The sequence below is a fragment of the Lactuca serriola genome, chromosome 9, assembly GCF_051521515.1.
Source record: "Lactuca serriola cultivar US96UC23 chromosome 9, Lser_US96UC23_V15, whole genome shotgun sequence".
Taxonomy (NCBI): Eukaryota; Viridiplantae; Streptophyta; class Magnoliopsida; order Asterales; family Asteraceae; genus Lactuca; species Lactuca serriola.
Window position 1 is genome coordinate 65,781,895 of NC_136416.1, and position 72,089 is coordinate 65,853,983.

The window sequence follows — 72,089 nt, forward strand, 5'->3', positions numbered from 1 at the left end:
TGGTTCTTTTAGTATTATTGTAATCCTACTTTCATATAAAATTACTTTTTTCGCATCAAACCAAACTCGATGTTTTTAAGCATTATCATCATCATATATTATACATTTTTGATAGTTTTTTAAAAGTTCGTTGCAATTTCTCATTTTTTTTGAAAGTTCGTTCTTATTTCTTGTTGCTTTTAGAAATAAGTTTTAGACTTTTTTTTATCAAACCAAATTTGAAGGTTATTTTTGCATTATTACCATCGTATATGTTACATTTCATTTTTATTATTTGAATATAGTTTTTGTAGTTCAAAACCGATACGAATATAAAAATAATGACTACATATTAACCGACTCTCTATAATGTATAATTAAAAATCAAGACTATAATCACAATTTATTGATGTTAGTTAATATGTAATTTATTTGGGGATGAGGTTAGTTTTTGGTTACTTATTTGGGAAGTATAATATGTATTCTGCATTCCAAGTGTTTATCTTTTAAATTTAGCATTGTTACTTTAAAATTTTATTTTGGCTTGAAATAACCATGATCATCTCATATTTAATATTTTTCTTTTCTTACACATTTACTTCCTACTGACTTGCATTCACTAAAACAAGATTTAACATTTTTTAAAAAAATAAATATGAACAATAAACTATTAAACTCAATGGATATAATAAAAGAGACTTGAGACTTGCCTTTTGTGAGATCAATAATACCAAATTGGACCACTTTCTGCAAAATAATTTAAGAACCGAAGAAAACCTGATTGCCCAAATATCTAATATCATTATTTAAGTCATAATCTGTTATATGCCGACAAAACTGAAAATTTCAGCCAAAACTCTGTTACATGCCATCAAAGTAGAAAAAAATCCTTTAAAGTTAAATGATGGTATTAATTTAAAAAATTATCTTTCCCTATTTGTTGGATGTATTTTTTTTATGACAAGAACAATTATCAGTCCAAACATAATCCGTAAAAACCATCATGGCCAAATCATAGATCGCTTCATCAACAAAATAAAATACCACGATAGTAGATGATAATCCAGTTAGAACATCTTTTTCTAAAAGATCAAGAAATGAATAATTTATTAAAATCTTATCACCCTAATAAAAGTCATAACTAAGTGACATAGATTGAATCGATAGTTTACAATAAATATAAAAAAATGAAGACCTATCAGAGATAGAAAAACCTGAGGATGAGACAAAAAACATGTAACACTACGAAGTAGTAAACATAAAAAACACATGATGCTAAAAATCTAGAAAAAAAAAACAAAATCTATACATGGTTGTGAGGTGAGCGTAGAGAACTTGTGTCAGATTTTTTGAGACATTTCGTCAAACACCTAAGATGTCTGTTCTAATAACCCATATTTGAATGTAATTAACATGACAAAAAAATCAAATGTTACAGGAAAGAATAGAAATGAACTAAATTAACATGTATTTAGATTATACAAATTATTTTGAACAATGTTCCTTTAAAAATATACTTATTGTTGTTTCATACCTAAATACAAAAGTTTAATAAAAACAATGTTAATTGTAATTATGCAATTTGATTCTACAATCAAATAAAAAATTTCTATAATACCGTAAATATGATATTCAAGGAAATAAGATCATTCCTAGCTATTGCAGTTTGTAGAGGTTGTTGAGTATCGAGTCCAAGTTAATAGGTTAAGAATTTAATATAAAAAATTATACATTTTTGTTTTGTTTGACTTAATCTAGACTGAATGATGTTAATCGATTTCATGTAAGTTGTGACAAAGAATATCAAAATATATATGAATACATATATTTGATACAGGAACAAAAAATAATCGAAAAAGGAACCACCTTATGGTGCTACATTCTGTTATGAACACGCAAAGCATCAATTGAAGCACAACCATTGACATAAGGAAGAAGATGATTAGGGAATTCTGGTTTAAGAGAAAAAAATAGAGGAGAAAGATGAGAGCGGTTATTCATGTTTTTGGCCTGATTTATGAAGAAACCGATGTCTCATATATAAATAGAATGATATGCTTTAATTGATAACATAATTGTTGATTTTAAAGATTCTATAATTAAATGTAATTATGCCCGAATTGTGAAATATATTTTCGAAAGTATGAATATATTCTATAATTAAATATGAATAGATTCTATTATTAAAGATTCTATAATTTAATGTAATTGTTTTTGAAATGTAATTGGTAAATTTAAAGATTCTATAATTAAACGTTTGAATTCTATTTTGAGAAGATGATGTCATCAATTCGATCTAATGGTGAAAATCATATGATTGAAATACAATCAAGGGCCTTGATTGCTTCATTGGTGAATTAAGGGTTTCTTTTAATAATATTTAGAGATTTATGGAGAAACCGATGTCTCATATATAAATAGAATGATATGCTTTAATTGATAATATAATTGTTGATTTTAAAAATTCTATAATTAAATGTAATTATGCCCGAATTGTGAAATATATTTTCGAATGTATAAATATATTCTATAATTAAATATGAATAGATTCTATAATTAAAGATTCTATAATTTAATGTAATTGTGTTTGAAATGTAATTGGTAAATTTAAAGATTCTATAATTAAGCATTTGAATTCTATTTTGAGAAGATGATGTCATCAATTCGACCTAATGGTGAAAATCATATAATTGAAATCCAATCAAGGGCCTTGATTGATTGCTTAATTGGTGAATTAAGGGTTCTCTTTTAATAATATTTAGAGATTAGAGATGATTCTACAATCAAATAAAAAAATTTCTATAATACTGTAAATATGATATTCAAGGAAATAAGATCATTCCTAGCTATTGCAGTTTGTAGAGGTTGTTGAGTATCGAGTCCAAGTTAATAGGTTAAGAATTTAATATAAAAAGTTATACATTTTTGTTTTGTTTGACTTAATCTAGACTGAATGATGTTAATCGATTTCATGTAAGCTGTGACAAAGAATATCAAAATATATATGAATACGTATATTTGATACGGGAACAAAAAATAATCGAAAAAAAATATAAAAAAGCGAAAGAAGGTACTGACCTTCTAGTGAACAACAATGAAAGTTTGAAGCAGATAATGATGATGGAAGTGATAAATAATAAGAATGATGTTGTAGGAGAAGGTTTGAAGAAAATCAACGATCGAAAATAAGTATGAGCCGCAAATTCAAGGAGGAATCGTATATGTATGTGATAATTTGAATATGATTTTTTGGTATTAAGGGTTTCCTAATAAAAATGGATTTTATATTAATGGTTTGCTAATATAAACGGATTTATATTAATGGTTGATATTTAATGTTTTAATTGAAATAGTTTTCAGTAATATGTTTTTAAAGTTGACTATTTTAAAACCTTCATAACCGGAAATTCAAGATTTAAAATAGGGGAAAATTTATTAAAATTAAATACATTCTATTTCAATGGATTTAAGTTAATTTTGTTTGACAATTGGAAAACTTTTATTAGAATTAAATACATTCCATTTGGGGAAGATGATGTCACCAATTTGATCTAAGGGTGGAAAACATAAAATTGAAATGCAATCAATGACCCAGATAGTTTCAGATGATATCGTAAGATTTCTGTTTTAATATATATTAAAGATAACATAATTATTTATATGCTTATATGAGTTTTTTTAAAAAGAAAAAACTAATCAGGTTTAAATTTTGAAGCCAAAAACTATAAATAATGGAATTAAATTATGAACAATATTAATTAGGGTTAATGATGACATAGATCGTCAAAAGATGTCTTGAAGGAGATGCTTGCTTCAGTTTGTAGAGATTTGTGTGAAGCCAAAACAGAGGTGTGATAATTGGAGATGCAAGGAAGAAACAATACGTAAATTCTAAGAATACACGAGAAAAAGGAACCACCTTATGGTGCTACATTCTGTTATGAACACGCAAAGCATCAATTGAAGCACAACCATTGACATAAGGAAGAAGAGGATTAGGGAATTCTGGTTTAAGAGAAAAAAATAGAGGAGAAAGATGAGAGCGGTTATTCATGTTTTTGGCCTGATTTATAGAGAAACCGATGTCTCATATATAAATAGAATGATATGCTTTAATTGATAACATAATTGCTGATTTTAAAGATTCTATAATTAAATGTAATTATGCCCGAATTGTGAAATATATTTTCGAATGTATGAATATATTCTATAATTAAAGATTCTATAATTTAATGTAATTTTGTTTGAAATGTAATTGGTAAATTTAAAAATTCTATAATTAAACGTTTGAATTCTATTTTGAGAAGATGATGTCATCAATTCGATCTAATGGTGAAAATCATATGATTGAAATACAATCAAGAGCCTTGATTGCTTCATTGGTGAATTAAGAGTTTTCTTTTAATAATATTTAGAGATATTAAAATAATCAAACGAACTTTAAATTTGTTAAAAATAAGAAATAATGACATTAACTTATAATAAGAAGTGGTTGACTTTTAGGGTTTGACCGAATGGAAATTTCGGGTTGTCACACAAATCGACTCAACTCGTCGAGTTCCTCTATGAACTCGCTGCCTTCTTCAGTCTGTTGGTTCATCTTAATGGATTAAGCCCCTAATCTTCAGATCTGAGCCTCATGCTTCACATACATACTGAAAATGTCCTTTTAAGGGTAAAGTTTCCAACTTTACCCATTAATACCCTTACTTAATTGGTTTAACTCAAACCCTAACTCTTTAGGACCTAGATCTTGGTCCACAAGCCATCAATACTCCAAGCAAAAGCATACAAACTGAGATCTGGACCCTAGACACCACATGAACACGCAAAGCTTCCACTTTTCTCTCCATGCATGGCCTTTTGGAGCTTAAAAGGCCAAAATGACATCCTATAGTTTTCATGGGGGTTCAATGGCCATATAGTTTGCACCTTTATGCCATGGAAGCCCTCCATGGTTCCAGATCTGATGATATACTCACTTGGGACATCCATTTCCCGAAGGACATGCTTCTTGGACCAAAAATCCCATAAAATGATAATAAGGTGATCTAAGAATTTACTAAGCAACTTTGAGACTTGCTTATCAGAAAATGATGATAATGAAATGGTGTCTTTGGATCTACTAGCTTCTTTTTGAATCAACAAGCTTCTCCTTCCTTCACAAGCTTCAAACACACAAGATTCACTCAAAAATATCTCACGAGCTCATACAAAGAATTAGGGTTTCGTGATTTAGGGTTTGGGACTTGGAGCATGGAAATGAGGCCAACATGTGGGGATTAAGATGCTTAAATAAGGTGCAAAACCCCGAAATTAGGGTTTCACCCCTACTAGCCTACTCGTTGAGTTGAGGGCTCTCAACTCGTCGAGTAGGTTACTTAAAACCCACGTCTCTTCTAATCTCTACTCAACGATTTTGGGGCTCCCAGCTCGTCGAGTTGCTTTACAAAAATGAATAAATTATAATTTAAATGCGTACCAGGAACCAGGCGTTACATTCTTAATGAGGTTGGTTTTTTAAAATGCTTTGTGCTTACCTCCATCACCTCCTTTTTGTATTTGAGAATGTAGTTACCGAAAGGGTTCGATCGGATTTTGTTTCAAGATTACAAGTAATAAAACAAAATTCCCATATATATATATATATATATATATATATATATATATATATATATATATATATATATATATATATATATATATATATATATATATATATATATATAACGTGAGTCATCTGCTTCCCAATAAAACACACATTTTATTTATATTATGATGATGGAGCATGAGTGGTTAATCGGCACGTCATTGCGAGAATATATGTTAAAATGACGATTCACTCGGGAAATTATTCTGGTGATGGAGCATGTGCGGTTAACTGCCATGTCAATGTGGGAATAATTTTATGTCTAGGGTCAAGCGGTTTTGCATGGTTGATTCACCATCTATTTAATGGTCCATGGTATCCCTATCATTAAATTTGAGATAAGCACAATCGAGATTAACATGCCAATGAATCTCAAATGATCTAGGAGTTTCAAAAGTTTGAAAATGGCAAGTTGCATTGCCTACCTAAATAACTTTGTTGTGTGTTTACAGATAAATTCAAGCTAACTAAAATCCTCTCATCTTGTAAATGACAAACGATAACAACAACAACAACAATCCTCCTCATCCTCCACCTCCTCTGCCTCCCTTAAACTCAAACTTATCTCTCATGTCAATCCTATCTAAGGAGAAACTCACAAGTCATAACTATTCGGATTGGATTTGCAATTTAAGGATTGCCTTATGGTACGAGGGAAAATAGTATGTCCTCGATGAGAATCTCCCGTATGTGGATGATGAGTCATTTGAAGAATATATAGCTGCTTATAAAAAAACATGATGATGAATATACAAAAGTTGCCTGCATAATGTTGGCGACCATGTCCTATGAGATGCAAAAGAGTTTCGAGAGTCTTGGAGCATTTGATATAAACGGGAAACTCAAGGAAATGTTCCAAGAGCAAGCTCGACAAGAAAGGATTGAGATCGTCAAATCCTTGATGTCTTGTAAGCATCAAGATGGGAATTTTATGTGTGTGCACGCTCAGAAGATGAAGTCGTACATTGATAGATTAGGGAACTTGGTTGTCGAATTTCCATAGGAGTTAGCCATTGACATGGTCTTGAACCTACTTTCTAGTTCATATTATCAGTTCATCATGAATTATAATACAAACAATCTCGACAAGATCCCTGTGGAGCTTCATGGCATGTTGAAAACAGTCAAAGCTATTTTGGTTAAAACCAAAAGCTTCAACCTTACTTCTCGTATCTTGGCCATTAGGCATGGTGCTTATATTAAGAGTAAAACCAATGTCAGAGCATCTAATCTAGGTCTTAAGATAAAGGCCGATTATGAGATAGTACCTAATATCGACCTAAAGGAGGTCATTTGCTTTTACTGCTAAGAGAAAGGTCACTAGAGATGTAGCTACCCAAAGTACCTAAAAGACATGAAGAAAAACATAGACAAGAGTATTGAAACTTCAAGTATTTTCATAATTGAACTCCACAATGTGTCAACATCTAATTATTAGGCTCTTGATATTGGATGTGGTACTCATACTTTCTCGAATTTGCAAGAACTAAAGGTAAGTCGAAAGTTGAAGTATGGGTAGCCGAAGTTAATCATGGGTAATAGAGGAACGACACATGTTACAAGGATTAGGACTTACAAGTTACAAGCTCATGTTAAATAATGGTGTTTCTTTAAGTTTATTAAATTGTTGCTAGTCGCCAAATATGACACAAAACATTATTTCATTTAACGCGTTGTACAAGGATGAATGTCGTTTTGATTTTTATAATGAAATTGGTAACATTTTAGTTTATAAAAATGGTTCTTTTATTTTCAAAGCTAGTCCTTGTAATAGTGTTTATGAGAGTGTTGTTTGTGTAGGAAGCATTAATAATCGAATGTTGAATGTTGGTTCTTCAAAATTTTTAGATAAATGATGGATGTGGCATTATTGTCATGGGCATATAAATAAGAAACGCATCACCAAGCTCTAAAAGGATGGGATCTTGGAATCATTTGAATTGGATTCAAATGATGTATGTGAGTCTTGCTTACTTGGAAAGATGACAAAAATACCTTTCGTAGGAAACTGTGAACGAAGGAACGATTTGTTAGATGTAATCCACACTGATGTATGTAGACCGTTCAAATCCACCACAAGGCATGGTAAACATTACTTTATGACTTTTACTGATGATTTTAGTAGATTTGGCTATATCTACTTAAAAAAGCATAAGTCAGAAACTTTTGAAGTGTTTAAGTAATTCCAAAAGGAAGTTGAAAACCAATTGGGCAAGAAGACCAAGATGCTCTGACCCAATAGGGGTGTAGAATACTTGAGTCTATTAGAATATTACTTGCCTTAGAAGCTTTCTATTAGAATATTACTTTCCATACCAACTTTCTAAGACTATGAAATATGGCAAATGGATTTGAAGACTGCTTTCCTTAATGGGAAATTGGCAGAGGATATCTACTTGGCACAACCCGAGGGATTCATTGATAAAAAATATCCCAATAGAATGTGTAAGATTGAGAGGTCTATTTATGGACTCAAACAAGCATCATGTAGTTAGAATCTTTGCTTTCAAGAAAAGGTTAAAGAGTTTGAATTTTCTAAAAGTTAGGGTGAGTCTTGCGTATATGTCAAAGCCAGTGGGAGTAATGTGGTCTTCCTAGTACTGTATGTTGATTACATACTCCTTATAGGAAAAACGATATTCCAACCTTGCAGATTGTCAAAACTTGGCTAGGGAAATGTTTTGCTATGAAGGACCTAGACGAAGTTGCTTATATATTGGGCATTAGGATCTGTATTGATAGATCTAAACCACTAATTGGACTAAGCCAACATTGATACTTAGATAAGGTTTTGAAAAGATTCAAAATGCAAGATTCTAAGAAAGGGTGTCTACCTATGCCACATGGCATAATATTGAGTAAGGATCAATATCCCAAAAGTAAAGAATTGGATTGAATTAGTTGAGTCTCATATGCTTCTGATATAGGACCGATCATGTATGATATGAAATATACTAGACCACATATCTCATATGCACTGAGCATGATGAGTCAATATTATTGAGCAATTTGTATTTTATGACATTACATATGATATTTTTTATGAATCATTTACAATTTGTATTCTAGTTGTGTATAAACATAATTTTAATATTATTATGGTCTAATCAAAAAATATAAATTTTATCCAAAATAAAATATTAAATATAAAATATTATATGTAGAGTAGTAAATGGTTCTAAATATGTAAACATGTCATATTCGCTCATTTTACATGTATAACCTAAGTTAAACACTTTTTAAAAATCACTTATTGACTTTGCAACCATAAAAACTAATTCAAACATTTAAAAAAAAAACTAATTTCCAATCCCGCCATAAGTCATAGTTGGCCAAAAGTACTTATCGAGTTAAATAAGCAATTCCAAACACTCTCTTAAATTACTAAATGATTTAAATCGCTATTTATACAAAACAATACGAAATAACTAATATCTTTTTGTAGTTAACTAAGAATAATCAATTGTAATTCTTCATATCATTATGTATAATATCTAATTATGGAAAAAATGCTAAATCAAAATTAGAAGAGTATTTGATTATAAACAGGAATGATAATAAATTAAGAGGATAGAATGATGAGAAACGTGGAAATGATATTTTATCAATAGGAAATGACAAATGGTTTTTTAGCAAGGGAAAGTGATTTATTAGGGTAGTTAAGTATCAAATATATATATATATATATATATATATATATATATATATATATATATATATATATATATATATATATATATATATATATATATATATATATAAACACCATTGAGGATTACTCTGTACAGAAAATATCAATGAACTAGAAGATTCATACAAAAAAATACCATTCAACTTCACATTTTGTTCTTATCTTACCTTGGTGGTAACTAATTATTTATTCTGGTTTAGGAGGTAAACATTACTTGATTTATTCCATTAATGTGTAGTAGCAAAAAAATTTGAAAGTTTCTTCTAAATATAATTGTTCACCACCTGTTACCTCCATCGATAAACCAATAAATTACGAATCCATAATCGTCGACTGCGTATGTGGGGGTTACGCCAACATGTTCACAATTACTCTCATAATCCTCTGGATTTTCTCTCTAACAATCCCATCATCTTCTTCTGATTAACCACCCCAACCTCTAACCGATGTCTGCATCATCGACACCGACATCGTCGACTCATCTGTCGCACACTTCCTTCATCAATACTCCTCAAGCGTATCCAAATATGCATGTCCGAGCATCATCCTATCTTACGGTCACCATCGTCAGAGATACATTCGAAGTCGGTGCTTCAATTCTTCACCCCTAAAAACTACCACACCTTGAACTTCACCCATATGTTGAATCTCAAAGTCAAGGTGCCTTCCAAACCTGAGACCTTCGTTGCAATCACCGTTCACCACCTGTTACCTCCACCGAACCAAGCCATCTCCACCGTTTCTGCCTTCACTATGAACCACACCACCACCAGATTTACCAATTTTTGTCACCCCTTCCTTGTTTTGTTTTACCGAGAACCACATTCGGGTGATACTTCTTTCTCGCTCGACATTTGGGACGGTTAAAAGTTCTTATTCAAAACTATTGATTCCAAACCTGAGACCTTCGCTACAATCGTCGTTTACCACCTGCTACCTCCATTAAACCAAGCCCATCTCTACCGTTTCCTCCTTCACTGTGAACCACACCACCACCGATTTAACATATTTCATCTCCACCTCCCCTGTTTTACCGAGAACCACAACCGAAGCCATAACTTTCGAAGCCACTAGCAGAACCAGAAACCACCACCCTTCTATCGCCGGAAACACTACCACCTCTTTGAGCTCATGACTAAGAAAAAGAAAAGAAGAAGATGAAGATAAGCAATTGTTGATTTTTTGGCTGCGAGGAATACACATCAAAGGAATAAATCAAGTTAGGCACATTATTCATATACGTACAACTTTGTTATGCACTTGAATATTTATTAAGAGAATCTTGACTAAGCAGACGCATTTCATGACTACATTTATATTTTCAATCAAATGATTTATCGTATCATGGATTCTAGACAAGTCTACAAACGAGTGGAATCACAAGTGCTATGATTTTTGAGTTTACTTAGCTTTAAGATCGAACTCATGGGATAATATACAACATCAATATGTACAATATTATGGTGATGTGTCTACAAAAGCAGCATGATATTGTACATATTGATGTTGTATCTTATCCCATGAGTTCGATCTTAAAGCTAAGTAAACTCAAAAATTACAGCACTTGTGAGTCCACTCGTTTGTAGACTTGTCTAGAATCCATGATACGATAAATCATTTGATTGCAAATGTAAATGTAGTCATGAAATGCGCCTACTTAGTCAAGATTCCCCTAATAAATATTCAAGTGCATTACAAAGTTGTACATGCATGAATAATGTCTTTTCGTAAGTTATGTTTTGAAGAGAAGCAAGAATGGATATCATAAAGTCATTAATATCAGTAGGAGATGATGTGAGATTTGTTGTAAATGAGTAAAGAGAAAATGAATCAGGAGGGTAACCAACTGTTGCGTTTGTTCTCATTTGGTCCCTTTCCTTTTTTTGTACTCAATATACCATCGAACTTGTTGTTTGTGTTCACCATAACCCTTTGACCGGCTATCACAGGTCAAAAGCCGGTCAAAAGGGCTATGGTAAACACTAACAACAAGTTCGATGGTATATTGAATAGAAAAAAAAAGGACCAAATGAGTACAAACGCAAAAGTTAGTTACCCTCAAGAATCATTTTCCTTTTATTTAATTCAAAATTAATGTTACAAGACATGACTAACACGAAAAGGTACTACAAAATGAAACTTGTAAACACTAATTTATTTTAGTTTATTTATTTATTTTCTTTTTGAACTCAGGACCATAGATGTTATAGTAAAAAGTAAAAACGCTACGCCGATTAGATCAGCACACGTGGGCGTTGAATTGTCCCCAAATAAATACGGGTTCCAGTAGAACACACCAAATCCAACAGAAGAAGCAGACGACTGTAACTTAGAGGAAAAGGAAGCGAACGTTAGAGATGAAGGGATCGACGGAGACGAAGTTCTTGCAGGAACTAGTGCTGTATGCCGCCAGCGCCGCCCTCAGTTGCCTGGTGCTGTTCGCCGGCCTCAAACACCTCGATCCTAATCGAGAATCTTCGAAGAAAGCCCTTGAACAGAAGAAAGAAATCTCCAAGCGCTTAGGTCGCCCCCTTATTCATACAAATCCCTACGAGGTATGTAATTGGTTTATACGCTTACAGTCGACTAATTCAATCTCTTTGAAGATTTTACACTTTCTGATTGACGATTTCAATCTACATAGAACTCAAACATAGTCGTCTGTTCGTAGTTTCTGAAAAATTGTTATTTTACTGGTTTCATGTTTTTAACAAGTGCCACTACGAATTAGGGTTAGGGATTAAATTGCTACAAAGCCCATCGCTATTTGACGATTGAAACTGTGCGCCCCTTTGAATTGCTGGAAGAAGTTAAGAAGTATATTAGGGTTTATGATAAAGTTGTTGCCTTGATGCTCTGCTAAAGTGCTAATACAAGCGATTGTTATAAGAGTCTTGCATAAAAGCACTGGTTAATCGCTTAAGATAGGGTTTCCTGAATTGTGGAACATTCTAGGCTTCTCCTTGCAAACAAACCATCAATCTTGCAAAAATGCAAAAGAAGCACCATGTGCCTCTAGTTTGTTGATCTTTCTGGATTTGTTTTTCTACCATTTGCTAAAAGTCATGGATGCCTGATAACCTTTTTTTTTATCATTGTTTGCTAATAACAGGATGTGATTGCATGCAACGTGATAAACCCTGATCACATTGGCGTTGAATTTGACTCCATTGGAGGGCTGGAAACCATCAAACAATCACTTTATGAATTGGTGATATTACCTCTACGTAGGCCTGAGCTTTTCTCCTATGGAAAGCTCCTCGGCCCTCAAAAAGGCGTTCTTTTATATGGCCCACCAGGTACAGGGAAAACCATGCTTGCAAAAGCTATTGCTAAAGAATCTGGTGCTGTTTTCATCAATGTCAGAATATCAGATCTCATGAGCAAATGGTTCGGAGATGCACAAAAACTCGGTTAGTATTTTGATGGTGTTTTTTTATTTTTCATTTTTTTAAATCTTCTGTATTAATCATTTTTTTCTTTGTTTACAGTTGCTGCAGTGTTTAGTTTGGCTTACAAACTCCAACCTGCTATAATATTTATCGATGAGGTGGATAGTTTTCTTGGTCAACGCCGGACTACAGACCATGAAGCATTGACCAACATGAAGACCGAGTTTATGGCTTTATGGGATGGTTTCACTACAGATCGTAAGTTTTCTTTTTCAAAACTCGGATATAGTAATTAAAAAGCCAATTTTAATATTATAAATGGTTTAATAATATTTAATTTATGTAGATAATGCTAGAGTGATGGTTCTTGCTGCAACAAACCGGCCTTCTGAGCTGGATGAAGCAATACTGAGACGACTTCCACAGGCATTTGAGATTGGGATACCTGATCGCAAAGAAAGGGCTCAGATATTGAAGGTGGTTTTGAAAGGTGAAAGAGTAGATGACCAAATTAACCTCGACTCCATAGCTGCATTGTGTGAAGGATACACCGGTTCAGATCTTCTTGAGCTCTGCAAACAAGCAGCCTATTTCCCCATAAGGGATCTTCTAGATGATGAGAAGAAAGGAATTAAAACAAATGTTAGTATCCTTTTCCTTTCCCTTTGTCTGAATACAACTACAAGTGTGTTTTGTTGATGTTGATTGTATTATAGGGGCCAAGGGCATTATCACAAGCGGATTTGGAGAAGGTGGTGCTTACAACAAAGAAGACGAGGGTTGCAGCAAGTGAGTATAGTGGTTTGAGCAGCTCACAATCAGAAGTGTGGTCAGTGCCAAGGGAAACGGATGATTATCAAGCTGCCATTAGTGAGCTTTCAAAGATTGTTGTGTCACAGATTATGAACATTAGAGCAGAAAACCAAGATCGTGATTGAAGATCAATTCATATTTAAGATTTCATCTCCCTCTCTCAATTTTGATTAGTCAGGATTATATGTCATATTATGGTATGATGTACAATATACTTATGCGAAAAGTTATCTTATTACCACATGCTTTTGATTTTTCTTTAGTTTGATTATGTAACTTTCAGTGCTAAGTTATTGTTTTTTCCTCAGTTTTTTAATAACAGAATCTGTGATGGGTTTGTTTATTTGACTTGATCCATGCATTGCATGCTTTCAACTTCAAGAATATGACAAATATTCACCAACTTTAATAACTCGGACTTAATTATTATTTTATATGATACTAAAAGTCAGCAAATAGATATTTATTTATATGAGGTTTTTACATTTTTAGTTTACATTAATATTATACAAAAAGTCAGCAAATTTTTTAAACATCGCTGATGTGGTGTTGATTATGATGGCATGTGCGGAATTAGAAAGATCTAGTGATTCATCATACAAATTCAAGAACACCAGGAGTAATAAATCTTTGTTAGCTCTTATTAGATCTAGAAAGATTATACAAATGGGTTTGTATATAATTTCTCTCTCTAGTCTAACACTCAAAAATGGACTCCCTTCATAATGGGAGTCACTCACTTCCTATTTATAAGAAAAGACTCAACTCATTTACACATACAAAGAGGAAAGCTTAAAACATTACATCCAAGCATGACTTTGCACCCTAACATTCTCCCCCTCAAAGTTAGGATTGGATGTCCGGCTTTAATCTCCAACGAGCTAGCGCGATCAAGACCAAACTCCCCCTCGAAGTAACACCGATCTTCAAATCCGCAAATGAATATTCGACAAACCCGAGAAGCTTCGAATACCCATCATTCTCCCCCTTTTTATAATAAAAAAAATGATTATAAAACCCACTAAGGATGAGAAGCGCCCGAGGAATAATCTTCACAATACTCCCCCTTGATGTGTACCAAAAATAAATCACCAAAAATCTTGCACGGAAAAAACAATCACGAAAAAGCCACAAAAATTTTCAATTTATGAAAATTTTTGACTTTTTGGGTGAAAGTTGCAAGATTTTTCAAAAATCGGGTAGAAATTGTCACTTTCTGAAACTTGCAGGGACCCGTTGCGCTCAAAACAGCCAAATATGCGAAACTCTAGCCCATTTGCGAAACCGGGCATAAAGCGTAAATTCACACAAACTGCAGGGACTGAACATGAAACTTCTTTCCATTTGTCAGAAAATTACCCCAATGTCAAAATTGGGTCAAATGTGTCAAACTTTTGAAACTTAAAGGACCAATTTCAAAACTTTTGTGTGTCTTCCCCAATTGATTTGTTCCAGTCAATGTCGATACTAGTTATAAACCTTCGAAACTTCAATCTCCAAAACTCAATTTTTTCTTTTTCAAACAACCAATCCAGTCGATTATTTGTGTTGGGCTTGATCTGAAAAAAATTAATTGGATCAAACAAAGGGGTTGAAACGGATTTGATCCAATGAGGCAAATCGATTTCAAATGAAAAACGTCAAAATACGAATCGAAATCATGGACGTTTTGGAATCCATTTGAGAATTTGAGATACCTTTTTGACGAATCGAGTTCCGTTTTCAACAAACGAATCAAATTTGGAAGATCTTGGTTCTTTTGTCGGAATGAGAAAATCTCCAAATCGAACATTGTACCACCCACCATGCGAGATGTACAACTCGTTCTTCGTGTTCTTCATCAAACCAAGAACATCTTCAAAAGAACCACCAACACATTTGGATTTTGACTTCAAATTCAATTCAACACTTGGAGATTGTTGCTTTGGAACCCAAATTTGCTTCACGGATTTTGGCTTCACAACATATGACGATTTTTGTGAGTAAACCCGCTTATTCTTCCGATTCATCTTCTTCTTCTTTTTCTTTCTCATCTTTTTGCATCTTGAAGACTTGACTTCATGAACAAACCCACTTTCAACAACATGAACATTTTGAGTTTGAATCAAATCTTTTGGAGTTTGATACTTGTGATTTTCTTGGATCACCGGCTTCCGATAAAGAATCATTCCTTCAAACGAATCACAAGAACACAAAATATCATCGGTTTGAACTCCAATTGAGCAAAAAACTTTTTCATCATGAGAATCAACTTGAACTCCTTTTTCTTGAACATCAAGAACATCACATTGAACTCCATTGTCAAGAACTTCAACAAACTTAAGAGCACGAAGATCATTTGGGTTTTCAATTAGAGAAATGTATTTCTTATTGAACGAATCTCTTTCTTCTCCTTCTTTTTGATTTCTACTACGAACTAATATGGACAAGGCAATTTTATTCAACCATGTAATCTTACAAATTGGTTGAAATACCAAGCTTCCATGATCATCCTTCAAACCTCCATAAGAAACCAAATTACCCCATGAAATCAATTTGCTTAACAACAACCCATAAAGTTGATCTTCATTGACTTTGTATTTCACATCTTTAACGATCACAATCCAAGAATCATATGGCAAACCCACCATGATCACAAAAACTTGAAGAATTCTAGAGAGAGAAAGTGATTTTGAATGGGTTTTCTAGAGAGATAAAGTGATACAAACAAGTATTCTAGAGAGAGAAAGTCGAATTATGGATCAAATCAAAGAAAAATTCGACTTCTAGAACACAAAAACACTCTCTAAACACGAAGATCAATGAACAATAAGAATCACCAAATCAAAATAGCCATCAAGGATCATTTCTTGATGAAAATCAAGAACACCCTCTCTGATACCAATTATAGTGGTGTTGATTATGATGACATGTGCGGAATTAGAAAGATCTAGTGATTCATCATACAAATTCAAGAACACCAGGAGTAATAAATCTTTCTAAGCTCTTATTAGATCTAGAAAGATTATACAAATGGGTTTGTATACAATTTCTATCTCTAGTCTAACACTCCAAAATGGACTCCCTTCATAATGGGAGTCACTCACTTCCTATTTATAGAAAAAGACTCAACCCATTTACACATACAAAGAGGAAAGCCTAAAACATTACATCCAAGCATGACTTTGCACCCTAACAATTGCAAATGCCCTCGTTAGATTTTGGTGATTCTCATACATTTGTAATTGTGAATCGGTAACAAAACCTTAAACCAAACATATCAAAACAGCATGTAAGGTCTAAATGGAAAACACTTTGTTTTGTACATCTTCATCTCTTAGATCTTATTTTTATTATTTGCTATTATTATTATTATTATTATTATTATTATTATTAAAATGTGAACATTCTCAAAATAAATAGGTAACCTCTTTTATGTAAGATCTATTGTAATCATTCTCACATAAATATCAAGAAAATTATTAATATAGTATCTATAAAAACTTGAAGCATTTATTCGATCATCAACGTAGTGACAAAACAAGTTTTTCAACGTTAGCCATCAGTTTGACCAACGACATACACATTTTACCCAAGTTGAAGTTTTGATATAATAAATCTATAATTTTTCCGTTTTGACTATAGAAAACACTGTTATTAAATCCATAATGCTATAATAGCCTCTTCATAATGGATCATATTTTTATTAGACAACTTTAGTATGACTAACTTTATTTACTTCACCAAAATAACTCTCCTTTCACTTGCTGCCTCAAGTGAGTTGAACCTTAAAGTTCTATTATGGTTATAGACCGACTAGCGAATCTAAATAGAAATGCGCATAGTTTCTTAATTAAGTGAAGTTGATAAAAACAAAAGGACAACAATACATGTAGTGAGTCAAGTCGAACTAGTAAAAACGGCCGGTTTGCAAAAAAACAAATTCAACCATACCGATCAAACGTCTTAAAATCATGACCCCTAAAGCCATATTTTTTTGCATGACTGCGTCTCTTTTCATTTTAAACAACCATCTTTGCAACAATCATTTCCTACAACCAACAACATGGGAGGAGTTGTGTTGGTTTTTAAGTTTCCATATAACCCTTTCACCATTCATTTTTATAACATCAAACAACTAAATCTCTTTCTCTTTATCTCCGATATGTTATATGTTTTGATAAACATTTCAAACACCCGTTTTGCATGTATGAGTTGATTATGGTTGGTTTGTCTAAGTTTTGATTTGGGATTTTTGATTGGGTCGCGGTGCGTGTCACGTCATTAAGTAGCGGTGCGGTGGTCACTCATCTCGTTTTATGGATATATCTTATAAGATATTCAGGTAAGTTTTCACGAACTCTCTAATTATATGGACTATGACATTAGGATGTTAGACCATGAAAATCCTCTTGAAGAAAATGATCGGGGATCGATCAACTAGAGAAAATCCTCTAGGGGGGGAATCTAGTTGAATAAGTAATTAGAATGATATGATGTTAGGATTATGTATCTTCTATCATGTTGCTTTGCTAACATTAGTGACCCAAAACTCCGTTCATAAGGAAGGCAGTGAGATTAGACGCCAATTGTATCCCTATGTTAAACATAATAAGATTGAGTTAATGTTTGTGATTGATATGATAACTTGGACAATTTGAGAAGTTGTCATTAACCTTAGGATTGATCATCCCAATTAAGTCATTACATAATAGGAATGAATAATAGACTGAGTCTAGGGGAGCTACCCTTGTTGTTAGATAACTTAAAATCATAGGATCAGTTACTTACTTACGATCCGATCTAATCAATTTAGGGATAAATGAATAACTTACCAATATCGTTGTAAGGAGATTAATTCCTTGAACTATGACGGATTGAATACAAATATGATTACCTTCAAATTATGTTATCTATACAGTTAGCCATGGTTGTTATTTGTTTTTTCACATGGTTGATAAGATTAGTTGCATGGTTGTTTGATTATTTATATGATTATACTAGTGCCACTATGTAATTCCCTTTTAATTTCTTTCTTTTAAGATTGATTAATAAGAAGATATGGATATGTTAGTACACTTTTGTTCCCCATATATTCGACACTCTTACTTACCTAAGTTATGTTGTCATTGACCAGGTCCACTGCCTGGTGTAGATAGTCAGTTTGGTTTGTTAGGAATTATAAATGTAAAAATAGATTTATATTTTCAAGTCTATATCTTTTATGTCATAAGTTTTTGGCGTCATTATCACATGGAATAGTTTTAAGTTATCTCAAGTTTATAGACTATCTTTTACACATCAATTTTTTGGCGCCGTCGTTGGGGAATAGATTTCAACTAATATTGTTGTATATAATTATCGATCAATTGATATTTTCTGAAAGGAAAATTATTTTTTTGGTTGATTTTTAAATTTTAATTTTCGTTGATGACGATTTCCCTTGTCGGAAAGGTATTTTGCTGTTGTGATGTGTAGGACTTCAACAAAACTAAATGCAAGGTTACAGCCGAAGGAATTTACTCAAAATTAGTACAAATTAACCTTGACTCCATAGCTTCATTGTGTGAAGGATACACTAGTTCAGATCTTCTAGAGCTCTACAAACAAGCAACTTATTTCCCCATAAGGGATGTTAGAAAATCGGGTATAGGTATATTTGGATCAGTGAGAGTTGTGAAACACTTTCATATTAAAACATTTCAAGGGTACACTCAAAATTTCTAATCGGATGAAACTCACTGGTTTTTTTAGAATGGAGAATGAAGATTATGTTATGAAATCTGTACCCAAAAATGAATTCGAAATTGGTCATATAACAAAAACTAACTTCCTATTTTAAAACCGTCATATGGTTGGTACAAGAAAACAACTTTCTATCAAAAAACTGTCATATTACCTGTCACAAACTAATATAAAATCGGATCTATAAATGGATCACAAAACCGACTGTATTTATAGAAAATACGGATTTCTGAAACCAGGTGTCTATAAATCGACCCCAGCTAGGGGATTTGCCCTTTGGACCCCGCCAACGGCTGCCGCCCCTCGGACCCCGCTCCCAGGGGCACTGCCCTTGGACCCCGTCAGGGGGTTCGCCCCTAAATAGCAGTATACTTTCAACAATGACAAAATCAAACAAATGTGCACTTCACACCATACTAATTTGTTAGATAATTGTCAAAGTGACATTGACCAACAAATTAACTCTATTACACTTTAATAATATTAGTGATATAAAATCACCGACAAGGGATTCTAGATGATGAGAATAAAGGCAAAAAAACAAATGTTCGTATTTGTTGAAAATGTGTGCATTTATTTTGGTACAATCTCATATTTATTTTAAAAAGAAATTGTAAAGGGTATATTATGTAAGTGTTGTGTTCTGGAAGGATGAAAGTTGTATGCAGGTTATAAAGTTAAAACACGCGGGTTGAATATGGGTCGGATATAGATCGGATTATATTTGTGGATACAATCCGAGATATAAATAGAGGAGTGAAGGTTCTGGAGGAAACACGCAGAAGTTGTTAGATCTAGATATTTTCTCTCAGTTTTCATCTCTCAAGAGTTCTTCGTTGATTAGTCTGATACGTATCTGGTTTGTTGTATTTTGAGTAAGAGAGAAGGTTGTGTAATCAGTCTGTTTTACTCTCATCTTTTGATCATTAGAAATAGTTTAGATTGAGTGAAAGTCTGAGAGTTTTTGTAGTGAGTTTTGAGTTGTAAGTATATTGAAAACCACCTGTTTCTTGATCTTAAAATGAAATGAGAAATGGTGATGTTGGGAAGTTTGTTTTGTGAGTTTTTTAACATGGTATCAGAGCATAAGGCTCGTCTTCGTTGATCCTGACGATCGCTTCTTGTTCTTGCTCGGTTTTTGTGTTTCTACTTGGGACGATCTGTGAAAGGTATACGTTCTTTTTTGTTTTTTGCGATTAAATAAGTTCAGTCTAGGGTTTTGTTTTATTTCCCTAAATCTAGAGTCTATTTGTTGAGATCTTGGTACTGCGAGTTGTTTGTTTAATCTTTCAGGGATACTGCGATTCGAGACCTGACTAAGCGTTCCTGTGAAGTTGACTAAAACTCTCCAACGTTGTCGATCAATCCCTATTAATCTGAAATAATCCTCTTGGGGTCAGATTTCATCACTGATAAACCCTTGTAGGAAACGGATTTAGGGAGTCGACGTTGTCCATCCTCTTTTTTGCCTAGTGCACTGTGAGGGTTTCTCGTTCCTTTCTCTCTATTTTCTAGCTGTAGATCTGGAATTCTTTGATGTTTTGAGTACATCGGTTATTTGTTCTTTGCTTCTCAAAGCTGATTTGCTTTTTTTTTCACACTGTGTTGATTGTCTTGGGCCCCGACATACTGTGGTGACCATCTGGACTTTAAGTCAACACTAGTGTTGTTTTTTTGTGATCTGGTTTGCTATTTGGTTTCTTGATTGTTACTTGTGATGGCTGGTGAAACTTCTGATGGGAGTGGTGTTCCTAAGGAAACTCCTGTAGATTTTGATGATCCTTTATATGTCCATCCTTCTGATAATAATGTAACGTCTATTATAACTGTTAAGCTGATTGGTAATGAGAATTATCGGTTGTGGCGTAGTGCTATGTCTAGAGGTCTTAAAGCTAGAAATAAATTGGGCTTTGTGGATGGTACTATTACTCTTGAAAGTACTGATAAATCTAAAGCCACTAAATGGGAACGTGTAAATGCTGTTGTCTGTAATTGGATTCTAGGGTCAATTTCTGAAACTATATATACTAGTCATGTGTATTCAGATAATGCTAAAGATATCTGGGATGAATTGTTTGAAACCTACAATAAATCTGATGGATCGGTAATCTTTAATATTCATCAGCAGATCAACACATTAAAGCAAAATGGTTCTTCTCTTTCTGACTATTTTAGTAAATTAGATTCTTTGTGGAAGGAGTTTGATGGGTTAACTAGTTTAACTGAATGTGTATGTGAGGCAGCTACAAAACTTAATGATCATTCAAAATTGATGAAATTAATGCAATTTCTTAGTGGACTTGATGATGTTTATAATCAAGTCAAGAGTCACATTCTTTTGATGGAACCTTTACCTAATGTTAAATCTGCCTTCTCTATTCTTTCTAGAGAAGAGTCTCTTCAAAAGAATGGGTCTCTTGGGTCTACTATTTCTTCAAAACCTCAAGTTTCTGTGTTTAATAGCAAAGTTAATGATTTTAAACGAGGACAAAATCAATTTAGGTTTAAGAACCAAGGATTACAATGCAAGCATTGTAATCTTAAAGGTCACACTATAGAAAGATGTTATAAACTGATTGGTTATCCAAAGGATTTCAAATTTAAAAATGAAAGTAATAATCAAAACAAGTCTGGTGTTGTCAACTCTTCTTCTGTTAGTGCTAATAATAGCAAGTCTGTTTCTTCTGAGTCTGGTCTTGGGAGTGATGCTCATTTTCTTACTAGTGAGCAATATTCTAAGTTTTTGCGTCTCATTAGTGAGAAACCTGCTTGTGGTGATGTGCCTGCTACTGCAAATATGGCAGGTATGTCTATGTCTATGTTTAAATGTTGTAATTCTTTTGCTAGTTCAAATGATTTTCAAAGCTGGATTGTTGATTCAGGAGCTAATCAACATATGATAGCTTCTGAGTCACAACTTAAAGATGCTATAGATGTGTCTAAACTGAATTTGTCTGTTAAACATCCTAATGGTTCTTCAGCTTCTATTAATAAAATAGGGAATCTTCAATTATCCTCACATCTTACCTTATTTGATGTCTTTGCTGTTCCTGATTTCAATGTTAATCTTTTATCTGTCCATAAACTTTGTAAAGACAGTGGCTGTGAGGTTGTTTTTTCTGAACATACTTGTAAAATCCAGGATTCACTATCAAAGAAGATGGTGGAGAATGGTAGAGAGTCTGGGGGATTATACTATCTTGATTGTGTTCCCTCAGGTATTTCAACAAATAGTGTGTCTAATTGTTATGTTTCTAAACTAACTTGGCATAGCAGACTTGGTCATCCAGCAGACCAAGCTTTAATATCTTTAAAGGGAATTTTAAAACTTGGAAATGAATCTCTTCCTCCTTGTGATGTTTGTCATAAGTCTAAACAAACTAGAGAACCTTTTTCACAAAGTCAACATACATCAACCAAGTTAGGTGAATTGGTTCACTTAGATGTCTGGGGTCCTTATAGGCTTGCTTCTGTTGAAGGGTTTAAGTATTTTTTGACTATTGTGGATGATTTTACTAGGGCCACTTGGGTATTTCTTTTAAAGTCTAAAATTGAGGTTTTTGATTGTTTTAAATCCTTTGTTAATATTCTTTTAAATCAATTTAATGTTAATGTTAAAATAGTACGTTCAGACAATGGTACTGAGTTTGTTAATAATCAAATGAAGTTCTTTTGTTTTGAAAAGGGCATGATTCATCAAACATCATGTGCTTATACTCCACAAAAAAATGGAGTTGTGGAGAGAAAGCATAGGCATATCCTTAATGTTGCTCGATCTCTTTTATTTCAATCAGGAGTTCCTGTCAAGTATTGGGGAGATGCTGTTTTGACTTCTGTTTTTTTAATAAATAGAATGCCTACTTCTGTTTTAAATGGTCAATCACCTTATGAGTTGGTTTTTCAGAGAACTCCTAATTTTGAATATTTAAGGGTTTTTGGTTGTTTATGTTTTGCTATTAAACCAAATGTTTCTGATAAATTGTCTGAACGTGCTGAAAAATGTATTCTTTTAGGTTATTGTTCTGATAAAAAGGCGTATAAACTCCTTAGTTTGGATACTAATTCTTCTTTTGTATCCAGGGATGTGAAGTTTTATGAGTCTGTTTTTCCATACAAGTTGAAATCAACTTCTGTTGATAAAGTTTCGAATATTTTTGGCCCTAGTGATCTCTTTTCCTGTGATGAATTTGATAATAATAAATATATAAATGATTATATTAATCTTGATGAGCTGAGAGTAGAGTCTCAGTTGGATGGTGCTGATGCAGCCATTGGTATGGATGATGTTGATTCTAGTAACTTTGTCAACCCTAGTGGCGAGGCAGTTGTGCCTCCTACTGATTCATCTGTTCCTTCTTCTTCAAGTGTATCTGAGGAAAGTAGTCAATCAGTCTTAATCCCTTCTTTGGATCAGTCTGTAGGTGTCTCTAGATCTAGGCGTGAGTCTCATATGCCTGTTAAGTTCTCTGATTATATTGTAGAAGGTAAGTATAAATATGGTGTTGAAAGAACTATTAACTATTCTTTTCTTGATTCTGAAACTAAGTGTTTTATTTCTAATCTTGATAAAACTGTTGAACCAAAAAGTTATAATGAAGCTTTTTCTGATCCTAATTGGATTAAAGCTATGAATGATGAAATGGAAGCACTTCATCGAAATAATACATGGGAAATAACTGATTTACCTAAAAATAGGAAACCAATTGGATGTAAATGGGTTTATAAGATTAAATACAAGTCAAATGGTGAAATAGATAGATATAAAGCACGTTTAGTTGCTAAAGGTTATAATCAAAGAGAGGGTATTGATTTTGAGGAGACTTTTTCTCCTGTTGCAAAAATTGTAACAGTTCGGATTGTTGTTTCTCTTTCTGTTCACTATTCTTGGCCTTTGTATCAGTTGGATATTAATAATGCCTTTTTATATGGAGATCTTACTGAAGATGTTTATATGTCACTTCCACCTGGTTATTACTCTAGTAATGATACTAGAGTATGTAAGCTTACTAAGTCTTTATATGGACTAAAGTAGGCTCCTAGGAAATGGAATGAAAAGCTTTGTGCATCATTGTTTATGTTTGGTTTTAAACAGAGTATAAGTGATTATTCGTTGTTTGTTAAGAAAATGGAAGGTTCAATAACTGTTTTGCTAGTATATGTTGATGATATTATTTTAACTGGAAATAGTGAAGTAGAATTAAAGAAGGTAAAGAATTTTATGAGTAGTCAGTTTTTAATTAAAGATCTTGGAACACTTAAATATTTTTTAGGAATTGAAGTAGTTAAATTTGATAGTGGTTTATGTTTAAGTCAAAGAAAATATTGTCTTGAGTTGTTGCATGAATATGGTATGCTTGGCTGTAAACCTGTGACTACACCTTTGGAAACAAATTTTGTTATAAATTCTGATAATCATGATGGGAAAAATGAATTGTTGGAAAATAAAACTGAATTTCAGAAACTAATAGGTAAACTTATCTATCTTACAGTTACTAGACCTGATATTTCTTATGCAGTCCAGGTCCTTAGTCAGTATATGCATAGTCCTAGAAAGTTACATTTGAATATTGCTTTTAGATTGTTAAGGTATTTGAAAAATAGTCCTGGAAAAGGAATTGCTTTAACCAAATCAAGTGTGTTGGAATTGAAAGGTTTTGTGGATGCAGATTGGGCTAAATGTTTAGCTACAAGAAGATCTGTATCTGGGTATATGGTATATCTTAATAATTGTCTTATTTCTTGGAAAAGTAAAAAACAATCTACTGTTTCAAGATCCTCTACTGAGTCGGAATATAGGGCTCTTGGCTCTATCACATGTGAGATAATTTGGATTTTAAAAGTTCTGTTTGAACTAGAGGTTAAAAATCTTATTCCTGCTTCTGTTTTCTGTGACAATAGTTCCACAATTAAATTAGCTTTTAATCCTGTATTTCATGAAAGAACAAAACATTTTGAAATAGATCTACATTTTGTTAGAGAAAAAATCTCTAGTGGTGTTTTAAAGCTTGTGAAAATTGGTTCAGATGAACAAAATGCTGATATATTAACAAAATCTTTAAGTGTAAAACAACATGAATTTTTGTCTAATAAAATGGGTCTTATTGATATTTTCAGAAAATAAATATTTCGATTGAGGGGGGATGTTGAAAATGTGTGCATTTATTTTGGTACAATCTCATATTTATTTTAAAAAGAAATTGTAAAGGGTATATTATGTAAGTGTTGTGTTCTGGAAGGATGAAAGTTGTATGCAGGTTATAAAGTTAAAACACGCGGGTTGAATATGGGTCGGATATAGATCGGATTATATTTGTGGATACAATCCGAGATATAAATAGAGGAGTGAAGGTTCTGGAGGAAACACGCAGAAGTTGTTAGATCTAGATATTTTCTCTTAGTTTTCATCTCTCAAGAGTTCTTCGTTGATTAGTCTGATACGTATCTGGTTTGTTGTATTTTGAGTAAGAGAGAAGGTTGTGTAATCAGTCTGTTTTACTCTCATCTTTTGATCATTAGAAATAGTTTAGATTGAGTGAAAGTCTGAGAGTTTTTGTAGTGAGTTTTGAGTTGTAAGTATATTGAAAACCACCTGTTTCTTGATCTTAAAATGAAATGAGAAATGGTGATGTTGGGAAGTTTGTTTTGTGAGTTTTTTAACAGTATTCATTCTTTTACCTTTATCTAAGTAACCACATAATTTCATCAACGTCCGAGATTAAGTTTGGTGCTTTGGATGTATAATGTGGTTATTTTATTTGTTATTTTGTCTAATTATATTGCATTGAATATGTGTTTTGTTGATGTTAATTGAGATTTTTTATAATAATTTAGGGGCCAAGGGCATTAACACAAGCAGATTTGGAGAAGGTGATGCTTACAGCAAAGAAGACGAGGGTTGCAGCAAGTGAGTATAGTGGTTTGAGCAGCTCACAGTCAGAATTATGGTTAGTGCCAAGGGAAACGGATGATTATCAAGCTGCCATTAGTGAGCTTTCAAAGATTGTTGTGTCACAGATTATGAACATTAGAGCAGAAAACCAAGATCGTGATTGAAGATCAATTCATATTTAAGATTTCATCTCCCTCTCTCAATTTTGATTAGTCAGGATTATATGTCATATTATGGTATGATGTACAATATACTTATGCGAAAAGTTATCTTATTACCACATGCTTTTGATTTTTCTTTAGTTTGATTATGTAACTTTCAGTGCTAAGTTATTGTTTTTTCCTCAGTTTTTTAATAACAGAATCTGTGATGGGTTTGTTTATCTGACTTGATCCATGCATTGCATGCTTTCAACTTCAAGAATATGACAAATGTTCACCAACTTTAATAACTCGGACTTAATTATTATTTTATATGATACTAACAGATTACAAACTAACACGGTTTAGAAAGAAAAGATTAAAAAAAAAAGCGACTATTACCATAATTCTTTGACCCACTAGAATCTAGCTATTTTTTTAACATATACTAGTCGGACCAACTCTCTTCTTATCCCTGTGAAAAACTGGTTGTAGCCTCTGATCCTATATAAACGTTTTATATATATATATATATATATATATATATATATATATATATATATATATATATATATATATATATATATATATATATATATATATATATTTCTGATAAAGCTTATTAGTTAATAAATTTGTTAACAATCTTGTACTCCTGTCAAATAGATATTTATTTATCTGAGGTTTTTACAATTTAGTTGACATTCAAATTATACAAAAGTCAGCAAATTTTTTAAACATTGCAAATGCTCTCGTTAGATTTTGGTGATTCTCATACATTTGTAATTGTGATGAATCGGTAACAAAACCTTAAACCAAACATATCAAAACAACATTTAAGGTCTAAATGGAAAACACTTTGTTTTGTACATCTTCATCTCTTATAGGAGTATCTTATTTTTATTATTTGCTATTATCATTATTATTATTATTAAAAATGTGAACATTCTCAAAATAAATACCTAACCTCTTTTATGTAAGATCTATTGTAATCATTCTCACATAAATATCAAGAAAAGTATTAATATAATATCTATAAAAACTTGAAGCATTTATTCGATCATCAACGTATTGACAAAACAAGTTTTTCAACGTTAGCCATCAGTTTGACCAACGACATACACATTTTACCCAAGTCGAAGTTTTGATATAATAAATCTATAATTTTTCCGTTTTGACTATAGAAAACAATGTTATTAAATCCATAATACTATAATAGCATCTTCATAATGGATCATATTTTTCTTAAACAACTTTAGTATGACTAACTTTATTTATTTCACCAAAATAACTCTTCCTTCACTTGCTGCCTCAAGTGAGTTGAACCTTAAAGTTCTATTATGGTTATAGACCGACTAGCAAATCTAAATAGAAATGCCCATAGTTTCTTAATTAAGTGAAGTTGATAAAAATAAAAAAGTCAACAATACCTGTAGTGAGTCAAGTCGAATTAGTAAAAACGGCCGGTTTGCAAAAAAATAAATTCAACCATACCGGTCAAACGCCTTAAAATCATGACCCCTAAAGCCAGATTTTGTTGCATGACTGCGTCTCTTTTCATTTTAAACAACCATCTTCACAACAATCATTTCCTACAACCAACAACGTGGGAGGAGTTGTGTTGGTTTTTAAGTTTCCATATAACCCTTTCATCATTCATTTTTATAACATCAAACAACTATATCTCTTTCTCTTTATCTCCAATATGTTATATGTTTTGATAAACATTTCTAACACCCGTTTTGATGTATGAGTTGATTATGGTTGGTTTGTCTAAGTTTTGATTTGGGATTTTGATTGGGCCGCGGTGCGTGTCACGTCATTAAGTAGCGGTGCGGTGGCCGCTACAACCCAAAACCCTAAAACTCGGGTATTAAGCCATATATAATGGTGCTAACTTTTAGGGTTTCTCAAAATCTTCAACCTCCTTCTCCTTAGACGAAACCCTAGCCCTATGTGCTTGTGAGAGAGTTTTGAGGTGATTGTGAGGTTTTTGAAGAGGAAAGGAAGTTAAGGAAGCTTGAAGCATTGTTGTCCAATGAATAATCCACCTTCTAGTCTCTTCTCTTGCATTGTAAATGACAAAGTTTACTGCTTTATTCGGTTTTATGCGTAGATCTAGGATCTATCTTGGTTTTTTGTCACTTTTGGTCATTTTAACCTGATGTTATTGTTAGGCATGTCAGACCCAACAAATAAAGGGGTACAATAGACTCCAAATACACTGTTTTAATGCACTAAATGTAGTACAAGACAAGCATGGTCGAACCACATAGACACGGGACAAAAGTCTATACCTCTTTGCACAACGTACTTTGATCACAAAAGGGGGATTTGTTTGCAAAAGTGAAATAATGAAATAACATTCTACTTTAAAAAACATGCACAAAATGAAATAGATTTGTGAACAAGTTGTAAAAGTGTTTCGAGTTCTAGTTCTCAATGTTGTTGTTCAACTTGATTATGACTTGATGTAATTCAAGATTTCTATTCTAAGTTGGTACTGAAAGATATTAACACGCTCTAACACCTCTCGCTTGCCAAATTATCTAACCAAAACACGCTCTTTGACTAGACATAGCTTTACTAATTCAACCTAAACACACTCTTAGATTATATTGAAAAATTGCATTAAGTTCTGTACAAGCTTCCCAACAATGTTCATTTCTTCTCATACGCTCGAAAGTGTGAAAACATGTGATATATGTTTTACAATAAGAAAACTTATTGCTTGTTACCAATTATTAACTTAATAGACTGATTAGGTTCCCTAAAAGTTAATTAACTGCACAAAAATTCAATTCATGAAAGTGGCCAATCAAACACAAATCAAATTTAAGGGTTCTAGTTTAAACAAAAACATAATCACTAGAATAGAGTCACAAATCAAACAACAAATCATATGCTTCAAGTCAAGCAATCAACATGTTTTGAACAAGAACTAGAAACTAGGGTTTCTTAGCCAAACATGGCTAAGAACAAATCAAACAAGAATAAAGATGAAATTGAAATGTTTAATTTTTACTAAAATGAAATCAAAAGTGTTTGCAATGATTAGGTCTTCACAAAAGCTCCAAGAAATCTCTTAGAATTGCCCAAGATCGCCCAAAACTGCTCCAAAAACCGTATGCCCTTCAAAATGGCGTCTCCTCCTATTTTAATTAATGTTCACGTGCATGCCATGAGCCCATGCGTTTTTGGCATGGCCATGCCTTTTGCCCATGTGTTTTTGGCATGGCCATTTGTCTTAACCATGTATTTTTGGCATGGCCCATGCTTTTTGCTAAAATTCCAAAAAGTCTTCACTGTTGGCTCCATCTTCAATCTAGCTTCACCACGAGTCATGTTGCTCAAATATAATATGACAAAAGACAAACATGACCCGTGTCGGTGTGACAAGAATCGTGTTTCAAACATAGTCATTTGCTATGATAATAATGCACAATGACTCGGGATCCATCTTTATGTTTTTTGCCATGGAATGACCGGTTCATCTTCTCCTCATTGTCTAAAGCTCCAAGCATCCAAGCTCCATGCTCCATAATGCCTGCAAAATAAATCAAAAATGGTGAAGTACTAGACATTCTTGATGAAATATGCAATTGCCCTAATAATCAACTAAATGCAAGAATTATGAAGTAGAATGCTATAAAAGGACGAAAATAAACATGCAAAATAGGTGCATAAAATCCACCTATCAGTTATTGGAGTTTGAGCAACTCCAAAACTTTGGGTGGCAAATGGAGATGTTTTTGGACTTTAGGAAGAAGAAAGATGAGTGTGCTTAGGTTCTTTTGCAACCATTCATAAGATTATAAGCTTAAATGGACTTAATCAAGTTAAGGTTATAGATTAGGATAGATTTAGCCCTTGGAATGGATAAAGTTGAAAACTTTATCCATTAACTGACTAGAAAGAATCATATCTGAAGATATAAGCCTTGATCTTTAGAGGTTAAGTGTTTAATGAATTAAGAGTTCCACCAGGGGAACCGTGATGCAGCTTGAGAAACGTCATGACACGAGAAATGGATGGCATTCACGAACGTTTTTGTCATCACATGACTATGGCGCGACTAGTAGTTGGGTTGCGATGTGTTGACCGTTGACTAGTTTGTCTTTTGGTCAAATTTGTTGAATTTGAGTCTCATACCGTGAATGGAAAGTAAAATGGTCTTTTGCCCTAAGATGTGGAGTTATGGAAGAAAAGACTCTAAAAGAAAGGAAAGCTAAGTATTATACCTTAATCTCTAAGTTAAGGTTATACAATTTTGTAGTTGTTCGAGGAAGTTTCAGTGTCACTCATCTCGTTTTATGGATATATCTTATAAGATATTCAGGTAAGTTTTCACGAACTCTCTAATTATATGGACTATGACATTAGGATGTTAGACCATGAAAATCCTCTCAAAGAAAATAATCGGGGATCGATCAACTAGAGAAAATCCTCTAGGGGGAATCTAGTTGAATCAGTAATTAGAATGATATGATGTTAGGATTATGTATCTTCTATCATGTTGCTTTGCTAACATTAGTGACCCAAAACTCCGTTAATAAGGAAGGCAACGAGATTAGACGCTAATTGTATCCCTATGTTAAACATAATAAGATTGAGTTAATGTTTGTGATTGATATGATAACTTGGACAATTTGAGAAGTTGTCATTAACCTTAGGATTGATCATCCTAATTAAGTCATTACATAATAGGAATGAATAGACTAGGTCTAGGGGAGCTACCTTTGTTGGTAGATAACTTAAAATCATAGGATCAGTTACTTACGATCCGATCTAATCAATTTATGGATAAATGAATAACTTACCAATATCGTTGTAAGGAGATTAATTCATTGAACTATGACGGATTGAATACAAATATGATTACCTTCAAATTATGTTATCTATACAGTTAGCCATGGTTGTTATTTGTTTTTTCACATGGTTGATAAGATTAGTTGCATGGTTGTTTAATTATTTATATGATTATACTAGTGCCACTATGTAATTCTCTTTTAATTTCTTTCTTTTAAGATTTATTAATAAGAAGATACGAATATGTTAGTACACTTTTGTTCCCCATATGTTCGACACCCTTACTTACCTAAGTTATGTTGTCGTTGACCAAGTCCACTACCTGGTGTAGATAGTCAGTTTGGTTTGTTAGGAATTATAAATGTAAAAATAGATTTATATTTTCAAGTCTATATCTTTTATGTCATAAGTTTTTGGCGTCATTATCAGATGGAATAGTTTTTAAGTTATCTCAAGTTTATAGACTATCTTTTACACATCAATTTTTATGATTATACTAGTGCCACTATGTAATTCCCTTTTAATTTCTTTATTTTAAGATTAATTAATAAGAAGATACGAATATGTTAGTACACTTTTGTTCCCCATATGTTCGACACTCTTACTTACCTAAGTTATATTGTCGTTGACCAGGTCCACTGCCTGGTGTAGATAGTCAGTTTGGTTTGTTAGGAATTATAAATATAAAAATAGATTTATATTTTCAAGTCTATATCTTTTATGTCATAAGTTTTTGGCGTCATTATCAGATGGAATAGTTTTTAAGTTATCTCAAGTTTATAGACTATCTTTTACACATCAATTTTTTGGCGCCGTCGTCGTGGAATAGATTTCAACTAATATTGTTGTATATAATTATCGATCAATTGATATTTTTTGAAAGGAAAATTAATTTTTTGGTTGATTTTTAAATTTTAATTTTCGTTGATGACGATTTCCCTTGTCGGAAAGGTATTTTGCTGTTGTGATGTGTAGGACTTCAACAAAACTAAATGCAAGGTTACAGCCAAAGGAATTTACTCAAAATTAGTACAAATTAACCTTGACTCCATAGCTTCATTGTGTGAAGGATACACTAGTTCAGATCTTCTAGAGCTCTACAAACAAGCAACCTATTTTCCCATAAGGGATGTTAGAAAATCGGGTATAGGTATATTTGGATCAGTGAGAGTTGTGAAACACTTTCATATTAAAACATTTCAAGGGTACACTCAAAATTTCTAATCGGATGAAACTCACTGGTTTTTTTAGAATGGAGAATGAAGATTATGTTATAAAATTTGTACCCAAAAATGAATCCGAAATTAGTCATATAACAAAAACTAACTTCCTATTTTAAAACTGTCATATGGTTGGTACAAGAAAACAACTTCCTCTCCAAAAACTGTCATATTAGCTGTCACAAACTAACATAAAACCGAGTCTATAAATGATCACAAAACCGGATGTATTTATAGAAAATACGGATCTCTGAAACCGGGTGTCTATAAATCGACCCCAACCAAAGGTTCTGTCCCTTGGACCCTGCTCCCAAGGGCACTGCCTCCGCACCCTCGTCAGTTTAGGGGCTAAATAGCAGTACACGTTCAACAATGACAAAATCAAACAAATGTGCACTCCGCAGCATTACACTTAAATAATATTACTGATATAAAATCATCAACAAGAGATCTTCTAGATGATGAGAAGAAAGGCAAAAAAACAAATGTTAGTATTCATTCTTTTACCTTTATTTAAGTCAGGTTAATACTAAATTATACGGTCTAACCACATAATTTCATCAACGTCCGAGATTGAGTTCGATGCTTTGGTTGTATAATGTGGTTATTTTATTTGTCATTTTGTCTAATTATATTGCATTGAATACGTGTTTTGTTGATGTTAATTGAGATTTTTTATAATAATTTAGGGGCCAAGCCGCCAAGGGCATTAACACAAGCAAATTTGGAGAAGGTGGTGCTTACAACAAAGAAGACGAGGGTTGCAGCAAGTGAGTATAGTGGTTTGAGCAGCTCACAATCAGAAGTATGGTCAGTGCCAAGGGAAACGGATGATTATCAAGCTGCCATTAGTGAGCTTTCCAAGATTGTTGTCTCACAGATTATGAACATTAGAGCAGACAACCAAGATCGTGATCGAAGATCAATTCATATTTAAGATTTCATCTCCCTCTCTCAATTTTGATTAGTCAGGATTATATGTCATATTATGGTATGATGTACAATATACTTATGCAAAAAGTTATCTTATTACCACATGCTTTTGATTTTTCTTTAGTTTGATTATGTAACTTTCAGTGCTAAGTTATTGTTTTTTTTTTCCTGTATCAGTTTTTTAATAACAGAATCATGTGATGGGTTTATTTATTTGACTTGATCCATGCATACAGTCAACTTCAACATCAAGAACATGACTAATGTTCACCAACTTTGATATTTCGGGCATTATTATTTTATATGATAGTAACACGGTTTCGAAAGAGAAGATTAAAAAAAAAGGCGACCATTACCATAATTGTTTGTTTTTACCAGCAGGACTTATTGACCCACTAGAATCAAGCTATTTTTTAACATATACTGGCCGGACCAACTCTTCTTATCCGTGTGAAAATTGGTTATAGACTTATAGGCTTTGATCCTATAAACGTTTTAAACCAAACATATCTAAAGAGTATCAAATTATCAAAAATGTGTGCGTGCGTAATCCTTTAAAAAAAAAAAACCTAAGCAACATGTAACTAAGGTCTAAATGGAAAACAGTACATCTTCGTCTCTTAGATATTATTTTTTGTTATTTGCTATTATTATAATTATTACTACCATAAAAAAATCTAAATATTTAGTATACATCATTTAGCAATGTAGGTAAATGTTTATACCTATTCTTTTCGTTTCTCTGCTTTGTAAAAAGACATTTTACACCATTTTACTTTGTAAAATATCATTTTCATCCTCAACTTTGAACTTTTTAAAATATTATTTCCACCCTTTTTATTTTCTAAACTTTCATTTGTTTATCCCATAGTATATATAATCTGATTTTTCTACGGTTACTACCATTTGACTTTGTAAAATCTTACTTTGACCACCTTTGGCTTTAAATTTTATAAAGTATCACTTTCACCCATTTGACTTTCTAAACATTAGTGTTTATCTCATCCCCCAACAATTACCATTCTTCAATTTTATGAAATGTCACTTTGACTCTTTAGCTTTGAACTTTATAAATATCACTTTCTCTTTCTCCGCTTTCTAAACTTTCATGTTTACCCTCGTAATATATTTAATCTGGATTTCCTTAATAAATTTTGTTCGTTAACATAAAAAAAAACTAATTTACTACGTGCTTATTTTATATATGTGTCAGTATAAATTTGAAATAATCAATGTTTCGAAGTAAATATAGAACTTTCGTTCCTTTATTTTATAAAAAAAATTACTTGGTTTTTTTATGTACATGTCGGTAGGGTTGTAAAATAATTGAACGTTCAACGAACTGTTCGTGAACCGTTCGGTGGAAAGTTTGTTTATGTTTGTTTATTTTGTAAACGATCGAACATAAATATAAATTCTCGTTTGTTTAGTTAAATGAACGAACATGAACAATAGTTTTGTTTGTTCAATTATGTTCATAAACGTTCGTTTATGTTTTCGTTTGAGTTTGCTCATATATGTTCAATTTGGTTTGATTACATTACTATATTACATGTTTGTTTATGTTCATATATATATATATATATATATATATATATATATATATATATATATATATATATATATATATATATATATATGTTTGTTTATCTATGCTTGTTTACGTTCGTTTAACATGTTCACGTACATAAACGAACAAAGATTAACAATGTAATTTGTTAAACGAACGAACATGGGCAAGAAAACCTGTTCGTTTATCCGTTCATGTTTGTTTGTTTGTTCGACTAACTTAAAACGAACGAACATGAACAACTTTTGTTTGTGTTCGTTTAGTTCATTTACAACCCTACGTGTCGGTATAAATTTGAGTTTGTCTATGTTTCGATGTAATTTTTTTATGTTTTCGTGTTTATTTTTATGTACGAATCATATGTATCACACACACACAATATGTTTTTGATTATTTGAACTTACATTTATTAACTTAAAAAAAATCTTACTTATTTTTATTTTATGTACATAACGGCATAAATTCGAGTTTAGTTACATTTCAACGTGTACATTTTTGAGTTTATTTTTATAGACGTTTACTAAATATGAGTTAGGTCAAATATAATACGTTTTCATTCGACAATATAAATTGGAGTTAGTCGGTAGTACGACATTGTCTATTTAATTATTTATCTACCCACAAATGCAAGTGTACCTAACTTTTATCAATAACAATGGCGGAACCAGGACAAGGTATAGCACACATGATTTTTGGGGGTAACATGTCGGAAAATTAACTCTACACCGGAAAACATCGCAAGAAAATTACCTTACGCCTGGAAATTTAAGAAGTAGCATATTCCACCTCTGGAACCCCTTGGTCCCGCCTCTGCGAAACAATAGTTAAAATTCATTTATAAAATAGAATGACCAAACAGAAAGACCCTACTACAACACGACAACTAGTATCAAACCCAAAAGTTCTTTTTATAAAAGTTCTTTTAAGAAGTAAAAGTTAAATGTTTGTTTTTAAAAAAATGTGTGGATGATATTTCTTAACTTTTGAATGTTTTTTTCCTTTTAAAATGTCAAAGTTACAAAAAGATACAATTTCATGACTTTTAAAAAACTCTTTTTTTTCTTCTTGACAAAAAGTTATTTTGAAATTTTTTTTCTAATTACCAAACATCTTTTGAATTTTTTTATTTTTAAGAACAGTTAAAAGTCAAAAAATTATTTTTAAAGCAATCTCAAACACCCTCTTAAGATCGAGACTTCCAAATAAATATCAAGAAAATTATTAGTATACTAAAAAGAAAACTTAAGCATTTACTTCAATCATATTGACAAAACTAGTTTTTCAACGTTAGCCATCAGTTTGACTTTGACCAACGACATGCACATTTTATCCGACTCAAAGTTTTGATATAATAATTAGGGCTGGAAAAATTGTACTATGGAAAACCAACCAACATGTTACCAACCGAACCAACAAACTTGGTAGCCAATATATTTGGTAGCCAACATGTTTGGTTGGTAGTACCGTACCAATTGATCAATATCGGTATGGTAATGGTATAAAAATTAGAATACGATGGTAATACCGTACCAACCAATTCATTTGATATATATATATATATATATATATATATATATATATATATATTTCAACTATTAATTGTATTTAATGTTTACAGTTTTAATAACATTATATTAGTCACTAGTTTATAACCCGTGGAAACCACGGTTATGAAATTAATTAAATATTCATAGTAAAAATTTCAAAATTATTAATGCATTATTTTGTATAAAATTTTAAATACATTATTAATTAAGAGATTTTTTTTATTAGTTATGTAAAATTATAATTATTAATTCAAATAAATATGTGGAATTAATTTATCATATATATTGGACTCTTTTTATTTGTGAACTAATGAAAACAATAATATAAAATTTAAAATTTAAATTTAAAATAAAGAATAAATATATTGACAAATAACATCATATTAATTAGGAGGTTTAATGAATTTAAAATAAAGAATTAATAGAATGACAAGTGGCATCATATTAATTAGGAGTTCTAATATTATGACACTTGGCAAAAGGACTACTCTTTTATTAGTATAGAGATTTGGTCGTATTAGTCAATAGTTATTAACACATTAAAGCACAATATTAAAACGTTACTTTAGCGTTACTTCAGTAGAATTTTTTTGTGAACTAAAAGAACTACGTAACTAATTTATATACTACACATCAAAATCCCGATGTCTTTGCTTATTTTTAAATCTTATAATAGAAAATTAAAAGAAGTTGGTATATACCATTATCAATTTGTACCAACCAAACTTGTTGGTAGCCAAAGAAATTGGTACCAAGTATACTTGGTACGGTACCGGTAGCAATTTTTTTATACTAATTATAGTTGGTACGGTACATGGTTTAGAGAAAAACGAATTGGTACCGTACCAATTTCACCCCTAATAATAATTGTATATTTTTCCCGTTTGACTATAGAAAATAATGTTTTATTAAATTCATAATAAGGCCCGGTACAAATATATATGGGCTGGTGCGAAAAAGAAAAAAAGACTTTTCAAAGACAAATATAATAAAGATCCAAAAAAATATTATTTATTCTTCACTATAGATGTATTCAATTAACAATAACAAGAACCAAGTTGTTTATCTTTTGGGCTAATTTGAGTTTGAACCAACTTTAGGCCCTAAAAATCATTTAACTAATAATTTATATATATATATATATATATATATATATATATATACACACACACACACACTACATAACCAAGAAATTTTAAGCCCCCTAGAGACATGAGCCCTGGACAATCGTTCGGGTTACCCATCATTTGGGCCGACCCTATCCATAATACTATAATAGCATCTACATAATGGATCTTATTTATCTTAGACAACTTTAGTATAACTACCTTCATTTACTTCAGCAAAAGTTACTATATTTACTTCAACTCTCCTTTGCATCAATCGAGTTCAATCGAAAAAGTCGCGGTAACTACGCTTAATAGCGAATATAGAATATAAAAACACATGGTTTTGTTAAATGTTCGTTTATCACACCAGTCAAAAACGACCGGTCTACAAAAAACACATTTAACCGGAACGGTCAAACATCTTAAAAGCCAGTAAAAACCTGACCCCCAAAAACCCATATTTTTACAAAACTGTGTCTCTTTTCATTTTAAATAGCTCACTTGCAACAACCATTTTATACAACCAACAATATTAGATAAATTGTTTTGCTTTTCAAGTTTTCTTATAACATTTTATCATTCATTTTTATAATATCAACAATTACATATCTTTATCTTTATTTTCGATATAAGATATGTTTTGATACACATTAATCATTTGCTTTACAAATTTAAGTATAAACATTCCATCATTTCTTTTGTTTATTTGATTTTTATTTTGTCAAATACTGTAAGGATGCAACACTTATGACAACATTTTTTTTAATATTTACATGGCCTTTAAATTTGGACAAAATTTTAGAATTGATACTCAGGGTTTACAAAATTTCATATGGAACCTACGAGTTATTGTGTGTCAAATACATATTCTATCTTGGTATCAGAGCTATCCTCGGGCTCTTGTTTCTACCTCTCTTCATTTCATCTCCGGCCGTTGGTTTCCTTTTCCAGTCTCGCCATGTCTACTTCTGCTCCAAACATCAATTCCTCCAAGATCGCCATAGGTATCACATGTAAGCTAACCCAAACGAACTTCTTGCTTTGGAAAGCACAAGTGGTGCCCATCCTTAAGGGTGTCCAGTTATTTGGTTATCTTAATGGTTTAATTAAATCTCTGCCTGCCAAAGTAACAACGGGGGTTGGCACTGAAGTACAGGAAACAGACAATCTTGTATATAACTCGTGGATGGTACAAGATCAAGAAATTACTGGAGGCCTTATGTCTTCCATGACAGAAGAAGCGTCGGCTCAACTCACCCGATAGACAAATACTTCAAGTCAACTATGGACTGCTCTCCACACTATGTTTTCAGCACAACATAGAGGTAACTCTATACAGATACACACTCAACTATTAACAACCAGGAAAGGAGACTTGAGTGCATCTGAATATTATCAAAAAAATGACGACACTTGCTGACACAATGGAAAACATTGGCCATACCATGACTGATGAGGAGGTTATTGGATATATACTAGCCGGCCTAGGACCACGTCAAGGAGATCTATTCACTGCCATCACAGTCCTTAGTGATCAACATAAGGTAACTTTACTTGAGTTTTACTCCTATATAATAGCTCATGAAGTGCAGGCCTTTGCTACTAATAACATGATTGAGTTCACCTCTTCAGCAAATAGTGTGACTCACCAAGGTTCAAATCAACCGCGACGAAACTCAAATAACTCCAATCACTACTCCAACAATAACCAGCGGTCATATTACCGTGGATCAGGATCTAACAAAGGTCGTGGACATAGCCGAGGTAGGAGCAATGGTGGCCCAAGATGTCAAGTCTGTTTCGTACCCGGTCACATTGTACTCAATTGTCGAAATAGGTTTAATCACGCTTATCAAGCTGATGATTATCGTGGGGGTAATAGTTTCATTACAAGTCCTTACAATGGAGATCCAAATTGGTACATTGACATTGGGGCTACGAATCATCTCACCAGTGATCTAGATTGGCTTTCCGTCCAAGAATGTTACAATGGTAAGGATCAAGTACATGTTGCAAATGGCACATGTTTGAACATTTCTCATATTGGTCATTCTAAAAATCCGGTTTAGGAAAACCCCTTGTTCTAAAAAATGTTTTACATGTCCCAAATATAAACCAACATCTTCTTCCTACTTACAAGCTTGCTTATGATAACGATGTTTTTATTGAATTTCACACATATGCTTTCTTTGTTAAGGACAATCTAACGAGAAAATCCTTCTAGTCGGTAAAAGCAAGAGTGGTCTCTATCCGGTGTCGTTCAAGCAATCTTCAACACCTCACCTTGCTTCATCTAGTGTTCATGTCTCATCCTCCTAGTGGCACCGACAGCTTGGTCATCCGTCTTCAGTAGTAGTCAAGTATATTTTGAGGTCTAATAATCTAGGATGTTCTTTTGATAGTAATTTTTCTGTTTTTGATGTGTGTCAAAAAGGGAAGAGTCATCAACTCTTGTACGATAATTATGTTCGTGTTACTTCTTTTCCACTTGAGTTGGTCCACACAAATGTTTGGGGACCTGCTCAAGTTTCTAGCTGTGGTTTTAAATATTATGTGAGCTTTTTCGATGATTATAGTCTTTATACCTGGATATATCTCATTAAAAGAAAATATGATGTTGAGCAAATTTTCTATAATTTTCAAAATCATGTTGAAATACTTTTAAATGCTAAAATTTGTGTTATACAATCCGATTGGGAAGGTGAATACCACAAACTCCATCAATATTTTAAAAGAACAGGTATCTCGTATCGTGTGCCTTGCCCACACACGTCTCAGCAAAATGGTATAACCGAGAGAAAACATCGACATGTCATCGAAACAGGTCTAGCTCTTTTAGCCCACTCTTCCCTTCCCTTGCGTTTTTGGGATGAAGCATTCTTGACTTCCTGCTATATGATAAATCGATTACCCAGTCCTGTCACAAACAATCTTGCACCCATTACCCTATTGCTCAAAATCACTCCTAGCTACTCATTTCTTCGAAACTTTAGGTGTGCATGCTAGCCGAGTTTACGCAAATATAACACGCGGAAACTCGAACTTAGATCAAAACTTTGCATGTTTCTTGGTTACAACTCAATGTACAAAGGCTACAAGTGTTTGGATAGAAGCACCGGTCCCGTCTACATCTCTCGTGATGTTGTTTTCGATGAATCATTTTTTCCATTTGTTGATTCATCTAATACAACTTTTTTACTCCCAAACTCAAGTGTTGTGTCGTTTCCTAAGTCTGAACCAACTATTTTAAATGATCATATGACTAACCATGATTTATCTATGTTGTCTACTAATAATTACAATGCAACTACAACTCCATTACTGTCAATCCAAGGCTTTCAAATCAATGAAAACACCGTTCCAACATAGCCAAATGTGACACAAGGTGCCCCAAATCTACCAGAAAAACTAGCAACCTCACTTGAACCGGTCTCTCCTGAACGGGTTTCTCTTGCGCAGTTATCACCAGCAGCTCTGGTTACTAATCCGATCCCAACAGCTGCTCCCTTAGGTGTTGTTACTCATGGTCAACTGGGCAAAGCATTTCCTAAACAGTATAATGATGGCACTATTCTGTACAATCCAAACAGGAGGGCATTTTTCACTACTCCCACTTCTCATAAGTGAGCTCTGTCTGATCCAACTTGGTACGAAGCAATGAAAACAGAATATGATGCTCTTCATGCAAACAACATATGGGTTCTTGTTCCCAGACCATTTAGTGTCACTCAACAGTATGGCATTGACAATCAAGAAACATTTAGTCCCGTTGTAAAAGCCGCAATGGTAAGGCTAATTATGTCTCTGGTTGTTTCTCGCAAGTGGCATCTTTGCTAAATCGACATCAACAATGTGTTTCTTCATGGTCTCCTACATGAAGACGTATACATGAGTCAACTCCCATGGTTTTGAAGATTCCAATAGACCCCATTATGTGTGTAACCTTCAAAAGGCGATCTACAATCTTAAACAATCGCCCCGTGCCTGGTTCTCCCGTCTCAGTGAAAAACTACACTATCTTGGCTTTCAATCCTCCAACGTCGATACCTCATTATTTCACTTCAATCATTGTGGAGTTATTATTTACATGTTGGTAGATGTCGACGATATAATCATAGTCGGTTCATCTGAAAAGGTGGTAGATAAGCTTGTATGTGCGTTGTCTTCCTCCTTTCCACTTAAAGATCTCGGGCGTTTGAATTATTTTATATGGATTGAATTTATTCATAATTCAGGGGGAATCACATTGCTTCAACACAAATATGCCATTGATTTACTACATCGTTCCCACATGGAGAATTGTAAAACAGTTTCAACCCCTATGATTGTAACGGGAAAACTAGCTAGTAACTATGGAAGACCACTTGCTGAAGAAGATGTGTTCAAATATAGAAACATGGTTGGGGTTTACAGTATCTCACGCTAACTCGACCTGACATCTCGTTTGCAGTAAACAAGGTATGCCAATACCTTTCCAAACCTACCGATCTACATTGGGAAGACGTTAAAAGAATTTTGAGATATGTTAAAGGGACTGTATCTACCGGGTTAAGAAATAGACAATTAAACTCCACGTAATTAAGTGTGTTCACAGATGAAGACTGGGCAGGATGTCTAGATAATCACAGGTCTACTGGAGAGTATGTTATATTTCTAGGTCCAAACTTGACCTCATGGAGCTCTCGTAAACAGCCAATAGTATCACGATCTAGCATAGAGGCCGAGTACAAAGCTTTGGCAAACAGAATAGTTAAGGCAACTTGGATACAATACTTTCTTAAAGAATTGGGAGTTCGACAGCCAAGAGAACCAGTGTTATGGTGTGATAATTTAGGAGCAACATACTTGACGGCCATTCCTGTATATCATGCACGAACCAAGCATAAAGGTTGATTTCCATTTTGTCCGAGAGAAGGTAGCTATGGGTGCACTAGATGTCAGGTTCATTTCTTATGGAGATCAAGTTGCTGATGGGTTTACTAAGCCAGCCACTCGAAACATGTTGGAAAGATTAAAATATAATCTAAACCTTGAAACAGTTACGATTGAGAGGGAATGTAAACATAAGTAGATTAGATAGCAACGTATTATTCAAATATTCAAATGTTGTATAGATAAGATTTATTAGTTAAGGTTTATCTTTGTATGTACCATATATATATATATATATATATATATAATGAAAAAGGAATTTTAGAAGGGTAAACCAAACATTTTGCAAGTGTTAAGGATTAATCACGCAACAACTTGAAATCATATCGACCAATGGTGTGACGTTTTCCATAGTTGTCCTTAAAGTGTTACTTTTTGCAAAACTACAGGTTCAATTCTAAAATTTTATCTTAAATTTGAAGATTATATAGCTTATATTATTTGTTATGGTGTGTTGAAAATGTAACCTTTTATTTTATTTAATGAAAATTTTGTTTAAGATGTCATGTAATCCAGGTTGAAACTAAGTACGACGTGACGTTAAGGATTTTACCAATGTTAAGGATTAATGAAAATTTTGTTTAGGATGTCATATAATCCTTAACATTTTGTAACTCTCTAAATTTTCAAATAATTTTTTTCATTTTTAAAACTACACAAAACACAGTTTCACATTTCTCAAACCCAAATTTATAAGTTGTTCAAAACACAAGACAACAAAATGTTTGACAATATCCCAAAATCCTCAAAACATAATCTCAAGTTGGTGTGTACAATCACGTCGACGCCTTCCCGCTATCCTGAGAGGTACTTGAAACACATTTCACACAACACTGTAAGCACAAAGCTTAGTGAGTTCCCCAAAATACCACACACAAATAATTAGTCTCTCATGGCTATATCTCGATAAGGACCCTCCGGTCATGTGTCTCAATGAAGACCCTCCGGTCTCACAACTCGGGTTGGACCCTCTAGTCCGGTATCTCAGTGAGGACCCTCTGGTCTCACAACTCGGTTTGGATCCTCCGTCCTAAATCAATAAGGCACAAAATAATATACAACATTAATCACAAAGACAAAAATGCATGATATCACATAACTCAGTATAATCACATAATACCCTCCGGTCAATAACTCAAATATGACCCTCCGGTTATACAATATTACCACTCAGGTAAGTATAGTGAGAAGACTCACCTCGTAAGTAAGCAAGTATGTCTCGTACTCAACAGTAGGCCTAGGCTCCGCCTATATATATCATAATCATTTCTAATTAAAAATTTATAATAACAACTCCACGGATGTTAAACTATTCCTTTACTAACTCTCGGAAAGGGTGAAAGGCCATTTTTACCCCTCCATGGTCTCCTAAGTCCATAACTTGACCAAACCCTACAAGTCAACAGAAGTCAACTCTCAAGTCAACAATCCATGTTGACCCAACTCGTCAAGTGTATCTATGCGACTCATCGAGTTCCTTCGTTTCTTTGAAATATCGGGAAAATCCAACTTAACTCGCCGAGTTGTCTCACCAACTCGTTGAGTTTGTAATGCGTCCAGACTATCGGGGAAAACCCTAACCAACTCGCCGAGTTCCTTCAGCTCAATTACTCATTCAAACACTTTTAAGCAAGACTAAGGCCCCAAACACTAGATCTAGTCTTCTAAGGTTGAAATACCATGTAAAGCTGCAAGCTTTACGTCCATGCATGGCATATAGGGCTAAGTTTGCCAACACAAAGCTCAACAAAGGGTTTAAGGCATGGAAGTTGGCAGTGGCGGACCGTAAGAGGGGGCCGGGGGGGGGGGGGGGGGGGGGGGGGTCATGGCCTCCCCGGTTTTAAAGTTTCTAATACCTAGATATATCGTTTTTATATTGAACGATCCAATGATCACAAAAATGTGCTAATTAGGCCCTCCAACTTTAAGCTTTTACATGTACTATAAGTTATACAATTTACTTATCAACCAAACCAAGAATCTGAATTAAAAAGCAAGTTAAACAAACATCCGGAAATCTCTGATAAAATCAAAAGAAATCGTAACTAATTAAACTAGGAAACAATCCTTCAACTTTCTAGAAATTAAAAAATTGTAATCCAATATACATAATTCTAAAATCAAGATTTGCGTTTAAGAAAAACATTAAGACCCAGAAACTTTCGAAGCCAGAAAACGTCCAAATCTCACCGGAAACTTATGAATCTCACCGGTCTGGACTCTCGCTTCTCCGATGTGCGTTCTGCCGGCTGGATGTGCTTTCTGCCGGCTGCCGCTCTCCGCCTTTCCCTCCAATAGTTTTAGATCTCTTATTCTTAAGAGTAATCTATACTACAGGTATTTTACCCTTGCTTTTACAATGTTTCTTTTCATTTTTTTCTCTTTTTTTCTCAATCTTTCTTTCACTATATGAGATAAGAAGATAATGATGTCTGAAAAATGTAAACAATAAATGATGTGCCTGATGGAGTGTGAATATTGATATCTAGTACATGCTACACTGTAAAAAGTCTATAGGTCTTATTTTATATTTTCATTATTGATAACATTTACTTTAATTTACCGATATTACTTATTGTTTTTGAATTTCAATATTAAAAGCAATATAAAAACGTTAAAAGTAAAATATATTTATTAGTGTACGATGAAAATTTACACATGAAAACACTAAAAGAAATATATTATGTATTAGTTTATAATGGAATTATGGAGTAGTTAAGATTAAAATATATTAAATATTTAAACTTGATATAATTATTAAAAAAATTTCATTAACTTTTATAAAAATATAATTATATGCTATAGTGCTATACTTTATTTATTTATTGATTTTTAGTTTATTTTATTATTATTATTTTTAAAGAGAATATTTATTATTTATTAATTGATAGTTATATGAAAAAAAACAGCCCACAATTGATAACTTTTTTAAAGAAAAACATGTCAATCCTAGTCAAAATCCGAAAAGGCCATCAAAGACTTTTATTTTTATAAGTACTGATTTCGGCCCCCCTAATTATAACGACCGTGTTCCGCCCCTGGAAGTTGGTCAAAGCTTGATAAAGCTTGAATCTTTGGGCTTAAGGGACCTAGTATTGTCCAGATCTCTCATCTTTACAACATGCTCAAAGTCAATAATGACTCAAGGAAATGATAAAATGACCATAAACTCTCTAATGGAGAGAACTAGCACTCACGTGATCAAGATAGTGGCTTTTTACCTCCAAATGGCTGTTGACACTGAAAGAATTTCGGATCCAAGGACTCCTTCTTGTTCCAAGCCTCTTACTCCTCAAGCTCCTTCAAAGAATGTACCAAAATACACACTCTTAGCCTCACTCTCTCTCACAGTGGATGATAGATTGATTAGGATTTCTCTCAGGGTGATAAGGTGATGAGGGAGGCGGTGTAAAGGACTTAAGGTCCTTTAAATATGGTGCAAACCCTGAAAATTAGAATTTTCTCACTCAGCTCCTACTCGTCGAGTTGGGTCCTCCAACTCGTCGAGTTGACTCTAAAACCCGTGCGGCAATCTCAATTTCTACTCAACGAGTTGGGGCCTCCAACTCGTTGAGTTGCCCTGTCAAAATGAATATAAATTAATTTAATCTTATACCTGAGAGTCGGAATGTTACATATTTTACCGGTGTTAAGGATTAATCATGCAACAACTTGAAGTATTATGGACCAATGGAGTGATGTTTTGCATAGTTTTCCTTAAAGTGCTAATTTTTGTAAACCACAAACACCAATTCTAAAATTTTGTCTTAAATTTGGAATATTTTATTTAATGAAAATTTTGTTTAGGACGTTATATAATCATCGCCGAAACTAAGTATGAACTTATAATTTAATTTGATTAAAACATTATCATATTATAATTTTACCATGTTGTTATAAAAAAATTGTCAGTATAATTTGTTTAATTAATAATGTAAGGAATTATTAAAAATAGTCAAAGCAAAAAAATCTTATATTGTTCTATTTTTATGTAAGAAAAATTATAATAAGCTAAGATAGAATTATTATATACATCATTTTTTGCTTATAATGTTCTCTTTTTATACAAAAATATACTTATAATGTTATTTTTGTGTAAATAATGCAAAAAAATTAGACTCATGACTCTCTTTATTGGTTGTATTAGCATTTTAAAGTTGTTGGATAAAGACCGACTTTTAGATTAAAAAAAATATAGCTTTTAGTTAAAAAGTTAATTTTTATCTTCTAAACTAGATGATATATGAAAATCTAGGGCAACCCACGTGGTTAACAACACAAAAACTAATTACTTTTACCACATCAGCCTTCTATAAACTTTTTTTAAGCAAAAAACTATTATAAAAACATTTTTCAATTAAGCTTTTCAAAAGTTATATTTTTAAAAAAAAATAACTAAAGGGTTATTTGATAGTTATTGATTGAATTAGGTCTAACAGACCTCAGAGGCCTGTCTGGATCTGAATTCTGACTGAATCCACATCTGACTGAAACTATGTTGTTTGATTATACGTTTGACTGGTTATGTTAAATGATAAAAACGACCATTTTAGCCTTCTGTTCTATTTGCAACTCAAACGACACAATTTATATTTTTTACATAAATGAAACCAACCATCAAGGACAATGAACTTTGAAAATTGTATCCAATTTTGGCATTGTACTTTGAGATTGTATCCAATTCACCATGTTTATTATCCATTTCTATTGAAATCAAACATACAACTCAAAAGAACGGATCTACCTTTATCTTGCTAAAATGAACACAAGTGATTTGAGCTTTTTTTAGAATAAACCATATCCACAAAATCAACATCACATCTTATGCACAATAAATAGCCATGTCTTCCAGACAAAAGAAGTAGCCATCTGCCAATAAAATCCAATAAACAAATGTGCGACTCCTTCCATCCTCAACATCAACGTTTTCTTGTAGAAAAAAATCAAGATTAATACAACAAGAGAAGAATCGTTGACCATCAAAAACACCAAGAAAACTACATAAGGTCTTGACACAAATTAGATACCAGACCAGAAATTCAGGATTCATATTAATTGATGTGCTTTAAACACTAATTAGACACTAATCGAACAAGCAATTGCACCTGCTTCATCGAATCAACAAGCATACACTTATACTGAACTAGAAGAAAATACGTTTATTATGTTCCAGTCAGCTAGTTTTTTGGTTGGACTCAGTAAGAGGCTTTGGACCAGGTAAGAGGGTAAAGTTTGTGGGTATCAAGCACTCTTACCGAGTAGAGTAAGAGGGTAACCTCTTATTAGACCCAATAAAAGGTAAATCCAACAAGCCCTAAGTTATCATTTTCTATCTTAAATGATATAAAAAGTCGCCTCATATAATGTGTCATTTTCTTAAAAATACATTATATTTTCTAAAAATAACAGTATTTGAAGTATATATATATATATAGACAAAATTGCAAAAATGGTCCCTGTGGTTTGCATTTTTTCAGGAAAAAAGTCCAAACCACGAGTTTTTTGGTTTTGTGGTCCTTTTGGACTGGTTTGTTTGTGAGAATGGTCCCTATACTTAACACCAGTTAAATTCCATCCGTTAACCCCCTCATGTGCCTTGCACGTGAGGGTATTTCTGTCTTTTTACTTACAGTGTCAACAGTTCCTTCTACCTTTTATCCCTCATTTACAATCCCAAACACCCGTCAACTCCCCACCTCCCTCCTTCTTCCTTCTGCTCCATTAAACCTGCAAAAAAAAAGTCGTTATCGAAAGAACCTAATCGAAGCAAAAGGAGACAAGGTCATAAAGTCGAAATGGTGTACGTAATGTGGCAGATCAGACCAAAAAATGAAGTTGTCGACGTATCATCCTTATATGGTAAGTTGCTCTGTTTTCTTAAACATTCCTATTTTTCATTTTACCCTTGATTTATACTAAAATCCGCCAAATTTTGACTTTGTTATCATGTACAATTTTGACTTGTAGCGGGTGCACCCACATGGTTTAGTATTAAGCTTCATCATGGTGGGAAGTTTACTAAGTTACCTGACATAAAGTATACTGGAGGTGAAGTGCGTTATGTTGATTATGTGGACATAGATGAGTTTTCTGTACATGAACTTGATGCCATAATGCTTGACCTAGGTTACCCAGACCCACGGATGATTGAATTGAGTGTTGAATCCCCAGTGATATACTACCATTTCAGGATACCCAATGGTGACTTTCAATTTGGTCTTAGAGCTTTAGGGAATGATCAGGATGTTATCAATCTTTCTAAATTTATTCAAAATAACAAGTTGATTGAAGTGTACACAGAACATGGGAAGACAAATCTACTCACATACTTCATGTCTCCAAATGCAAAGGGTAAAGTTGTCATTGAGGAATTACCAGAAAATGATGATCAAGGGGCTAAATATGAGGCTGAAGTTCATGTAGAATCTCCATTGAGAAATATGAACCATGTCAATGATGAACCAATTGGTGAGTACATGTCTTTGATTCTTTTTGGGAGTAAAACTGATGCATTCTCTCCAGAGTATAGAAGGGGTAGAGTTGGGAATTCAAAAAGAGAGGAAGGTTCTTGTAGCAAGAGGCTTAATTTAGAGGATATCGATGATTTAAAAGAGAAGGAAAACACTAATGAGGGTGTTAAGGAGGTTCATGAGGCTGCAACTGTTGTTGAAGGATGCTACAATCCATTTACTTCAAATATTGCTAATGTAGGGGATGAGATGATTGGGGTTCATGATAATGACCATATTGATGGATGCTACAACACCCCACCCATTAATGATGATGAACAATATAATGAACTTTTTGACAACCTTATGGAAAATTTAAATGGAAGTGATGAGTATGTTGAAGAGTATGAAGGGGATGTTGAATCTGAAGAGAGTGATGAAGAGTATGAAAAGGATGAAGGTGATGATCATGATGGGAAACAATCAGAAAATGAAGATAAAGTGGATGACATAATGGATGAGGAGAACAATATAGAAGATGTTGATGTGGACATGGCAGACTTCTTTCTAAATGTTGAAAGTGATGTTGAAGGAGCATGTATTAATGATGGTCATGAACCTGAAGATATGGAAGTGATCAACAATGAGGAGTTCGAATCATTGGATGAAGGATCAGACCAAGACAGAGAAAGAAGAGCTCTCATAAGAAATTTGGGAAAAGAAAAAAGGTGCAGCCTTGGGTCAGTACATATACAGTCATTCTCAGTGGGGCAAAAGTTTAAAAGTAAAAAAGAATTAAAGGAGTTAATTGATGTGCACGCACTAGAAACAAGAAGGAATCTATTCTTTAAAAAAAATGACAGTCAAAGGCTTAGGGCACAGTGCAGAGGAGTTGTACCTGTCATCAATAAAGGTCAAGTGGGGACTAAACCTACCACTTCAAAAAGCAAGGGCAAAGAAGTAAAGACACAAAAAGAAACATGTGGTTGGTATATACATGCATCTAGGTCAAACCCCGAATCTGATTGGTTTATAAGGACCTTAAACCAAACTCATACATGCTTACAAACAAGAAAACTCAGAGCTTGTACTGCTTCTTTAATCTGCAAGAAAATCATAGATCAAGTTGAGGCAGATCCGAAGATTCCTTTGAGAGCCATACAAGATCACTTTCAAAAGACCTACCAGGTGGGTATTTCAATGGATAAGGTGTTTAGGGCAAAAGATATGGCAAGAAAGCATGTAACTGGGGACTACACAAAACAGTTTGAGTTGTTGAGGGACTATGCTCTTGAACTTCAAGCTACAAACCCAGACACAACAGTCAAAATAGATGTGTGTCCTAATGGCAACCCTGCATCCCCAACAAGGCAGTTTAGAAGGATTTATGTATGCTTGGGTCCACTGAAAAAAGGTTTCAAAGCATGTCTTAGAGACTTAGTAGGTTTGGATGGTGCCTTCATGAAAGGCCCATTCCCTGGTCAGGTTCTTACAGCAGTTGGTCTAGATTCCAACAATGGAATTTATCCCTTAGCCTATGCAATTGTTGAGTCTGAAAACACAGCTAGCTGGAAGTGGTTTTTAGAAAACCTTGGGGATGACTTGGAGCTTGGGAGCAACTCAAACTATACTTTCATAAGTGACAGGCAAAAGGTAAATTAAAACTCATCAATTGATCATTTAGATTGTGTTTTTTTACCAAGAAATTAATTCTAATTATTGTATGTTGAGTCATGTAGGGATTACAAATTGCAGTTGATCAATTGTTTCCCAATGCTGAGCATAGGTATTGTATTAGACATATTCATGACAATATGAGAAAGAAGTGGGGGCAAACTGAGTACAGGGACCATTTATGGAGGTGTGCATCAGCAACCACCATTCCTGAGTTTGAACATTTGATGAAAGAGTTTAGTGAGTATGATAAGGAGGCATGTCAATGGTTGAAGCAAATTCCTCCTGTACATTGGGCAAGGAGTCATTTCTCAGGTAATTGTATATGTTTGCATATGGTAAAGATTATGTGTTTCAGTTATTTATCAGCATTAATTGTATGTTATTGTAATGTGCAGGAAGAGCTGTTTCTGATGTGTTGATTTCAAACATGTGTGAAGTGTTTAATGGGAAGATAGAGAAAGGCAGGGACAAACCTGTAATTTCATGTTTAGAGTTCATTAGGGAGTATCTAATGAAGAGGATATGCAATGTCATGAAGGCAATGAAGAAGGCTAAAGGTCCACTAACACCTACAGCAACAGACATCCTAGATGCAAGGAAAAAAGGTGCTTCACAATATATTGCTAGGTGGAATGGGGCAAACAAGTATCAAGTCACTGCAGCATTGCAAGATCAACATGTGGTGGATGTTAGGAACCAAACCTGTACTTGCAGAAAGTGGGAATTAATGGGAATACCTTGCAGGCATGCAATTGCAACTCTGAATGAAATGAGCAAAGACCCTGAGGCCGAGCTTGACATTTACAAGTGGGTACACAAGGTGTATTGGCTAGAGACATGGCAAAAAGCTTATTCATTTAAGGTGGAACCAATTAAAGGGAGACCCATGTGGCCTAAAAGTAATTGTCCAACAAAGCTAATCCCTCCTCCACATCACACTCAGGTGGGAAGGCCTAAGAAAAAAAGAAGACAAAGTGAGGGTGAAAGGTTAAGCAAAAGGCAGAAGGCAAGTGCAGGTGATGGAGTCAATGAGATGCAAGGAGAAAATTCCCAAGGGCCAAGAAATGATGGAGTGCAGAAGCTATCAAGGAAACGTGTTAGTGTTACTTGTAGCAAATGCAAGAATAAAGGACACAACTCTAGGACCTGTAAAGGGCAAGGAGGGAATCAATCTAAGAAGTGATTGTGGTTATTTGTTGTGGTGCAATGACTATTTAGTTTCTTGTTGTTAAAAACTGTTTGTTTTTGAAAACTTTAGTTATGGTTTGATGATGTGGTTATGTATGGTGCACAGACACTTGTATGCTTAACTTGGTAATGGTTTTTGGTTCCACTCATGTGGTTAATGGAATGTTCATTTTGGTAAATTTATGACATGTATTTTGGTAATGTACTTTTGTTACATTTTGGTTCTATTTATGTGCTTATATCTGACAACTGATACACATTTTGAACACAACTGATACACATTTTGGAATTCATTACAAACATGATGAAGTCAAATTACAACAAAATTATACCATTTTTACCCTGCATCACTTGATCAACAAAAATCCCCATATTTGCCTAACCCTATCCCTTACATAGACCAAGTACTAAAGATAACAATCACAAACATAAACCAACTTGCACATAAATACATCTTCAGCTTGAAACCTTCATCCTTCAATGCATCACACCTTGCCTCCAACATGTTGTTCCTGCTCAAAAGTCCATTGCACTGTTCCTGTAACATGTTGATACTTCTTACCAGCCCATTACATCTTTCCTCCAATGTATTTATGTTTCTTAGAAGACCAGGTATGATGGTTTTACTCCTAGCACAAATAGGTGGGTCAACCCACCCGATAAACCCACAAACAGAATCCTTAGTAGGGCAAGCATAAAACCTCCTGCCGGGATTCAGTGGTGTCCAAGACGTTTTCACCAAAGCAAGCTTTCCACAAAAACAAACCACCATTGTTCGATTGCAAGTCAGGAAATGAGAAATGGAAGATAATAGTCGTTGGGGAAGAACAGTTAAGAACGTTGGGGAAGAAGATTTGTTGGGGAAGAAGCTGGGAAAAGAAAAGAAAACGATATATAAAGGATGTTTTATTTTTCCATATGCAAAAATGGTCCCTATAAGTAAAAAGACAGAAATACCCTCACGTGCAAGGCACATGAGGGGGTTAACGGATGGAATTTAACTGGTGTTAAGTATAGGGACCATTCTCACAAACAAACCAGTCCAAAAGGACCACAAAACCAAAAAACTCGTGGTTTGGACTTTTTTCCTGAAAAAATGCAAACCACAGGGACCATTTTTGCAATTTTGTCTATATATATATATATATATATATATATATATATATATATATATATATATATATATATATATATATATATATATATATATATATATATATATATATATATATATATATAAAACCATAAAATATTAGGAGAAAATACAAATCTAACAAAAATTCTTAATTACTTATCAAAAAATAGCCAAAAAAATCACTTAGCCAAAAATAGCCCACAAAAGAGTAGTCAACTATAGGTTGACTAATGTTTCACCAAATCGTCTACTGTTTCGTGTTTTGTATAATTTTTTTTTTCATTTTTAGGATACAAAACCGTAGGTTTCCCTTTTTTTTGTAGTTAAAACCCCCAAAACAGTAGATTAAAAAAAAAACGTATTTTTTCACCCAAAACCGTAGCTACGGTTAGGGAAACTGTAGGTTTTAAAAAACCTACGGTTTTGTATCCTAAAAATGAAAAACAAAAAAAAAATTATACAAAATACGAAACAATAGACGATTTTGCGAAACAGTAGACGAATATCGAAATCTACGGTTTCATGGGCTATATTTGGACATATATTAATTTTTGGCTATAAATTGCTAATGACTTCCTTAATTTGACTAGATTAGTAATTGCCCTAAAATATTATGTAAGGACAATATTTTTTAATCTCAGATATTTGTGCCATTTTGAAAGTTTAAAAATATGTTTTTAATGACATAATTTTTTTGTAAAATATTCTTATTTTATTTTGTATATTCAGTTAAATAAATTAAGTAGTCGTAAAATAATATATTTTTTTTAATAAATAGAATATAAATGGAATTGTTATTAAACGTAATTGACAAAATAAACGAAACTTATAAGCTATAATTTTTATGGTTTCAAAAAATAAGTTAACTTATAATATAAAATATATAAAGGCCAAGCAAAAGAACCATATAAAATATATAAAGGCCAAACAAAACTTAGTTGGAATGACCTTAATTTGTCAGATTGAGTAGAAACAAATTTAGTATTAAACATGACACAAGCACACGTTTATAGACCAATAAAAAATGAAAAATTCCACGACCAAATAAATTTATTTAATACATTCTCTTCCTCAATCCTCACACCCCCCACTCTTGACTTCCTTGATGTTCTTCCCATGTGTCGAGTCATTTTATAATCGTATCTCTTTCTTGACTTGTTAAACCTTTCCATCCCCCAAAGAGTTCAACACATCTTGATAATCAATCCTATAAATTCATTCCTAAAAGCATATCCCACAAGCATCTCCCTCTCATCATCCCACGCAATCGAATTCAAATTGATATATAGATATTATTGTGTTCTTAATTTGGGGTGTTGTAGATTCTACCACAAGTATGTTTCTCCTAAATTTAGTCGTGTTTATGGTGGTAATCATTGGTTTCTGGTTGATTCATAGAATATTATCAAGGACATCGGTAGGACACTTCTTACAGAATAAGTGGAGAGGTTTGGAGGAATTTTTTCATGTGCATCAGTTCTACAAAATCCCTAGATTCAATCAACACATGCAGGAAAATCAAGTTTATCGCAAAGTTTTCATGTATCTGAATTCGTTACCTTCAGCTGAAGATTCGGATTTTGTTAATCTCTTCTCCGGTGATAACAAGCCCAACGAGATCAATCTCGTGATCAACGCTGCACATCAGATGTTTTCAGACACGTACCTCGGTTCGCGAATTTTCTGGAAATTCGAGAAGGATAGTTTAGTTTTGAAGATGAGGACGAAAGAAAAACGTAGAATTCTCAGTTCCTACCTTCAACACATTCATAATGTCACCGACGAAATCCAGCAGAAAACGAAGCAAATCAGGCTACACATCAACGCGGAAAAAGAACCGGAGAGGAACGGGAGGTGGATATCAGTTCCGTTCACTCATCCAGCAACAATCGACACGGCGGTGCTCGATTCCGATCTCAAAAACAAGATGAAGTCTGATTTGGAATCGTTTTTGAAATCCGAACAGTATTATCACCGTCTCGGCCGTGTCTGGAAACGGAGTTACCTACTCTACGGCCCCTCCGGCACCGGAAAATCAAGCTTCGTCGCCGGAATGGCGAAGTTTCTATGTTACGACATCTACGACGTGGATTTGTCAAAAGTGGCCAACGATTCGGATCTAAAATTGCTTCTACTACAGACAACGAGAAGGTCAATGATCGTCGTCGAAGATTTAGACCGGTATTTGGTTGACAAATCAACGACTGTAAATCTATCTGGAATTTTAAATTTCATGGACGGGATCATCTCATCTTGTGGTGAAGAACGCGTGATGGTTTTCACAGTCAGCAACAAAGAACAAATTGATCCAACGGTTCTAAGACCAGGTAGAATCGACGTTCACGTGCAGTTCCCCTTATGTGATTTTCCCGCCTTCAAAACCCTAGCCAATAGTCATTTGGGGATAAAAGAACACAAGCTTTTCCCACAAGTTGAAGAGATTTTTCAAACCGGGGCTAGCTTAAGCCCGGCGGAGATCGGCGAGATTATGATCTTCAACCGAGGTTCACCAACCAGAGCTCTTAAAACTGTGATTAGCGCATTAAAATCAAACAACGATACAGTAATCGCTAGCAAAACAATATCTGGTGCTAAGAATGAGGAACCATTAAGACTGACACATAGTGTTTCAGTTGGTGGTGCACTTGGTGTGCCATCGGGATTAATTGGGCACGGTGGTCCGGTGGGGTTACCACCACCGCGTTTGATGCATAGTGGATCGGCCAGGACTGTTGAAGAATCACGTGAAACACGTCTGTTTCAACGGGAACGTATTCCGACGATTAAAGAATTTAAAAAGTTTTATGGATTGCTGAAGACGAAGAATAGTAAGAAGGAGTTCATGAATTTTGATGGATCAGAGAAGGAAAACTCTCGACATGACATCATGTTGTAAAGTGTTACGATGTTAAAGATTTTTTTTTTTTTTTTTAATTCTGTAAAATTTCGTATCATTTGTTAGTTAACTAAAAATAGACAATTTCTTATTTGTTCCCTTTTTAGCAACATGCTCTTATTTTTAGAACTTTCAATTGTACAATGGGGGGTGGTAGATGATTTATAGAAAAACAAAAAATGAGTTTAATATAAATGTGACTCTGTAGAAACCACTTCTCAATTCACACTTATTGTTACTGTTTTAAGAATAACGCGAATATTTTGATTACCCGTTCGATTGTTAATTATTTTTAGGGAGAGACAAATGGCATTAAAAGCTTAGCTAAAAGAAAATATACTAAATATGTAGCATTCTAATCTTAAGTTCTTATGATTCTAAAATCCTACTAACAATAAATGATATCGATCATTTTAATTTTAAAGAAGCTCTACATTGAGATCTTAGGATCTCGACCAAAAGCTTAAGATATTAACTCGATTAGATCCTACTTCTTCAATCATTATATTACGTAGTCGAGCCTTAAAAGTTTTTCCATTCAACTTAAAATCGAATATCACATGTCACAATCAAGGTTGTCAAGATCGGGATTCTACGTATGATTGTTTTTGGGTTTGCAAGATCGGAATCGGGATCCTAAGATCCCATAAAATAAAATATAATTTTACTTTATAATTTTTAATCATGAAAAATAGTTCAAACATTCAATTTTTGTTCAAAAGTTATAAAAACTTCAAAATATTAGTCATAAGTCGCAAAAAAATAAATAAATAAATAAAAAATCAAGGGAGGTAGGATCGGATCGAATATCGATCCTACGATCCTACCTGCGATTCTACCCCAAATACGATCTTTTTATGATCTGGATCGTTTTTCATACCTATAATCGTACGATCCTACGATTAGGATCGTGATTTTGACAACATTGATCACAATAAGTCTCATTAAGTATTATCATTTCATCTATACATTTCCAATTAGACAGAACATCATGATATTCATGTTATTTATTTTGTGATCTTATGCCTTTAGTTGTATAGGGTCACGGTGGTCTTATTTTTTTTTTTTCCCTAAAATGTTTTATTCTCAAATTTATAGTTTCCAACTATAATAATTATGATTCATATTTAATAATTATGATCCATATATAGAACCATATCAACGTCAATTTAAAATAGATAATGTACAAACAAGACAATACATTTGAATTTGAAGATTAACTCAATTTGGTAAGATCTTTCGATTTCAATATGATTTTGTAATCACGATCTTATTATAAAACGATCTTAAACAACATTGATGGTAAAAGAGTCTTATAATTATATTTATTGTATCCATATATAGTATTATATATAATCCAATTTTTTTTGATATTACCGAAAGGTTTATTTGAAATTTTGGAACACATATATAACTTTTTTTAGTTTACTAAAATAATTATCGTCCTTGAAATATGAGTTTTTTTACTATTTTGTACTAACTTTATAAAGACACTAAAAAATCTATAAAAAAAATAAAAGAAAGAAAATTATATGGTTGGTCTGCATGTTTTATCAAAATAGACTACATTGGTACAACTTAGGGATGAAATTTAGAACCGAGAAACTGGAGGTTCTGGGTTTAAAATTTAGCTTTATCCGGGTTCCGGGTAATCCGGGTTTGGGTCCATCGGGTCCGGGTAAACCGGGTCTAAAAACTGAAACCGGTTTTTGGAAACCAAACCACTTTTAGGCCCGGAACCGTTTTTTTGTGAAACGTTTAAAAGATGCATATCTCATTCGTTTCAACTCCGATTGACATACGATTTTTACAACATGTATTTTAGAGTTTGTACATGATTTTATACTATAAATTTGTCATTATCAATTTTATATTCATTGACTTATAGTCCCCCAAAGTCGATATATCAAAGCTGAAAATTTTTAATTTTTTAGTTTTTTTGTATTCGGTGAAAGTTTTAGAACATGCATATCTAATTTTTTTAAAGTCGGATTGACATATAATTTTTTCCAACTTGTAGTTTACAGTTTGTATATGATTTTAGACTATAATTTTGTCATTTTTGGTTTAACATTCAATGATTTACAGTCATCCGAAGTCGGGATATCAAAACTGAAAATTTTCAACTTTTCAGCAATTTGTTTTTGTACTTTGTATTATGTCAAAATGTTAACACATTTGTTTAAAGTCGGATTTACATGCGGTTATTTCCAGAGTTTATTTTAGAGTTTCTACATGATTTTAGACTAAATAAATTTGTTAATTTTGGTTTCATATTCAATGAGTTACAATCCCCTAAGTCGGGATATCAATATGAAAATTTTCAATGTTCAACCCACTAAGTAGTAAGTAATTACCAAAAAATTCCGGTTTTTCCGGGTTTTCCGGTTATAAACCCACTTTATCCGGTTCCAACCTACCCACTTTGATGTTTCCGGGTTTTCCGGTTCTAGACCCACTTTACTCGGAACCATACCCGGAACCGAACCGGAACCGGTTCCTATATACCGGTCCGGTTTTCGGTTCTACAAAATCCCATTAACCAGTTCGGGGTTTTCCGGGTCCGGGTTTGGACCCACTTTCAAAATCTAAATAAGGTAAATTTTTTAATGTTGTCTATTAATTAATTTTAGTAATCAAATAAATATTTAATTAATCTTTTTAATTTAGGCAATATAGTTTAAGAATTAATTAAATAAGGTAAATTTTTAATGTTATCTATTAATTAATTTTAGTAATCAAATATATTTGTTCAATAATTGTATATTTAAGTATGTTATTTAGACTATTATTCTGTAAGAATATGTATCAATCTATATTTGCATTACAATGTTTGAATATATAAGGATCATGTTATATTTTAACTGAAGGTTCAAGAATATTGTTTTTCTACAAGAATTATGACAAAATTGCAAAAATGGTCCCTGTGGTATGCATTTTTTGGGGGTTTTATTCCAAACCCCGACTTTTTTGGATTGGTGGGCCTTTTGAGCTAGTTTGTTTGAAGTTTTGGTCCCTGTCCAAACTAAAAAGACTATTATACCCTTAATGAATTGATTTTTCATTTTTCTTTCACTTTTTAATATTATTATTATTATTATTAAATATAAAGTTGGCCACTTCTTCTTCTTCTTCTTCTTCTTCTTCTTCTTCTCTCTCTCTCTCTCTCTCTCTCTCTCTCTCTCTCTCTCTCTTTCTCTTTTTCTAACCTAACCCATACCACTTCATCTTCAAGATTTTATCCCCCAAATCCATCGTTGACATCCCCAGTCGATCCATACAAACAGAAGAAATCGTATTCCGGTAAACCCCTTCATATTCAGCATATATCGATGCATCATTCAGCTGGTCTCGCCATCTCATTGGCTCCACCATCATTGGGGATACCATCATCATCATCATCGCCTAAAAAACAATGGATGACGTGGAATTTGATCCCAATACCACCGCTTATTTTCTCCTAGTCGTCGTCGCAGAAGGACAAAGATGAAGCTCGAAGTCGCCTTAAAAAACAATGAGGAGGGTCATCGAGGAAGGGGAAGTGAACATCAATGAAGGTAGGATTGATGCTTATTTTACAGTTGCACCCAGATCTCCTACTCCTAAAATGAAAAATGAAAGATGCTTCTGATGAATTTCGTATTGAGTTCATGAATAACAAAATCGATTTAGATTTGAAAACAAAATCAATTTCTAGAAACAGAAAAACGAAAACCAATCTCAGTTTCAAACTATGAGTATGAAGACACACGCATACACACCAAATCGATTTTAGATTAGATTTCACGGAGTTCATTTGGACGTGTGTTGTAGCGACATTGTAGAGTGTATATATGTGTGTTTAATCAAAATATGCTTTAGATTTTGGTAAAAATGCTTTAGATTTTTAGAAAATGTCAAATATGGTGATTAAAATGATGGTAGAGAGGGATATCAATGTACCTAGAGAGAGAGAGAGAGAGAGAGAGAGAGGATAAGTGGGCCCATTTTTATATTTAATAATAATAATTTTAAAAAGTGAAAGAAAAATGAAAAATAAATCCATTAAGGGTATAATAGTCTTTTTAGTTTGGACAGGGACCAAAACTGCAAACAAACTAGCTCAAAAGGATCACCAATCCAAAAAAGTCGGGGTTTTGACTAAAACTCCAAAAAAATGCATACAATAAGGACCATTTTTGCAATTTTGTCAGAAGTTATTTAAATCAAAATATGTACTCTATCATAATATATTCTGACATTTTCATAGAATATCGTTCTAACAGAATTGCATTCTAAAAGAATAAAATCGAGTAAAAATAAAAAATTATGTTAGAATTAAATGAATTAATTAAAAAAATCATAATTCAAAATTAAAAGAATCAATATCCCTTAAAATCCGAAATTTTCATAAATTAAACATGTGTTTCCTAATTTAAAGATAGATAAATTGTTACTTAAAATAATTAAAATTATTGGTTTACATTGATCCCTATATCCACACAATAGTTAATTAGCATACAATATATATATATATATATATATATATATATATATATATATATATATATATATATATATATATTGAAAATAATATTTATTAATTAAAAATACCCCTTAATTTACCACACCCATCTTGTACTATTTAGAGTGTGAAAACTAAAAACTCCTACCCTCCCTTCAAGCTTCCATCATCTCTATTTTAAATTTAAAAGATTGAGGTGCCACCATTCTTCACCACAATTCTTGCAACCTCACTCAACCACCATCTCTCTCTCCTCCACCTAACAATTGCAACCCTCTCATCTTTTTTCTCTGATTAGAAGCCCACAACACTACCATTTCCCTTTTCTCCCCCTTATCTTCTGACAAAAGACCTCCGGTTCAGATCGCTGAAACTTGTCGTTAGTGTTGTCTTCGACGAACCCACAACTTTATCTCTACGACGAATCGCCACTGCTACAAACTCTACCTGGTTCTTGTATTGAATTTCAAAAACCGATATATTCTCTAAATCGATTTCATAAAATATTTCTAAAATCGATGGTCATTTCATAAAGGGAAAAATGACATACACGCCCTTAAGTTTGACATAAATATATGGATTTACGTTTTTGTGTATTTTAGGTTCATTAAAACCAAAGATTTGCTACTTTTTTTTTTCAATTTTACCATTTTGTGTGTTTTTGATTCATTAAATCCCTTATGATTGACATAAATGTTCCGTTTTACCATTTTTTTAATCAAACCTATTAGGTTAAGTAGAAATATTCAGTTTTACAGGATAAACCCGCAAAAATGATAAATTAAAAGAAAAGTTGCAAACCTTCAACTTTTATGTCATTTTCCCTTTCATAAACCTCACATTTGTTTTCAATTTTGATTTCATAGATTGGTGGTGAGAACTTGTATTGGATTTTGAAGTGGGATTTTGATTTTAATTTTTGTTTAATTATGATTTTATCGTTTTTGGTTTTGATTTCATCATGTTTAGATTTGATTTTCATGATGTTTGATTTTGATTATCGGGAGGGTTTGGTTTTTATGGGTTTTGATTTTCTAGATTTCATCAGGTTTAATTTTGATTTTCAAAAGGTTTGGTTATGATTTTCATCTGTTGGTTTTGTTTTTCACAAGTTCGTTTGATTATGATTAACTTTGTTTTTTATTTTGATTATAGGTTTCAAGTATGTCTTTGGTTTTGTTTTTGTTTGATTTTGTGTTAGTGGTTGATGAAGGTGACCAATGGTGATCACCGGAAACTAGAATCTTGGACTTTGGAGGGGGGGAGGTAGGGTGGGGTAAGAGAGAGGAACATGGAGGATGGTGTTTGGGGTGGTGGGAATAAATGTATTTATTTATTAATCAAAAAATAAATAAATAATATACAAAAAAATGTAAAAAATAAATAAATAAAAAAGGGTAGTGATCGAGGTCGTTGTCCCAATCAAAGATAACCTCAAAACCACTAGATAGCCAGGGTAAGTAAGGATCGAATCCACGAGGAGTTTGTGGTCAAACTTTTTGTTAAAATAGTTAACGAAAACTATTAGAAATTGTCATGAAATTATTTAAACTAAAAGTTGATGAAAAAGCTACAAACTTGGTAATGCAAGAACTACTAAAACAAACTACTATCAATGAGAAAAAAACAAGATACTTCCGGTTTAGTTGTTTAGATGGTTGGACTTACATGTTTTTCTTCCCTTAAATTCCAGTTTAATTACCTATACATAATTAAGGTTGATTAACTTGCAAAAAATAATTTTGAGCACACAATATGTTATCCCAACTAGTTGTCATACTCCCTATGTCTAATTGGATTAGGAACAACTAGTGGTTTGGCAATAATGTGTCTTATGATTACCAATTACAATGTTGAATATAGAATACTACAAATTTGGAATAATGTATGTGGGTTCAACTGGTCATCTTAGTTCCTAAACCACTTGAATTCAGAATGACTAGTGAATTAACAATACACTATCTTAGTTGCAATATCACACAATAATAAAACCCAACTCCAATTACTGTAAGTAAAAATCATAACTTTAAGAATGAAACAATAACTGAAGTTGACTAGAATAAAAGTAATAATCAAAACATGTTCATCCTAACATCCTACAACGCTCCTGGAAGTAACCTAGGTGGTTTAGCCTTCCATATGATTAACAAAACACACAACTTCAATATAAACAATGGAATTAATGCTAAAATTCACAAACCAACTTGGAATCATAAAATCAATGAAGTCTAATGATCAATTAACTATGGAACGATGAAACCTTAGGGATGAAGTAATCAAATCTGGAGCTTGATGGAATTAATGTAGATTCGTTGGTTGAACAATCTTCAAACGTTGAATGATAATGAATTTGATGATTTCTTGGCTTTGATTCGGAAATTGATGATCAAGAACGTGTTTGGAGAAGGTTTGGAAGCCTCCAAAACTGGTGAAAATCGCAGGGGAGAAGTCCAAACTCGATTAGGGTTTAATCTCCCTTAAATAGGTGCTAAGAAACTGATTTTCGGAGCTGTTTTCCGGGTCGGCGTCCTAGTAGGCGTCTTAGACGTCAAGTAGGACGTCTGGGCGTCCTTCAGGACGTTTTACATGTCTTCTTCCGTCCTTGATTTGCACTAGAAAATGGCCTAAAACGGGTAGGCGTCCTAGGGGGCGTCTTAGACGCGTTCTAGGATGTCCCTAATCTTTGTTGCCCCCTTTTGGTGATGAAAACGGTAGAATCAGTAAAAACATAAAACATGAAAGTTGTTTGAAATTTTTTCTAGTTTTCAGAACTTCTTCATTCATGTCAATCGGAGCTCTAGATCTTGAGATATGATCAAAATATTGAAGAGTGGTCAAATTTCTCAGCATCATTTTTCTTCATTCTTTTAACAATTCGTCTCCCATGCATGTTAGCTTCAGTTTGCTCGTTTTTCTTGCAGTTTCCACCCACTTTTAGTCGTATATAATGACCTGCATATAAAGTTCAACATTTCATCAAAATAGTACCATTCTTGGGCAATCACACATCAATTCAACAAATTTAGTACAATTATTATGTTCATAAAATAGACTTATCAGGTAGAAACAACATTTTGTATGCAATAAAGACCAAACACGCAACAAATAAAACAACTAGGACAAACTGTGTAGATGATTTGATAATTGGACTAAATTAGCCTGTTTTGGCAAACCACATGGATCAACTGTATAATTTTGTCAAAAAAAATATATTTTTAAGTTAGATTTCAGGTTTGAGAATGAAAAAATTCCAAAATTTCAGGAATATGTCCAAAATTCGATCAACAAATATCAAAATTTGAGAAAATGTTTGGTATTTTTACTAAAGTATAACAAAATCTTAGAGAAATATAGCAAATAGGAAGTATATATACTATACAAGATAATAAAATGTGACATTTAGTTGAAAAAACATGGTTATATTATATATTTCGAAATGACCATTTTGAGAATTGATAGAAAGAGATTTTGATATTCTATAATTATAATTTATTTGTTATAATTTTGTATAATACAATTTATAAAATTATTGTAACGAAAAAGATATAACAAGTATTTGTTAAAATTTAATAAATAAAATGATGTTTTTGATAATATTTATAAGTTACTTAATAAAAATACGGTAGCTATTTTTTAGTGTAACACATAAAATAGCATCCAAGTTTTAAATATAAAAAATATAGATTAAAGTGGTCTTATGTATAAAATTTTAAAACTAAACAAAAGACGATGACCAACCACTATTCTCATTGGTTTGGCTATTTAGACTGTGTTTGGCGTGCCACAGCTAGCTTATTTTTTGAGCTTTTTTAAATTAGGTTTTGTTTGTTTACCATTTAATGCCTCTTAATAAGAGGCACATCTTAATCTATAAGATTCAGTGTGTATGTTTGCTACTTAATTAATCATCTTAATTGTAAAAAGACATCTTACCGAATTAGACTTCAAAACCCATCCGAACAAAAAAATAAGACGTGATTTGTCATCCTCTTCGAGCATGGAATACAAGAAACAAGTGATTCGTCATCCTCTTCGGTCATTCGATTTATAACTACATCGTCGACCTCGCACACCCACCAGGTTTGTTTTTCTCTGATTTTCCAAAAATTGATTGCTGTGAAATCTGTTCTTGAAGTTTAGGAGTTCCTTTGCCAATGATTCCTGTGTAATTTGTGATTTTGGTGTGTGTAATTCATTTTGTTGAAATTAAATATGTTCTGTGAAATCTATTATGTGAATTTGTCTTCAAGTCTTGGTTAGTTGAAGTTATTTAAGCTCAAATTGGTTTTTGAATTACTAGATTCAAAAACTTCAAGGTCATGTCCGTTGATGGCTGATTTGGCGACTCCTTAGTTGTTGCTCTGGTATTTGGAATCAATATAGTTTTGATCAAATTGAGATGTTTTCTGGTCACCATTTGATCATTTCAGGTATGTATTAACAAGAGTGGTACCAAATGGAAAACAAGATCATGTTAGGGAGAAGATAATTGATTCATTTGATTGTTGAAGTTATATATAGCTAGTCTTTTGACTGTCGATCAAGTTAACAGTACGTGGATTGCTCTCCAATCAAGTTTAATAGGTGAAATTGTTGTTAAAAGTTTGAAACTCCATTGAATGTTTGTATGTTTAGCATGTAATTATGTAAATATATAATTTTTTTCTAGCAATTGATTTTGATTTTGGAATTTTTATAATTAGTGATATACTTAAATAAAAAAATAACATAAAAGGGTAAAATAGTCATTTTTATTATTCAGCACAACAATTCATATGTTTCAACCACATAGTATTTAAAAGTTCACATCTTAAAAATTCAGACCCTCTTAGAAATTCAGACCTCTTAAAAATTAAAATCTTAAAATTTCAGATCTTGCCAAACAACCCCTTAGTAGTTTAAAAGTTAGCTTATAAATAAGCTTTTGAAAAAAACTATTTAGACTAGCTTTTTATGAGCTTTTTTTAAAAATTGTCAAATATACCCCTTAATTTATTATATAAACACATTATTTTAATGTCCTTTTATGTCATTTCATATTTTTCAACTAGTTTTACCAAACGTCATTTTTTATTAGCTAGTTTTTCAGCTATCAGTTAGTTTTTGATTTAACACTTAGTTTTTCAGCTAACAACTAGCTTTTCAGCTAGAACGCCAAACATAGCCTTAGTCGCTTAATAAAAATGAAATTACACTGAGGGCTATTAGGACAAATGACATAAAATCCTTTAAGTTTGACATAAATATGTAGATCTAGCTTTCTGCGTATTTTAGGTTCATTCAATCAGGGGTTTTCAACTTTTTTTCAATTTTATTTTGGCCCTTACTTGTTGTAGAAATGTTCGTTTTGGATTTTTTGTCATAGTTCATTGAAACCCTTAAGTTTGAAAGAAATGTTCGATTTGACCAAGTAAACCCGCAAAAAGTATAAAATTAGAAAAAAAAATTACAAACATCCAACTTTAATAAACCTAAAATACACGAAAAAAGATAAATCAACATATTTAAGGCTTAGAAACTTTAATGTCATTTGCCTTACACTAATAGTTTAAATAATATATAAGCATTTGTGTAAAATGCACAAATTTCAAATCAAAATTAAAAATTAAAATGTAATTGAGTCCAATTTTATTTCTGAAATATAACAAGCTTTGAACAAAAAAACTAAAAATCATGTACACTATGGATATTGGATCATTGGTGTCGGTCAAAATAGTGTACCTTGAAAAATCAGACTATAATAAATATTTTTCGGTCAAACTAGAAACAAACTTAACCTCTTATATACCTGGTCAACAAAATATGCTTTATTGGAGAATCATTTATTCATTTGTTAATTTAAACTTCTTGTTAATTGTTTAATGATTAAAATCAATAAATAAAAATATAACTTTATCTTTATGTACGACAATATTTTTCTATTAAAATAATAAAATATTATTATTTTAGTAAGGTATTACTTTAAAAAATTTACTAAGCTATAGTATGTATGTATTTTGGTTTTTATTATTAGCTTTCAAATTATAACAGTGGAATAGTTTTATATTTGTACTATACAACTATAGTTTTAAGCTGTTAAAGAAAACTATACAACTATAGTTGAATTGATTTTTCAAATTACAATGTCACGAGAAAATAAAAATAAAATAAAATAATAAACGTATATTTTGGCATTTTTTAATGAATTATAAATTTACCAAACAACTTTGCATTATTGCGTTTGAAGGTTCATTATAATTTTATTCTTTTGGACGTTTCCTTTTGTTTTTGTTAACGAAAAGTATATATGTATCATGCATGTAGAAAAATATAAATTTATTAATTACGTTAAATTTTTAAAAAGTTAGAGATACAATCTTTGATTAAATAATAATAGTTGATCTTGGCACTTTAAATAAACAAACACTTTCACTCCTTGATTAAGACTGCATGCGAAGACATTCCAATATGGAGTTGCTAAGTGTATCATGTGTCGGTAACCTCTTACTTTTATTTGGATAATTTATTCATTTGATGTCATTACTTTTGGTTGCATTTTCTAGCAAACTGGAAAAAAAGAAATTGTTTTTTGCAAAGTACTCCGAAAATAAACCAAAAATCATATCTAATAGACATATTTGAGAAGTTCATAATCCCTAAATCAAACCAAAACATCACAATATGTTTTAAATGACTCTTCGTTCCATATCCCAATATATCCTTATCTAAAAAATCCAAAGTTTTTTTTTTTTTTTTTTTTTTTCACTTTAATTACCCTCTGTTTGTTTGTATGAACTTTTTATGCAGGTTGAATGTGGAACATATTTCTTTGCAAGAAGGTTTTCGAACTAAAGTTGAGAGCTTTAAGATTCTGATACATGTAAATATTGTTGGATATGGTCATTTGAAAACATGCACTTGTCGATATAGAGGTTATAGACTTGTGGTTGAAGCTATTATGAATAGTAACACAAGAAACCAAGATGATTTTATGGTAAAGACACTGTCCTTTTGGTAACGAAATATAAGTATCTCATTTTCATGGATAAAACAGGGCGGTAAAGATGCAAGCTTTAGACCTTCAATATGTTGCAAACGTAGGAGAAATCTCATATCCAAAGTGCTCTCAATTCCAAGAACTTCTCACCACCTTCTTCTTTCTACAAAACTACTCCAAAACTCACTTAAAAGCTTAAAGTTTGCTCTCTCTAGCTCTAGGGTTGCTTGAGGGTCGAAATCACAGAAGGAGGCTAGGTAAGAAGAGGATAATAGTCCATAAGGTTGCTTAAATATGAGCCAAAGCCCTAACATTACAGACTGTATGCATTCCATGTACGCCCCTGCGTATGAAGTGTATGTCCAATGTACTAAGGCAAGCCTTAGTACGCTTAGCGTACACACACATATGCACGACGTACTCATTCCTTCCCAACTTTTGCCAAAATGCCACTTTAGGCCCCTTTTCACTCTTTCTTAACTTAGGGACCAAAATGCAACATAATAAAATTATAGAGTCTAAGCTTAGAAGTACCTTACCATCGGGATGTTACAATTCTCCCCCACTTGATCTAGACTTTATCCTCGAAGTCGTCGGCGACGAATAGCTCAGGATTATGATCTCGTATCTCAGCCTCCGACTCCCAGGTCCACTCAGAGCCTATATGATGTTGCCACTGGACCTTTACCAAAGGTATCTCCTTGTTACGCATGACCTTCATCTTCCTTTCTAGGATAGTCATCGGTCTCTCGACATAGTTCAGGCGCTCATCGACCTGAATATCATCCAACGGAACCACTACCTCGCTCTCCAACACACATTTCTGCAACTGAGAGACGTGGAAAGTGTTGTGGATCTGATTGATCTCACTCGGAAAAATCAAACATGTAAGCCACCCTTACGACCCTGACAATCACCCGAAAAGGCCCAATAAACTGGGGGGGGGGGGGGGGTTCCTGAAGCGTATAACACCCTTTCAGTGCGAGACCTTTAGGAGTACCATATCGCCGACCTGAAACTCCAACTCTAATAGATGTCGGCCGGCATTGCTCTTCTGCCGACTCTGAGAGGTCTGCAGTCTCTGCTTGATCTGCTGAATAAGCTCTGTGGTCTGAAGGACTACTTCGGTCCTTCCCATGACCCTATGACCAACCTCTTTCCCAACAAACCGGGGTACAAAACTCCGACCATACAAGAGTTCAAATGGTGGAGCACCAATGTTAGAGTGATAACTGATGTTGTAGGAGAACTCCGCAAAAGGTAGGTAGGAATCCCAACTCCCACCAAAATCAATAACACAGGCCCGCAACATATCCTCGAGGGCCTGTATAATCCGCTCACTCTGGCCTTCAGTCTGCTGATGATATACAGTGTTGAAATGTAACCTCGTGCCCAATTCCTCATGGAACTTCTGCCAAAAACGGGAAGTAAACCGAACATCTCAATTGGAAACAATAGAGACCGGAACCCCATGATGAGAAACAATCTCCCAAATATACACATCTGCCAACTTTTCGGCCTTAGAGCTTTCCCGAATGGCCAAAAAGTGGGCGCTCTTGGTCAATCGATCCACGATGACCCATATAGCACAAAACCCTTTTCCGTCTTCGGCAACTTGGTGATAAAATCCATGGTGATATGTTACGATTTCCACATGGGAATCTCCAGAGGTTGCAGGTTTCCATGCGGCCTCTGATGCTCGGCCTTGACCATCCTGTAGGTCAAGCACCTCTCGACATACCAGGCTATCTCCCTCTTCATACACGACCACTAGTAACTCAATCTTAAATCCTGAAACATCCTGGTGGCTTCTGGAGTATAGAAAAGCGAGACTTATGAGCCTCCTCCAACACTGTCTGCATGATCCCACCAGAAACGGAAACCCAATCCTGACCTTACCAGGTCAATAACCCTTGACTGTCAACGACAAACCGGTTGATCTCACCCCTGATTCTCTCCTATTTCCAGTTCTCCTTCTGAACTCCTTCTGCACGTGCCTCGCTAATCAATCCTAAAAGCGAAGTATCAATGAATATCCTCAAACACACCTCTTAAACCGAAGACCCAGTCAACTTGTGGCTCAAAGCATCTGCTACCACATTCGCTTTACTCAGATGGTAAAGGATCTCACAATCATAATCCTTGACCATGTCCAGCCACCTACGTTGCCTTATGTTTAGGTTCGGTTGATGCATAAGATATCTCAAACTCTTGTGATCTGTGTAGACAATACAATGGACCCCATATAGATAATGTCTCCAAATCTTGAGGGTAAAAACCACTTTCCCCAACTCCAGGTCATGCATGGGATATCATGTCTCATGCGGATTCAGCTGCCATGAAGCATAAGCAATCACCCTTCCTCTCTACATAAGGACCGCCCCCAAACCGGTGATGGATGCATCATAAAATACCACAAAATCCTCTATAAGAACAATAAATGAGACCGAAAGATTCTGTAATAACGGAGCGAATTAAAGACAAGAAAAATGAAGATCAAACGTGTGCCAAATGCTTTGATTAAACAGCTCTAGAAGAGTTCTCAATAACTTCTTTGTGAGAGCATACGATAATTAGGGTTACAAAACATTAACCCTAAAGTTACATGCATGCACAATATAAATAGTCTAGGAAACTAAGTGGATCCGAGAATGGACAGGCCCAAACCAGAATAAAACATGCTAAACTATGCACACATATGACACAACATAAATAAGCCCACACAATCTCCCCTTTTGTGTCAAATTCCGAAGGAGAGTCTTCACTGTTGCCTTCTCTGTGCGTTGAAAATTTTGGACATCAAATTCAGAAACACGTTTCGGATACAGAGATACCAATTGATCATATCCGAAAAGCACTTCAGATCCGCGCCAAAGTTCGTCTTGCAAGTTTCAACCATTGCGAGAATAGTCTTCATAGCAGTGGTTGAGTAGAGATATTTGTCTCTCAGAAAGAACACACTCTTCTGAACCTTTTCACCAGACTTACGATTATACACAACACTCCATTTCTCTTTCTGAATAACTCCCAACTTCATCTTCTTAACATCCTGAGGCTGCTCTTCGGATTCCAAAATGGGCCTTTTCTACAACACCAATACTATTTCCACATCCATCTGCGCAATCTCTAAGACATAACAGATGAGCATCTTTTTTAGATGGGCAACTATGGGTTTGTATTTATTCTCATCCTTCATGACAATGTTGAATAATGAGATCCATTTGTACGGATGCATGAACGGAAAGTCTGCCAAAGTAAATTCATCCAACACTTTATCTGTTCCCCGAAACCCCTTGAATATAATGTTCACAAAGTCTTCAGTAGGCGCTGCTGAGAAAACCTTCAATCCCACAATCCTTTTTAGGCTCCAAGAATGATAGCGAGGGTTGGCAAACTGCAAGTAGAAGTTAAAGAGTTTAAGATTCACCCCTTTGTCCAAAATCATAGTCTTTTCTATCTTCACAAACCACCAAAACAGAAAAGCCATGGGAGTAATCGGAAAGTCAAACTGAGAGTCTGCTTCGTTATTCATATCAAATGATACCGTATGCTCAATCCAATAGACGTTCAAAGCATCAATGGATTCTCTCTAAATTCTATCAATTGACCATGGAGGAAAAAGTGATTTCTGAGTTTCAAGCATTACACTTGCAATTTTAGCCTTTGCTTCCTATGCTTCCAACTCTTTACGAATTTTCAAAAGATCATCCAACTCTTTGTCTCTCTTCATTTGCACAAGTTTCTCTTATTCAAAAAGTTCTTCTTCTTCTTCTTTTTCTTCTTCATCATCAACAACTTTCCCTTTTCCTTTGTTTGATGTAGCAGCTTCATTATCCTTCTAATCATTTGCCTTCGGTTTTTGTTTTTGTTCTTGTTCACCAATGGTTTGCTTTGCTTGGGGTTCTCCTTTATATTCTTTATCTTCTCCCCCTATTTCGGAAGAACACCACTTCCCGAAACGTCTTCTATTTGATTTAACATGGCAAACACTAATTGAAGTTTATCCGAAAGATGTTGTCTAACAGAGACTGAATACGAAGTCACGAGTCTCGACAAGAAGTTGCAGATACTGATTAATTTTAGAAGCACAACTTTTGACAACTGTCTTCTTGAATTCCAAGTCATCAACACACTTATTTGTATACTGCAACTTTACCGAAAGAACCTTGGCCTTTTGTGTCTTTTCTGCTAGTTGATCCATGATATTGTTTTTAATAGCAAGGTTTGTTTGAAGCTTTTCAATCTTTGTAAGGATAGAAGCACTAAGCTCAACATTATCCCCTCGGAGATCAGAGCGCACATGTGAAAGTGCCTCCTTCTCAGCTTGTAGAATGGAACCAAGACCTGCAATAACTTTATTGACAACTTCGGTATTTTCATTAGAAGAGCTTCTGAATGCAGCCATGAATTTTATCACTTCATCATGTAGTTTTTCGACTTTTGTGGTCACTTCAGAAATTGCATATTCGGACTCTTTAATTGCCTTAGATGCAGCTTCAAGAGCTTTGGCATTTTCCTCTGTCAGCATCTCCATTGCAACTCGGTGGGATGTCAGCATGTATTCCCAGTTGGATGAAGATTTGGAAGATTCCATGATAGAATCCAACTTTTCATTGAGCTGTTTGAACTGCCCTTTCGTCATGGGGGAATCATCATCATCACTGTTGACATTAACCCTGAAGGGGATAAAAATGAAATTGGTAAAGGCTTATGGATCAACACTAAAAAGGATGTTTGGATCATCGTCACGTAATGGAGAAGTTATAGAGGTTCCTAGACCCATGGTTACACCAAAATTGACATTAGTGGATCCGAAAAGAATATCATCAACGTAAATTTGGACGATCATTAAATGGTCACCATCTT

At 33.3% G+C, this 72,089-nt stretch overlaps 3 protein-coding genes and 1 pseudogene across 3 annotated transcripts; all 4 read left to right on the forward strand.

Moving 5' to 3' along the window:
* Positions 1 to 11,613: 11,613 nt before the first annotated feature.
* Positions 11,614 to 13,868, forward strand: LOC145074286 (uncharacterized). The gene is made up of 5 exons (XM_079020693.1): positions 11,614 to 11,875; positions 12,433 to 12,733; positions 12,812 to 12,970; positions 13,059 to 13,354; positions 13,429 to 13,868. Exons 1-5 carry the CDS (start codon positions 11,678 to 11,680, stop codon positions 13,648 to 13,650), a joined length of 1,176 nt encoding a protein of 391 aa, XP_078876819.1. The 5' UTR covers positions 11,614 to 11,677; the 3' UTR covers positions 13,651 to 13,868.
* A 25,001-nt stretch (positions 13,869 to 38,869) lies between these two features.
* Positions 38,870 to 39,535, forward strand: LOC145075776 (uncharacterized). Its single transcript, XM_079021894.1, has one exon. The coding sequence runs from the start codon at positions 38,870 to 38,872 to the stop codon at positions 39,533 to 39,535; it is 666 nt and encodes a 221-aa protein (XP_078878020.1).
* A 1,588-nt stretch (positions 39,536 to 41,123) lies between these two features.
* On the forward strand, positions 41,124 to 51,707 carry LOC145075777 (uncharacterized). Its single transcript, XM_079021895.1, has 7 exons — positions 41,124 to 41,252; positions 41,702 to 41,767; positions 47,479 to 47,615; positions 48,031 to 48,257; positions 48,366 to 50,500; positions 50,587 to 50,836; positions 50,920 to 51,707. Exons 1-7 carry the CDS (start codon positions 41,124 to 41,126, stop codon positions 51,705 to 51,707), a joined length of 3,732 nt encoding a protein of 1,243 aa, XP_078878021.1.
* Positions 51,708 to 53,846: 2,139 nt separating this feature from the next.
* LOC145072125 (AAA-ATPase At2g46620 pseudogene) lies at positions 53,847 to 55,849 on the forward strand (annotated as a pseudogene).
* The last annotated feature ends 16,240 nt before the right edge of the window (positions 55,850 to 72,089 follow it).

Bases quoted from the DNA above. Each gene is read 5' to 3' on its own strand.
- LOC145075776 (XM_079021894.1), top strand. From the start codon at position 38,870: ATGACGACACTTGCTGACACAATGGAAAACATTGGCCATACCATGACT.
- LOC145074286 (XM_079020693.1), top strand. From the start codon at position 11,678: ATGAAGGGATCGACGGAGACGAAGTTCTTGCAGGAACTAGTGCTGTAT. The intron at 12,734-12,811 runs GTTAGTATTTTG...CTTTGTTTACAG, and splicing joins CGGAGATGCACAAAAACTCG to TTGCTGCAGTGTTTAGTTTG. The intron at 13,355-13,428 runs GTTAGTATCCTT...ATTGTATTATAG, and splicing joins AGAAAGGAATTAAAACAAAT to GGGCCAAGGGCATTATCACA.
- LOC145075777 (XM_079021895.1), top strand. From the start codon at position 41,124: ATGAAAACAGAATATGATGCTCTTCATGCAAACAACATATGGGTTCTT. The intron at 48,258-48,365 runs GTAAGTTGCTCT...TTTGACTTGTAG, and splicing joins CGACGTATCATCCTTATATG to CGGGTGCACCCACATGGTTT. The intron at 50,837-50,919 runs GTAATTGTATAT...TGTAATGTGCAG, and splicing joins GGCAAGGAGTCATTTCTCAG to GAAGAGCTGTTTCTGATGTG.